This window comes from Onychostruthus taczanowskii, unplaced genomic scaffold (genome assembly GCF_017590055.1).
Source record: "Onychostruthus taczanowskii isolate IOZ18803 unplaced genomic scaffold, ASM1759005v1 scaffold137, whole genome shotgun sequence".
In the NCBI taxonomy this organism is placed as follows: domain Eukaryota; kingdom Metazoa; phylum Chordata; class Aves; order Passeriformes; family Passeridae; genus Onychostruthus; species Onychostruthus taczanowskii.
The window spans coordinates 368,305-440,393 of NW_024498540.1; positions in this window are offsets into that span (position 1 = coordinate 368,305).

Here is a 72,089-nt window from a genome sequence, read left to right on the forward strand (position 1 = left end):
ACTTTGACTGACTTATTCAGGGACACACACCAACAGCGCAAGGGAGGCCGCTCTGCAGGTCTTCCCACTTATGACCCCTCAGTGGGTCTTACACTTTGTTTGAGAAGGTTACTCATTGCCAGGAACTGCCAGCACCCACGAAAGACTCACACCAACAGTTTACAGGATAACATTCTGTAGTAATACAAAATTGTAACAGGCTAAGGTTCCAGGATTTCTAGTGAGAGTATCTGACTGAAAAAAATGTATTCAAAACAAAATACAGAGAAGGTCTCATCTCCAGTAAAAATATTGAGCACACAAAATGTGGTTCTAACCCAATAGGTGCCCCTGTGGAGGAAGAAACAGGTTCAGCCTATTACAATTGGGCTATAATGAACCAAGTTGAATGAAGGAGAATGATTTTGCCACAGTTGTTGGCTCAGCAGCAGGACATCTTCTCTTATCCCTCTTGGTGAACAGGTGCTATGTGGTTTATCAGCTGCAAAAACTCGTACCATCAGGTCCCCCTCGCTGCAAGAATTTCCACAGAGACTGGCCACAGACTCTGCTCCATCCTGCGCTCCATCCCCCCCAACCCCCTTAGCAAGTGCTTATAGTAGCAGGTATTGCGTATGAGGACTCATTGTGGGATAGGCTTCGAGCATGCCAACCCCATTCCATCCAAGGAGTAGAAGCCGCATTTTACCCCATAATTTCTATCCTCTTGTTTTACTCCTAGTCATCTCTCCACACTCAGTAAGGACGTCCTGGTCAAACTAAAGTGTGAGAAGGAAACACACATGCCATGTAACCTGGGATAAGTATCCTAGGATGAATACAGGGACAATTCCAAGACAGGTAAGGATGGGATTGTGTAAGTTAAAGCACAGCTGGAGCTGAATTTGGTTAGCAATGCAAAGAATAGTAAGAAAAGAATTTACAATCATGTTGGTCAGAAAAGGAAAATTGAAGAAAATGCATTCCCCTTGTCATGGGATGGCCGAGCTGGTAACAATCAACATGGTAGGGGTACTCATCAATATTTTTTGTCTAGTTTTCAATGATAACTTCCCTTCCTGCACCTCTTAAGCCCTGAAACGCCAGAGAAGGAGTGGGGAAATTAAGCCTCTTTGATTACAGGATGAGATCAGGATTGAGACCACCTGTAGAATAAACTCCTTGGGACCCAACAATGTGCATCCCAGGGTCCCAAGGGAAAAGGCTGGTGTAATTGCCAAGCTATTTTCTGTGATATTTAAACACCATAGTAACCAGACAAAGTCCTCAGTAAATGGAAAAAGCCAAATGTTTCACTTATTTTTAAAAAAGGTAGAAAGGAGGACCCTGGGAACTACCTCACTTTGTTCAGTAATATCATGAAGAAAATCCTCTTGTGTCAAAACATAACACTGCTTCACTAAGAGCAAATCACACCTGACTAATCTAGTGGCTTTCTGCAACAGAGTGATGGAGTGACTACACTAGTGGACTAGGAAAGAGCTGCACTTATCTTGTACCAAGATTCCTGTAAGGCCCTAATATTGGCTGCCACAGCATTATTCCCGCTACAGAGATAGAAGTTTGAGGGATGGACAATTAGGAAACTGGCTGGATGGCATCTAGAGAGTTACAGTCAACAGCTCCATGTCCAAGTGGGAACCAGTAATGATGGTGTTCTTTGAAGGCCTGTCCTGGGACCAATACTATTTAATATCTTTATTAATGACACAGACAAAGAGATTGACTGTACACTTAGCAAATTTACAGATTTGCACCAAAAATTTCCCACTAAAGATTCACCCCAAAGCTGAGAGGTGAAGTAGATCCACTTGAGGGATGAGACACCATCCAAAAGGACCTTGAAAACTTGAGGAGTGGGCCCATGCAAACCTCATAAAATTTAGGAAGGCCAAGTGCAAATTCCTGCTCATGTATTGGAGTAATCCCCAGTATCACTAGATACAGGGGCATGAATGGATTGAGAGCAGGCCAGTGGAAAAGGAGTCAAGACTACTGACAGAAAAAATAGTAGATGTAAGCTGGTAATGTGCACTTGAAGCCCAGAAAGACAACTGTATCCTGTTCCACATAAAAAGGAACTTGGCCAGCAGGTTGAATGAGGTAATTTTTAAAACTAAATAGTTTCGATAAATTTAGTGACTAAATTATTTTGGGGAATATTGCCTGAAAAAAAGAAAAAAAAAAAAACAAACAAACAAACAAACAAAATAAAAAAACAAAACCAAAAAAACCAAAACAAAAACCCAAACAAAAAACCAAAACCAAAACCAAAACCAAACCAAAAATCCAAACAAAAAACATTGTCATTTTAACATATTATTTTTTTCCCAGGGAAGACCAAAAAGTAACACTTTTTTGGCTTACATAGGGCTTATTAGTAAAGAGGCAAAAAGAAAAATAACTTTATAGATGCCTATACTTCTAGATATCACAGGTTTTAGCTGTCCACCTAAGAAGAATGCAAGTTGCATGCCAAATCACAACATATTGGTCCTGTGAAGTAGTTCTCTAACTGTCACATAATACACACACATATACAAACATTAATCAGGGAGAAAACTGTACTTGCAAGCAAGTTTCCTTCATGGAGAAATGTATCCAAACTATGATCTAAAAGAACACTTGGGTACACAGGAAGCAATTGTTTTGTCACTTGTATCTCAATTACGTATTTTTTTCACAATACTGTTTCAACAAGTTAACTTGGCGTTCCTCCATTTTAACTAAATTTTAAAGTTGTTGTTTATGCATGTTTACTTGACAATGTTAAACTGAAATTTCTCTTCACAAGACATCTTACACAATTACTTGTGCACGTACACACACATACGTGCACACAGATGCAGAAGTCTGACCAACTGCAGCTGTAAGGTATCTGAACTGAGCCAGACCCTCCTTACCTTTGTCACTGAAGTTTACTAATCTGAAAGCTATTGACTAATTCCTTACCTCTGGAGATATTCAGCTAATGCTGAATGACATCAAAAACTTCCAGATCTGCAACAAAATTTAATAGTTAAAAGGTTATGTTGGCCAAACCCAGAAATTCCACTCTTACACAAGTAAGATCAGCAGTGAAAGAAACAGACATGAGACTTGTGGGCTGGAATGATGTACATCAAAAGAAAAATAGAGTGGAGAACATCGAACTTCTTTTAAAGCTTCAAGTTTTAAAAGAAGTATAATAAAGAAGACAGAATATACTCTAATTTTTGTCTCAATACAGAGGAGAGGACTTGTTCTGATTTTCCCCCCATTAAGAATATTTGCTTGAAGTACAAAGTTTATGGTGTCTCTCCAACCACGAAAAGGTTCTTTTGCAGTCTAATGCCTCGCAACAATTTTCCATTTGACAAAATATGTTTGTTCTGGACAAAAACAATCCTGTCCAAATGTTTGCTGTCTCTACAGCTGCTCAGAAGGCTTTTAGACTTGTAGAAAGAATCTCAGTGAGAAATATGGCAATATTAAAGAGTGGTGAAGCTGCAGCCTTCCTTAAAGTAACTGCATGGTGCTCTCACAATAAACACTAATAAGTAAATACCAGCATGTCTGAAATAAAAAAGGTGGAGATAAATAACAGCTTGTAAATATTTGACTACTGGACTTACATACTTTTATTTCCAAAACTTTTGGGCAAATATGGGAACAGAACCACTCATTTATTATCTCAAAAAGTGAAGTTCCAGAAAATTTTAAATCTGTTTTTATAAAGAAATAAAATTTTGTACAACAGCACCATACTAAACGGTTGATTAAAGACAGTAATTCACATTCATTCCTTCTATATTTTTCCCTTAATTACCAGACATTGATCAAAAATGCTACTTTTCATTTTGGTAAGTTGGAATGCTTTAATACACTCATAGTCTCCAAAAGAAAATATATTTTCATAACCACACTGAAAAATTATTGATGCTAAACAGGGAAAGTTGGGTGCTACTTCACCTGGAAAAATTTCTGCTATTAAATATGTTCTCTTCTACTTTCACTTCTTCCTACAAACCAGACAACATGTAATAAACTTTAGAAATTAGATATCTTTAGAAGAATTTGATAAAAAAATATATTCCTGAAGCCCTGACTTTTATTTCTTTTTTAACCACAAATTACTCAAGAAAGTCCATGGACTTTGGCCTTCAATATTTAACATAATCTATGGAATTTACTCTGTGAGACTTCATCTTAAACTCTGGGTATTCCTCAAGTGATATAGAGTGCAAATTATTTAAGTTTCTAGGAGGAGCACATTTTGACTCACCTCTCAGTTTATCTCTTAAGGTCTCAAAACAGACAAAGCAAATACATTGCATGGAAGGAAAAGTTTTGTTCTGCAAGATTGGCATAGCCACTGCTGTGCCATCATCACAACATTGCATGACCCTTTCAAGAGACTAACATAGCCATATTTGTAAAAGACTTTGACTGAACTTTATAATTTCTGATCATTTCAACCATCAGACATAGTACATTTCTAAACATGATGGAAGTGTCTGTACCTCTATGAAAATAAGGCTTGAATTCCTAGGAAGTTCTTTAGGATTTGTACCAATCTAATAATATAACTTCCACTCAAATAATGATTCTAATGATATTTGCCTAGAGCATCACTCTCCTGACAAGTCTACAATATAATAGAAACATCATATTCTTCCCTCCAACTCATCCTTTCCCATGCATAAAAGGAAAGTCTTTTGGGCTGATTACTTTCCTACAGGATAATTTGCAGATATTCTAAGCCTTCTGGGTTAACAGCAGCTAATTAATGCAGGTTCCCAAGAAATCCACATTTTTTTGATCCCAGCAATAATTGCAGCATAGTGATTAAAAGAAGAAACTATGTCCTGTAAACTCCCACAAGTTGATACATTAAAAAAACCCAGACATGCCAGATTTATACATTTGGAGGACTAAGATGAATCCATATAATTGTCACACGCAATTATCCAAAAGCGTACTAGAATTAGTATATCATGCTAGTCCCGAAAATTCCACTTTTTAAACACAATTCTTTATCTACCTAACATTGCCCAGAGAAATAAAAGAAATACAAGAAAAATTACAAATCAAATATTGCTATGATCAAGATTTTATAAGGAGTTATATGAAAAGATAAGTTAAAAAGGGACAAATATAATTACATACTAATAGATTAACTTCTTGTTCCAGTATAATTTAAAATACACTATCCACATAAAAATATTTTGGGTTTTAGCCCACTGATTAAGCTTAAAAAACAATAAAATCTAATCCCTTCTCTAAAGAGCAATAGACAAGTTCTCCTTAATTTCAGAAACTCCATACTAGTACAACATCTGCTAAGTAGTCTATAATGTTCAGCAGCACACAGTAGAATTATCAACTATTCAACAGTCTTTTTGGTTGAAGTTACAAATTGGCACCTTCACACTCATTTCACAGCACAATATATTCTCTGTTATTTTACACCTCATGCAGTGATTGCAGAACTAAATCAGAGCCAGACAACATCACACCTGTACATTAGTTTTTCTTTAAACAGATAAAGGACTTCAGAAGATACAAGGCAATGAAATATCAGACATGTTTGGCCCAATTATGTGTTGTTCTAGAATACTTTTCCCCGGTTCTGGACATATAAAGTATATTTAATCTAGGCCAGAAAAAGTGGAGGAGTATCCCAAGCATAAAAGGGTTATCCTCAACAGAATCACAGCTACATCTTTGCCCCTGCTCTTTCCAATCTTACCTCCACATGAGCAGAGGTGAAGGCAAGTATGGCTTTTCTTCTTTATTTCACTGCAGATACATCAAGATTACAAATAAGAATATATTTGATTTTTACCTTAGTTAAGGTTACCACCAGAAGACCTTAAGAACCTGAAGGATCTGAAAGATTTCTGGGTAACAAAAAAGTATGATTTATATGCAAGACTGCCAGTCTCAACAGCAGCAGGGAATCAGCATGGAGCTGGAAGTTATTGTGATTTGCTGGTTTACATCAGTTGTAGTAAAAATAGAGGAAATAAATTTGAATTGCATGGAGGATAGCAATATAAAAAGCTTGTTGCAAGTAATTTCTGTTACAGGACATTGACCTTTAAAAAAGCTATAATTTCAAATTACTCAATATTTTTACTCTACAGCTGTGAGCGATTATGTTCACTGCAGATAATAAGAAGTACTAATGGTCAACAATGTGTACTGAGCATAGCAAAATGTATTTGTGTAATATGGAGGAATGCAGTTCAGTAGTCTTACTTGATAAGATTCATAAATAAGATAAGAACAATTTAAATATGATACAATGGCTTATTTCAAGAATCTATGCACATGCAGCAGTTTCAACATTATGCATTTTATGCATATTATTGCAAATAATGTTTAAAAAAAGCATTTTATTAGAATGGGCAGAGGAGTTAAAATTGAATAATATATGGCAAAACATGAAGTAAGTATAAAATAAACTTCTAAGATTTTACTTAATACCAAGGAGAACAAGGATGATGGGAAGTTGGTGTCATGAAACAGTAGCATCATGAACTACATTTCTTGATTATGATATACGATGTGATACGACATATTGCAGTATGATATAGTATAATATATATCATGTCATAACAAAATACAATTTAATAAACAACAAATACAGGTGTAATTCAAAAGGCAAACAATGTGAGTATAAGGCAAAAGCAATTATTTATAAAATACTATCACCCGCATTAAAAGAAAAACAAGAAAGCAAATCAATGAACTAAATCATATACATAAATGCGACGATTTTCTCTTAAAAAGAAACATCTTCAATGATTTGTCTGAGAGCTGACAATCTGTCTTGTAGGCCAAATACACTTCCATTCTATACTCAATAAAGTGTTTACATTTTTGATCATCTTTACTAAATAAACCATACCAGAACAGAAAATACTTTTTTTCACTTTGTGAACTCAAAAATTAGAATAACAATGTACCCTTTTTAATGTCCAGACAGCACTTGTGAATATGATCTATAAACACTAATGATTTCTGTTGGAGGTATTTTTTGTTTGGTTGGGGTTGTTTGTTTGTTTTATCTCACCAAAGTGTAAACAAAATCCAAAGAATAATTATATTTTCAGGCTGCAAAACTGAACAGTATTGCAGATTCACTTTATTACATTCAATTCCTCAAAGTTAATTAAAGAAAAAAAAACCCAAACCAAACCAAAACTAAATGACAGGAATTAAGGTTCTGCTATTTCTGTCTTTAGAGAACATAATATATACTTTCAGCATAACTTCATAACATGTTAACAGATAAATTAGAAACTTATAAATCACATAAAACTGTCTTCTGAGTTGATGACTTCTTCATAGCGTCATCTGTAAATTCACCTATTTAACCCACGATCATCTTTACCTAATAGAGAAGTTCAGTCCAAGTTCAATCTCTATAGCCTGACAGGCACCACTTACACTTTCATTTGAACATCTCTTATTTTATTAGGTGAAAGTTAACAAATCAAATAGATTTTATTATCATTTTTTGCCCTAACCCTAAGGGCAAAATTACTACATTTGGCATAATTGAGATTTAAATTTTGTGAGAAGGTAAAAGGTTAAAATAATGTTTTCATCATATTTACATGTATGAAAGCAGTTCCATTTTTCAAGAATTGAACAATAAATAATTTTGTTCTTAGCAATAAATATATATATATATAAAAACTCCCCCTCTAAGAAAATGCTTATTAAAATACAAATTGGACTTTCCTATGCCTAACAAATTGCCTGCATTGGCCCTTTCTTTTTCTGAAAATAGCATTTTTTTTTAATAGGAAAACTTTGTAGCTCCCGTTTTGTAATGATTATTTATTTACACAGCTGTGAAACAGTAGTGCTGAAAGAGGCCCTAAGATTCAATTAGTTCATCCCTTGTCTTGGGGGATTCTGGAAGCCAGAGAACTGGCCAAAGAAAAGCCTGCTGCACTCCCCTGTAAGCCATAACCCTCCTGGTTAGGGAGAGCAAACAGCTCACCCCTAGAATCCTTTGTTGCTTTATGTTGAACCCTTGCAACCCACTGTTCCTTCCCCTTTGCTCCACCCCTGTGACCTCATCCCATTCACTCTAGTGTTCTGTCCTGCCCCTCAAGACCTCTATATAAACCCCTGCTTTCCCTGCCTGAGCAGCTCTTTTGTCCCTGGATTGCTTCGAGGAAGGAGGTCAATAAAGGCTCTCCTTGGAACCCCACGCGAAGACCCTGTCTCTCCTTTTGCATCGCCTAGATCACAGAAGAGCTGAAATCACCCAGTGTGAGCACAGATGTGCCTGTGCCCCCAAGGGGTCTTTTTCAAGATGCTTCTTCAGGAAGGTCGCAGCACTCTGAACACCACCCGCCGCAACAGGGAATATTTTACCATTATAGCTGTCATTCTGGGCAGGTGATTATTTAATTCATGCTTTAAAAATCCTTGCAAGGAAGGATGAAACCCCTTTAACAGTCTATTCCACTGTAGTGTGATCTCTAAAGCTTTCTGAATAGCAAATCTAAATCTTCCTTCTTGCAGTTTAAGCCCCCTATTTCCCATGACATTCTTTGCAGGCATGGAAAACAGGTTATAACTCATGCCTGTTTGCAAGACTATGAGGTATTAAATTGTTGTTTTTTTCCCCTTGAGACTTACGATTCCAGTTGTCTTAATCCATCATACTTACTGGGTCTTGGATAATTTTCTTGTTTCATGAGCTCCTGCTAAATATAACTTCTAAGGTGTAACACACCAAACCAGTTCTAGTACACTTACATTTATCTATAAACATATGTTTAAACATGTTTATGATTTGTGGTTTAAGTAAACATGGTTGTGTACTCAAGTTAATTCATGGTTCTTATTCAAATTAATGCTGAGTCTCTAAAGCATCAGAGGAGACCTCCATTTGGATAATCTTGTAAAACATGAACACTCCCATGTGAAAATCAAAACATTTAAGTTAGAGGAGTTTTTTCTTTACCCCCTTTTTTCTCCTCAAGCAATGTGTGGACTGCTGTGTGGGCCCATGTGTGGATGAGCCAAGGCTGCCCAATGCTGCTCACAGTTGTTCCAGTTGACTCCAGCAGCCCCATCACATATATGACAGAACAAACTGAAAATAGGTCAAAGCTGTAACATATAAATGTATATTTAGAAATAAATCCAACTAATTAAACTCTCGACAAGATGTAGTGTGTGAAGACCACATGTCTTGACCATGTCTCCTCTTGGAATTTCTATCAGCTGAAGGCCTCTGAAACCAGGACTGGTAGCTATATTTGTTTTTTTCTATATATTTTCTCTTTCTCTACCTTCTTCATCTTCTAATTTCCTCTTTTCAGAGTTTTGAGTATCTTATAATAGGATGGGCATACACCTTGCTAAAATGAATGGGCTAAGTTAATGCTTTGTGAAATGTTTTGATTGAATGTTACTCCAATTTTTGCCAAAGTTCTCTGATTTTCTGAAGTTGCCAGCAAGGTGTTTTTTTTTTGTTTTTTTTTTGTTTGTTTGTTTGGTTTTTTTTTGTTTTTTTTTTGTTTGTTTGTTTGGTTTTTTTTTGTTTTTTTTTGGTTTTTTTGACATCTTGAGAATATCCTGTCTTTATTTCTCTTGTGTGTCTAACTCAGAGTACAGGAAAAAAAAAACCCATAAGCCCCTTAAAGAGGCTAATTGAGAAAGTTTTTGGGGGCCTTATTTACCACTTCTCTGGCTCAAAGATAGTTTTGTGCTGTCTATTCAAACGGACTTCATCTCTTCCAAGAAGCTGTTAACCTTCAAAGAGAATCCCAAACTCGCAGGCCCTGATATCAATAGCACTCTACAAACAGTTATTAAAGTGCAGAATTGAGAAATTCTGTTCCGGGCATTCCACCTTACCAGCAGAATTGAAGAGAACAACACCTGGCCCCTCCATGTGTTTTGAGTACAGCATGTCTGATGTTTGATGCTTTCCAGATCACCCTGTCATGAGTATCTGGTGTGAGCTTAGATAATCACTTCACAACATCCAACTATGAGGAAGTAGCCAACATTCCTAGATGCAAAATCAGGTATAGCAAGCAGGGGCTTCCAATCGTCTTTAGCAGTCCCCTAATACTGTTCTTCCAGCTTCCTTCTAGTGGTTCTGTGTATCTCAGACACAGCTCCAAGAGACATTCTATTTTATGACACTCCAAGCTTCTCTGCAACTACAATGGCATTTAATGCATTCTGTAATTGCAAGTCACAGGGTGGGATAAGGATACCTCCTGTTACATGAAGTCACTGGCTTCCAGCCTCAATGGTAGTTTCCACTTTCCAACTTTACAAATGAAGGCTTTTCATGGCCCTCTGCTGCTGGGAAAAGTTCAGGTTCTTGAAACTGCAAGGTCTTAGACTAAATCCGGTTGTTCTTTCTCACCCTCTCTGATGCTGCACAGCATGATGACTTCCTCCCCACAGCACTGTCATGATAGCTTCTCAAGAACTGTATGCCTCCTGCAGACTAGAAGACCACACATTCCAGCATCAGCACCAAGTCTTAGGCAATTCCTACTGCCTCAGAGGCTTGCAGAGCTCATGTTGCTTCTGAAACGCTGAGTCCCAAAGTCCAACTGGAAAGTTACTCCAGCAGTGCCCATGGACATCATATCCCTGAGGTATATGATCACCATTTCTCAGGGTGTGAGTGTTGGATACAGAAAATTTATTAGTCCTCCTGCTCTCCTCCTCATACTCTTCTGCACAAACTGCTGTTTTAGAAGCTGTGCTCTAGACCTGGCTCTTAGACAGCTTTCTCCATATACATGGATTAAAAGGGTGAGGTTTCTCCATAAGCATGTTTTAAAGGTGCTTAAGGCTTCCTGGCCCCTAAGGCTTCAGACACACCATGATCAAGGACAGCTTTGAGAATCTGTTACAAGCTGCTTGAGCTACCCTTATCTTTAGTTTTACTTAGACACACAACACTGACAATTCCCTAAGTGTCAGATCTACATGTCTTTTAAACATTTCCAGGGATGCTGACTTAGCCACTTCCCTGGACAGGCTGGTCCAATGCTTGAAAACCCTTCCTGTGAAGAAATACTTCCTAATACCTAATCTAAACCTCCCCTGATGTGACTAGAGGTAATTTCCTCCCATCTTATCTCTTGTTACTTGGATCAAGAGACCAATACTCACCTTGTTATACCCTCCTTTAAGGTAGTTGTAGAGAGCTGTCTCTCCCCTGAGCCTTCTTTTCTCTAGACTAAACAACCTCCATTACTTCAGCCACTTCTCAGCTGGAGGACCCACGAGGTCCCTCAAATTCTTCCAAGGGTTCCCAGGAGTCCACAGATATCAGGACAAGTACCCAGAAGTTCAAGATGATCAAGAAGATTCCAGAGTCTGCTGGGCAAACTGGTGCATCAACTGGTGTCCCAGCAATCTTCTCTGTATCAAAAGTATGTACTCTTGGAGGACCAAAGTTTGGGACAAAAACCAAGGACTGCAACATACTGATTATGTAAAACATCTTGTGCATCATTTCCAGAGTATCAAGAGACTTTCTTCCCTAGTACAGAGTCAAAATATATGCCGCTTCCATGTTTGGTAAAAGAACATTTGTATTTATGTGTAAAATTAATATAAAAGCATAAAATATATACTTGAGTGATATAGTTTTTTCACAGGATGGAGGAAGATACTACAATTGGAAATGGAAGTAATTCTATTTCAAGGTAAAATAATGCCTTTCTTTATTATGAACTTTATTATGCAAAAAATAGGTAATCCTATTGCAGCTCTCAATCTGCCAAGAAGTCACCCCTTAGTTTGTGCACTGTATAAATCAGCAGGCAAAAGGACCACAGTCCTCCCCAATAATTAAGACATGACTTAGAATTCTCAAGAACCTTACATATATCTGTATCTAAGGCTTTCTGTACACCTTGATACAGACTTACATAACTAGCTTTAAAAACTCTTTAGTCTCTGCATGCCTCAATTTTGCATATCTGTAGGATGCAAGAATTTCTCACAAGAAAGATGCAATTATGGTAATAGCAAATGTGAAGATGCTCAACAGCAATAGCTTTTTACATAGAAAGCTGAAATATTTCAGTGAAAAGATGACTGACTTGCCTAAAAATTGTTGTGGTACAACTGCTCTCCCTGTTATAGAGGATATGCTGTTATACAAACCGTAGTTATTGCCTCTGTTTTATTTAACTAAGATACAATAAGTATTCTTAAGGCATTTTGCTTTTTCTTTCCCCAGATCTGACATTGTAGAGGGAAAATAACATAATGCACATTTAAATTAATGCAGTATAAAATAGAGCAATTTAATATTTAATATAATAATTTTAAGAAGCATCTATTAGCTAAAAGTGAATGCAGCCCAATTAGTATTTTAATTTCCCTGTTTTCAACCTATAAAACTCTCTTTTTTTTTTTTTTTTTTCCCCACAAAACCAGCAAAACCAGAAAATTGGAAAAAAATGCCCCAAGCCTTTTTGTAGGACAAGAGCAAAAGGGATGATTACTTAATTACTTTCTCTGGTTCTTTTTTTTCCCCTAAATCATTTCTTGTCTAATGATTCTGAGAAAGAACAAGACCAACATAAATATTACTATTCCACAGTAAATCTGTTTATATACCTACAAGCTGTGCTTTGGTTACACACAGGGCAATTCATCAGCAGTGTTTCCTAGGAAGTCTAATTTAAAAGGTTCATGCCATCAACTTTGCCGTGCAGCACCTAAACAGCAGGTGGGTGGAAGGATGAGAATTACCACCAGTGATACCTAGAACTCAGGGTTAGAGGAAAAACTTAAGTCACAGAATATTTGCAACATTTTTCAAAACCAGGTCTAAATTTAGATATCCATTGTATCAGAAAACAGCATTTTGGACTTACCAACTTTCACACACTGTGTTTAATAGTAGTACAGATGGAACAGTGTCAAAGACACAATCATTAAGATTTGGCTAAATATTCAGAATTGGGATGTCTATCTAAATTTATGGTACCTTCTCCAGGGTCTTCCTATTCTCTGCCCTATTCTCAGATATATTTCCTCTACTGCTCTCCATTCTGTAAAACTCAATGCCAAAATGTGTTTTTCCTCCTATTTTAATTTCTGCATCCTGTTAGCTATTTTACTTCCTGCAATGTGGGCCTCAAAGGATAATACAATTTGTAGCTGTGGAAGATGTCATGTAAGCAGTAGTACAACGTTACAGAATTTGATAGATATGTCTTTTCTATGTTTGGTTTTGTGTCTCATTTCAGACATTGTAGATGGATGTGAAAAATAGATATCAAGCAATGATGGGAAACAAGCACTGACAGCCTCCTGCAGCATTACAACATAAGGTGAAAAAGCTGATGAAGAAGTCTGCCTGGAGCTGGCATGGATGTGACATTAGAAACTTACAATACTCCTACTCACTTGCCAGGTTTTCCCTGTCCTCAAAACAATTGGTAATTGTGTCACATACCTGAAATGAGATTTCAACAATTTCACAAGAAATTCAATCTGGGTAACCATGTTAACACTCCTTTTAGATTGCAAGACAGGCCTAGGAACTGCTTGACTTCTTAGAACTTGAACTCTTTGCTTCAACAGATGGGAGGCCAGAGCTCCAGAACTCACAATTATGAAACTCGATTAGTAAGATTTAATTCTCTAAAGTAAAATTGAAATTTTGGCTGTCTTTGAGATTATACTACTTACAGCAAAATATCACTATACTAGAAGCACCTACAGCTGTGTATTCTCAGAATACACAGCTGTATTCTGACATCAGAATGACTGGACTTGACTAATTCAAAATATAAATAAATTTCTCAAGATGAAAACACATTTTCTCACCACAGATAAAGGCAACATGACTAAGTTTATGCAGAATGTCGGACACTGACAAACCTGAAGAAAATACAATGCCACAAAAAGCAAATAACAGCACTTCTAGATAGAGATTTTAGGTACGTGACACTCAGGAGTCCTTCATTGATATTAATGGAGCTATTTCTTTGTGATATAACTGACTAACATTTTTATTTTTAACTGTTTTATAGAATCTATGCCTACATCAGAAAATGTGGTGTAACATTCTTATACTAGAATGCAAAACCTTATTGTGTGGACAGATTAGATGTTTGCTCCTTCTCATAACTAAACCTAACTAAACCTAATTAAGCTTACTCTGCTTGATCTATAAATATATAGTCTTTCTCCAGGTAAAATTAGATTTAAAAGATAAATGGATATCAGAAATAAATAATAGAAAATATTAGTCCTCAATCTTATATGAGAAATATTTTGGAGTGGCAGAAAATTACTTTACAACATGCACAATAAGTAAATGAAATTAAAATTCTTCTAAAAATCTCTGTAACATACTTCAAATGTGCAAAGAAAAATTAGATAATGCAGAAAATTCAGAAAATTCATTACCCTTATTAGAGGAACCATTTTGAATCTACCAACTCAGAGTCATCCCAAAGTAAGGAAGAGAGGAGTAGAACTTAGTATGTGTCACATTACGTATCTACCATTCTACCATACAATACAGACAAAATAGGTAGAAAACAGCACACATCTAAAGGCAAGGCTCCAAAAGAAAGATTCTCTTACATTTCCTGTAAATAACACCTTCAGAGCTACTCCTTTAGGCAGCAACTCTGAGTTTAAAGAAAATAATTTATATCAATAAAAGAATCATGCCAGTGCCTGCAATATCATTTTAATACAACTGCAATATAAATCAATTTAGTGCAAGCTAAACTCTCAAGCAAGCCTGTGACATCTTTTTTTTTTTCATTGCAACAGAATTAGAAAACAACACACACCTTGATTATGATCTTCTTTGCGTGACTAAATCAGGAGCCATTGAAATCAATAGATATGCTTTTGATTTATAAACCCTGTTCACATGTTGTAAATGGAGTGATGCACTTCACTTGTAAGAGAGAAGCAACAGTATGCCTTATTAAAGTAGTGAGTTAATGAAAAAATCAATGTTAAATTCAACAGTGGTTTAATTAGATTTGATGGCAAGGCACACATGATTATGTACTGCAGAGGGGACAAGGTCAGATGAAGCTCTCAGGCAGACCCTGCTGTTGAGTCATGGGGTTCAGAAAGAGCCCCCTGGAGTTCTAAACTCTTTCTCAGAGAGGAGTCTAGGTACTTCCTAGTCCTAGTCCTAGATTCAGTCACTACTTTATGTCTAAAGGATTATATCTGCATAATTAATCTTTTATATCATTTAGATATGATTTCAAAGTTTAGCACACTGTCGATCACTTACAAAGGATCTGTTGTGGCAAGGAATCTTTCAACCCTGTTCGCTACTTATGGAGTAAGATGATTGATTTAACAGTGATATCTAGATGCCAACAAAACATCTGGGTCACTGTTCCAAACACCCTTGGCTACCATGTTGTCATCCCTCCCCCGAAGTCCACTGTAAGGTGGATGCAGCCATCATAACCCTGCTGGTAGTTGTGGATTGAGTGGGAGAAGAGTGGGGGAAGCATACTGTCACAGCATGAGTTTGTTCTAGTCTTCATTCGTGAAAAGGGGGTAAAAAAATCAATTGATTAAACCTCTTTTTTTCTGTGCAGGATAGCTATTTTTTTCTTATGGTTTATATAATGTGGGGTTTTTTCTCCTCAATCATATGTTATGTTATGCAATTAAAAAGAAAAAATCACAGCATCAGTCATGAAACTGAGACCTGAAATAGATGATTTTGTTTGAGAAGTCTATAGCCAACACAAAAGTGCTTACACTAACTTAAAAAGAAAATAAAGAAAAAGAAAGAACTTTGTATTCCTCGAAAAAGCAAATGTTCAGGTAATGACCTGTACATACTGTGTACAGTGACAATAATCTCAGTATTCACCCACAAGAGCAAATATTTCCAGGATTCAGAACCCAGAGTAAAGATGAAAGTAGACTGTGTGCTCATACACTGATTATCTTTTCATTACGAAACAAAGTAGTCCAAATGTTGCTTTAAGATGCATTTGGTGACAAGGACTCCAGCAGAGGTGTAGTTGTGCATAGAAATTATGGGAGCTAAGGTCTGCATCAACTTTCTGAAAATTGTGAACATGGTGCCAGAGACAATCTCTCCTTTAATAGGCATGAGGAAGAGTCAGACCAAGTTTAAGATTTTTTTTTGTGCAGCATGCACCTGAATTCCTTGATATATGCATAAACACATTTTTTTTAAAAATCTAAACAACAGTATTATTTGAATCTTAGTCATAGCAATAATTAGTGTCAGTCAGGAAGAGGTACTTGAATCATGGAAAAGGAGAAAATCATTACAGAACTTCCCTGAAAGAGTTCTGTTTCTCATGAATTTTCTCCAATAGAAGGGCAAATCTGAATAAATTTGTGTCAGAATTTAAATTCTTCTCAGCAATACAGAAGAAAAAGTAACCATGTTGAGATACACCAGATACCAAGAAGATTATAGAAGTGGAAAGTACAATTATTCAATTGGTACTCAGATAATTCAGACATTTAATATGGCTCTGAAACTCACTGCAGAGATGTACTGCAATTGCAAGGCTACATAAAAGCTCAAAGCTTCTAGGAGACATCTCTTTGTCTAGAAGTCTGGGAGACTACAGTGAACACACATGTACATCTGTTGCAGTTCTAATTTATTTTATTGATTCATTGTTAAATGGTTCATTCTATTCTACCCCCATGATCTCCCCAAGCTGGTTTACCCCTGAGTTTGCCCTCCCTCAAAGCTGTCCCTCATGCCATTCTCTGCCCCTCGTTCCTGTTCTTTCCCTTCCTGTCAAAGCAACCCAGCCCCTTCTTCCCAAACCTTCCCTGCCATCCTCACCTTGGGCCAACCCCTGACTGTGCCACCCCTTTGGAGTTCCCCTAAACCTCGATGATGTGGCTTATCCTCTCCTCCCCCTGACCCTAATTGGTTCCAATCTGTTGGTGTAATCCCCTCATTCCTCCCCGGATATCTCTCCCTTGGTTGTTGTTTGTATCCACCTCTTGATTTGTAAGAGTATAAAGTCCTGTGCACAGCTGTGCTCAGGGGTTTTTTGGCCTGAATGCTTTATGTGGGATACGTCCTTCTCTGTTGGAACCTCACAACTGGAGAGCCTCCTCCTTCTTCTTTACCCAGTCCCTGTCGTGGCTTTGGATTTGCACCATAGAGCAAGTGGCTCTAAAGGTTCTGCGTCTGGTAAGACCACAAATCAGGGTAGTTCCTCACTCCTGGTACAGCGCTGGAGTACTAAGAGCTAGCCTGGGCTCCGGTGGGCTGCATCATACATCCGGATATTTGTTTTGATACTTCAGCTGCCATGGAACAGGATATTATGGAAAATAAGAGAACCACTAAATACCAGAATAATTATGTAGGTAGTCATTTATCTGGATGCATATGGATGACATTATGATGAGTGCTGTGTTCTTTGTCTTCAACAAAATTTATTTTCTTTTATGAAAGCACTTCATACTTACGAGAAGGAATAACTTATTAACAGTAGCTAGAAAATATATGCTAATATCAAATTGTTGATTGAGAGTTTGAGCAGAGCTTTTTGGACATTTTAACACATATACCAAAAAGGCATTTTGATCTCAACCTAAAACCAGGAAAACAAATTTGTGCCTTTCATTCAAAAAAAAACAAACCAAAAGATCCTTTCATGTTTTAATGTGCTTTTGTTTTCAAGATAAGGCACACCAGCACTAATATTATCAGGCAGATGATACTCTTTTCCTGCAGTTAGAACTGGAAAACAAAAAGAATCAGTTTAGCATGGAATTACATTTCTAACTAATTTTCTTTTTCTACATTCACAAATCTTCCATATGAATGCTAAAAGTCTTGCTTCACTTTCATTTAAAAAATAGTTTAGGTTTCAGAAATCCAGTTGGGTGAAAAATAGTCTATTGTTTCCATTATCCTATTTTGATAAAGGATGATACTTTTTATCTGACTGTCTTAGTTGTTTACTGTTGAAAATGACAAGATACAAAAATGACCCCATGCTGGTGCTGTCAAGTGCAGCAATAATGGTATTGTAATGAAGCCCATGTTAAAGAAATCTATATTAGACAAAATCATGTATTCAGCAAGACCTTTGGGTCTTCTGTTCCTGTATGTTTATTACTCAAGATCTTCTTAAATGACATTGGAAAAGCAAACCAATATAGAAAATGTTCAGTTGAGTGCTATGTTTTGGAGATTTTTTGGGAGGGAGAATTTCTTTTTGTTGTTTTTAGCTTTCTTAGACATTGCTGCAAAACATGCAAACATTCTTGATTCATGTACGTGAACTTTCCAATCACTTTATGTCCCTAACAAAAAGTGATTCCTGAAAAAGACTGTCAAAATTAAATAAATGAGATTCTTTTCCTTATGATTTTTTTTTTAAAATCAGCTGCTTACATCACAAGATGACAAAAATACTCATCTCCTTAAAAATGGTCTAAATCTGACACGAATACTGTAAATTCTGAATAAAAACTTCATGGTTAAGACTGCGTATGCAGAGTTATTGCTTCCAGTATATCTGACAGTCATCACAATGACAGCTGCAAAAATTCAATGCAAAAGGAAAAAAAAGAAAGAATGAAAAAATGCACCCAGAGGTTATCAGAAACATTTCCAAGGAATGCTCAATATCATGAGAACACAGTATATTTTCAGATGCATTTTCAAGATTAAAGCATCAAGTGCCTTAAGGTGACTACAACTTCAATCCCGGAAGAAATGTGTAAATTCATGTAGAGAGGGTCACAATACTTCAGGGAAGACCAAGTGCAGATTTTTATAAACAAGGATTTATACTACCTGCACACACCTGTAAGAGATTAATTTAATATATAAATCATATAAAAAGAGAGAAAAAAAGTATCCTTGAGTAGTGAGACAAAACTATAATTAAACCTAGGATTAAAAATAAAACAAAATATATAGTATGTATGAGAATACAATTCCTCGTGAGCCTGGAATCATCTTCCATTCTTTTCTTCTAACATGTCTGAAGAGTTTGCTCCAATGTCTCACACTATGTTGACGCTGCAGTTACCAATTGAGGGAAAGGAAACAGCTGAATCATTCACCTGAGTCATGACACAATAGGATAGTACGTGGCACACGTAAAGAGAAAACCATACAATCAATATATGGGCTGGCATTTGATGCCATTTTTTAAAACCCCAAGTCATTAAAAACCAAAAAAATTACAAGCACTTTAGTAGAAGGTGTTGATTAATTCATTCCCACTGAACCCCTAGAAATCTGGCTGCTTTAAGGTATATATTCACAGTTACACATGCTACCTTCAAATATGAAAAAATAGGGTTTTTTTAGATAAGAGCACTTGTCAATTAGGAAGAGTGGGAACAATTTTAAAGTAGGAGGAATTACAGCTTTCAACATCTACATGGAAAGACAGTTACAATTACTTATAATAAGACGGTGACAGGAAAACTCCCTTCACTAAGCAACCCTGAACAGCCTGTTTTAAAGAGCAATGACATGCAATATGTTGAATTGAAGGACAAGCAGAAATGCAATTCCTCAAAGATAAAATCTTATTCAGACGAGTTTAGTTAGTAAATGAATGATAATAGACCAACAAAACATTATGCACATATATAAATTCTGGACTAGCAACTTTGTTGCTCTGTCTTTGTGAGTGTAACCTTGTGTGTGATGTATGCATTTTATGAGAGATTACACACACAGGCAAGAAAAAATTCTTTGGAAAAAAAAAAAAAAAGAAAAAACAGTTTTTCAACTGTCTGTGGCATGTTTCTATTTATACTTCTTTGATATTTTGATTGAAGAAAACAGATCTTCAATATGAAACTAGTGACTATGAAACTATGCACAAGAGGTGGATGCATCTACCAAGTCAATGAGGAGTCTAAATGACAGTCAATTATTTTGCTTTGTGTTAGACACGGACCATAAAGTGGTGTTCAGAGCACTTTCACTTCCAGTGGAGTGGCTGAAAAGCTAGAAAGAACCTTTATACAGACTTTTGTGTAAGGAGAGATGAAGGGTAAACTAGAAGGTGTTTCACATATTCAGTTTGACCACTTACAGTTAGACATGCAAATTGATATCAAATGGTCTAAAGAGAGCAAAGCAGAGCTCTTGCATTTGCTGAGAATGAGTAGAGTATATTTTTTGCATCCATTTACTCCAACAACTACTTTGCCAGTCAACTGTCACATTTCAAATCCATTCTGGAATGACACAGGTTTGTTGAGCTGCTCCAATGGCCAGAGAGAGGGTGTCTGGGAGAAGGTCTGCCTGAGGCCTAGACCCTGTGTAGCAGGAGAAGCCATACAAGGAGTGGATTAAGTCACTTGGTTTTTTTAGCCTGGAGAAAAAGAGACTCAGGGAAGACCTTATCCTGGTGTACAGTTTTCTCAAAAGTGGAAGGTGGAGGGGCAGGCACTATTCTCCCTGCTGCCCAGAGGCAGGACCCAAGGAAGTGGCATGAAGATGTATCAGGGAAGGGTTATGTGGACATTAGGAAATGGTTCTTCACTCAGAGAGTGACTGGGCACTGGAAAAGGCTCCCTAAGGAAAAGACACAGCACCAAGCCTGACAGAGTTCAAGAAGCATTTGGACAATACTCTTGGACACGTGGGTGACTCTTAGTGTGGTTCTGTGCAGGGGCAGGAGCTGGACTCAAGGATTCTTGTGGGTCCCCTTCCACTCAGGATAGTTTTTGATTCTGTGAAATACTTTTTGAAACAAATACCTCCACCAGGGTTTCCCAGTTACTTTTGCATATATGCAACAGTTTAAATATGAAAATATTTCACATCAAGCTATACATTATGTAAACTTTCTACAGAATAGGCGAATACAAGAACACATGGAAAAAGCAAATACTAATCTGTAAAACATTATGAAAGAAATCCTTTGGATTAACACATATTCAGAAAAGCAGTGTTGTCTATAACTCCTTAAGTATGTACTATAAACTACACAATTTACTGAAAAATATTTTTAAGCACAGCAATTACTTTCTCATGACTTATAAATGCAACAACTTCAAATCCCAAAAAGGGAACTGCTAACAGATAAGAGGTCTGAAAAGGCCAGATATTACCCAGAGAATGATTCCCTTTTATTTTGTTCAAGATCCTGTTTACAGGAGAAGAGAAATTGCAACTATATCTGTCTTATCTATCTATCTATCTATCTGTCTATCTATCTATCTATCTATCTATCTATCTATCATTAATATATTTAAAATGTTTCAAAAGTATTTTGCAGAAGTACAGTAAAAAAGTATTAAAAAAAATATTACAATACTTCTATGCTGAAGGAATCTCAATATCAATAGTAATACAGCTAAAATTGCAATACATACTTTCCATTTCTATCCTTGTTTTCTGCTGTTCTTACCTTTCCTGTGCTCATCTTGGTCTTGAGACTGTTATTGTAGCCTGCTGAAAGACATTTTCTTGACTCACATTTAAACATTTGTCTTTATTCATTGTTTTGCAGCACTGTGTGGCATCCAAATTTACTACATATAGTGGATTTTGCATGTCAGATACTATTTGTGTTCCCTTTGTTGCCCCTAGATCCAGTTGTGCCGGCTCTAGGTCTGCATTTCTTTTACTGACCACTAGTGATTTGTTGGTAAATGTGGGATCTCCACTGTCAGCTTGTGTCCCCTCTCTTCTCATCACATGCCTCTACTCCTCTACACCACATCTTGTGTCTCCACTTCTCAGGACCTCTACAGTCATAACAGACCTGCATTCTTCTACGCTACGTTATTGTGTTACAGTTGTAAGAATCTTATTTTGGGTAGATAGCAGTAACACAGAAATATTCTATATAAAATTGTGCTTGCAACATACAAGATTAAAATTTTAGAAAATAAAGGAAATTTGTCCTAAACACTAGGCAAATTAAAAAAAAAAGACAAACAAACAAACAAAAAAACAAAACAAAACAAAACAAAACCAACCAAAACTACAAAGCTACCTGTTGTCACAGCTAAATCTGGTAAAACAAAGCTACAGTCAGGTCAATCAAAGTTCATACAGAGGAGGAAGGAGAGTCCTTAGCCCTGAGGCCTTTCAGATACAGTGAAGCGTTTATAGTCTTTGCTCTCAACGGCAGTGCCACATTACAGGAATACATGGCTTCTCTTTCCATGATATACCAGAGCAAAAACAAGGACTCACACAGGGCTGCTGATTTGGATCTCTTTATGTTTCTGTTTGTTTTTTAGGTAGAAGGATCATGGGTAGCAATACTTTGATATTTTGGCTTTTCATGTCCAATAATTTAACAAGACCAAATTATTATTTATTAATAAATAATATTTAAATCTATTAATTTAAAATTCTGTCTCCGTTTATTAAAGGACACAGTTGTGATTTTATCATTTTTCACTAACGTAACTACTTTAATATATTTGACCAATTAAGGAAAAAAATGTTAAGGATTTTGCTCTTGCTATTCTTTGCTCTTTATCTGTGCAGAGAAAATGGCCACTGTTAGGAAAAAAAAAATAAAAAAGAAACTGATTTCCCCACTTATTCACTATTTTTATTACAAATTAGTAATTACATTTCCTACTTGTTTATTGCTTTCATTTTAATAGAAATTTAATAAAATTAAAATAATATATTTTTATATATGCTTTCAAAAAGACCTGTTTTGTCTGAAAACTATTAGCTCTTCGCTGACTGAAAAACAAAGGAGGATCCCCAGACTTAGTGGAACCTAATTAGTCCTTTTGTTCAACAAAAAATTTTACTACGTTTGCCTTCAAAAGAAATTTAATATTTGGTTCCTTTTTAGTAGACCATCAGAAGCTTTAACACAAAATACAATGCAAGTTTTATTACAAAAACACCACCAAGAAACAGACCCAAAATGAAACCCAAAAAACTGTCTACAAAATTTAGACTACAATGTAATATCAGATTCTGGGGTCTGTCCATTGAGCAGTTAGAATCATCATGCTCTGAAGTAAGTTGTATTATTTTGTGTCTGCTTTCTCCCAGCAGCCCTCACCCCAGCACATATTGGAACTTCCATTAGAGATTTTCTGAGATGTGTAAGAGTGCAGATAATAAAAATACTGCAGTGTTATAGAAAGTACAAGTCAAAACACTGCAGCCTTTTAAAATCCCTGTATACAAGTTCAGTAATGGATTTCTTGCGTGAACAAATGTACGTAAATGCACGAGTGGATAGAATTACAATAAGGAGACATAATTCACCATGGCTTTTGATCAAGAATATTCTGCAGAGGTGTAGAATTCAGTTCATGATTTTGGCAAACAATTGAAACACCTGAAAATGACCTTATGTCTTTACAACTGGTCTATCATAGGGGTTAAGTGTTGCACACTCAAACTGATGCCTCAGAAATTCTCATAATGCCTAAATATAGGTTTCTTGATGATATTTTCAAAATTATTAAGGTTATCAGCGAGTCATTCACATTAGATGTTCATTGATTTTGGATATAAAATTAAGCTTGTAGCAGTTGAATAATGGCTGCTTGAATTTTTCAGGTATTGGGAGGGGAGTTGAGTTTGATTGTTTGGGGGGTTCATTTTTTTAGTCTTGATTAATGAAGAGAGAAAGCTTTTTATTGTCTTTTCACTGATTTGGAATAGCATTCCTTTCAGCATACTGTATGAACAACGGAAAAGGCCTTAACAAGGAGGGGGACCTCACATATAGTTAGTGTACAGAAGGCATAATGAAAAATAGAAGAAGGAATGAATCATAATGATTTTCCACAGGAAATATCTTCCAATTGAGTCTAATCACTCATTTAATGTTATAAGAGATCTTACGGTATGGTGAATAATGTCTAATGAATAGTGATGGGATTCACCCCGTTAATGACCTTAGCAGGTAAAACTGATTTTTAAGCAGAATAGTTATCTTGAGAAATTGATTAAATTGATTCAAATTGCAACTGGTTACATACTAATTTGGTACACATTTTCTTGCAAGTAGTGTGAACTGAATCAATTTCCAGATCAGTAATGGCATCAGCAACTAATTTTTATTGTTGCTCATTTCTAGGTAATTCTCTGAAAAAGTGATAGTGCAAGAGGCTTCTTCATGATGTAAAAATAAAACTAGAAGAGGTTGGAGTTTATTTAACAGTAATTTTGAGAGGGTTCCCTCCCACATCTTTTCTGGTTTTGATATGCCAGAAGTTTTCTTTTCCTTGGTCCTATTAGCTTAAGATTGTTTGAGATCTGTGGTATGAAAGGATGCTCAGACATCTCAGATTCTACCAAAAAATAGATGAGTTGATAAAAATATTAAGATTATTTTCCTCAAAAACAACTGTTCTTACCTACTCATATTTTTAAAATCAAATTACAATTTAATATATTCTTTTCTGAATGTTAGGATTTTTAAAAAAAACCCCAAAAACAAAAAAACAAGCTTACATTGCATCCATATTCATCAGATCTCTCATCATTTTCTTTGTTCTGACATTTTTCCTGGCATGAAAATGCAGTATTAAATCCAGGTTTTGTAGCCTTCCCTGCAGTCTTTTGGAGGCTGTATACGTTCAACAAACTTTTCAGTGTTGGACTGGCATTCAAAAGGTATACTATTTTAATCCTATTGTTTTGCCACTCAAAATACTTTTTCTGGAAAAAAAGAATGAAGAACACAAAACCAAGCCTCCTTTACACTAAATGTCTCCACAGTTTTAAAGCTGTTAATATGCCATAAAGATTGGAAAGACAATAAATAGCAAATTTTTCCTCTAAAAACATACAGCCACATTTCAGTAAAATCAATTATTTGTGTGGGTTATGTCCATATTATTTTTTTCTGTTTTGATGAATGATAGAAAGTCTGTGGTTTTGTAGGACTGATTTCCAAATGAGAAAGAATTAAAGTTGTAAAACATGCTGAATTTGCCAATAACCTCACTACAAAATATAAATAATTCCTGTTTTGCCTTCAACAGACAGCTGAAATGGTACCTTGGAAATTTAATCTGCAGAAATTCCAGCTAACATACCACTGCTTCTGGTCCTGTTGCCAAGAAACAGTTCTCTTCTGTCTCCCTTGGTGCTAATCTCTACTTTTAGCACTGTTTCCCTATTCTCATTAGTCATGCAATGCTTCTTTTAAATGCTAAAGCCAGCACTGAACATTTTGCCAATTTGTGTATCTGGCAATCTTGAAAATGTGCACAGTATCTGTGCACAGTCTGTGCATTTCCTACCAGGTTACAGCAACTTGAAACTCAAGTGCACTAATGCATAGACGCTTTTTTACATGTATATACATTTTAAATAATTGTTCAGGAAATTAAAATTATTTTGAAATTGAACAATTTGGGTTTCTGAAGTGAAATGCCAAAATAATTATAATAACTGAACTTATTCCAAGACAGCTGGAATATTGCCTTTAAGTGTATTTAATTCTGCTTAAGATGTGAGTAAGCAAGGTAACAAGTCATTGTTAATTCAGCAACTGAAAATAATTCAGTCTATTTTACATTTGATGAGTAACAATATAGCCCAAGTAGTATGGTAGATATTTCTGAAATAAAGAACTGTGTTTTCTAGTAAAGGTAAGAAAAGGACAACTCAGCAGAGAAACTGTCTCAAAATAAATGCTTTAAATTAAAATTCCAAAGCATAAAAAAGACCAAAAAAAAAAAAAAAAGACAAAAAACAAACAAAAAACAAGAAAAAAAAAAAAACAAAAAAACAAAAAACAAAAACAAAAACAAAAAAAAAAACCAACCAAAACAAAACATGAAAGAACAAAACAAAACAAAAAAAAAACAACCAAAACAAAACATGAAATAACTAGTCATTTGACTAGCTTGGGTTTAGTTCACTACATTGTACTTATACATGGATACTCATCCAGCAACATAGTGGAGCACAACATTCTCTATTTTAAGGGTACAAGTATAGGTAGAAATGTAAAAACCTTAAGACCAGCTAAACTTTATGTTACAATTGGTAGATTGTAAGTGTCAGATTCCTATTTTGAAGCTTAAGACAACAAAACATCCTTTATTTTGAACTGAGATGCCTTTTAATACAAATTTAAGTATTTTCAATCAATATGTCATAAATAAGTTTATGCACTTATTCAGTGCCTTAGATCACTATTGAAATGTAACCATGCCTACAAAATGAAAATCAGTGCTGCCAGTATCAGTTCCATGTGAACCTCATGGTGTTCTGTGGTTTTTTTTCCCAAGTTTTGGTTATTCTCAGCCCTGACTTTTAAAATAATTCATGAGTCAGAGAAAAGCTTGTTAATGTAAATGCTAGTGGCTGAGAAAGGAAGAAAACACATTATGGTCTCTACTCCAAATCTTTGAAGTTGTGTGGAGGATGATAACAAGTATCATACCAATGGTCTAGTGAAGTGTTAAGATTTCATTTCTGACAGTTTTCTAGAATAGAATTCAGTAGTGATTTTCCTTACACTCTTCCATGTCTTTTAAAAGAAAACAGTGTTCCAGTTGTGAATACCAATCACAATAATTTTTTAAAAACAGCTATTTGGAAGATACAGTGTAAAGACATATTGTGTCCCTTTGTTTTATTCAGCTTTATAATCACTGAGCATTGTAAATTCCAGAGTACTAAATCAATGAGCCATAGTTTGTATGTTTGTTAGAGTGAAAGCAGATATAGAAGGGGTTTTTTGCTTATTGCATGGTGGGTTTTTTCACAACGGAAAACTAATTAAATCCTTAAATAGAGAAAGACTTGCAATGAAATCTGAGTTGAAACTTAAAGGTGACAAAGAAAAATTAACAATTCTTCTTACATTAATGAAGTAATTGAAAGTATTTCATTAGTTGCCAGGCAAATGTATTGTTAGTGCTGCATTTACCACAGATCATTGTTCTGGCTACCATGTCAGTAGCGTTAGCCATTTTAATTTGTTAGCTGCCTGCCAAATTTTCCTGCTGTAGCACAATTTACCATCCTGAGAATATTAATTATTCATATGTGTATTTGTCAAAGAACAGCTTTTCAGATTTTTCTTTGATCTTCCAAAAACAGTTGATCCATCACATCCCTAATGCAAAACAATCTTAGGAACAGCAAAATGGTGATCACAGCTCTGCTGGTGACTGTTCTGCTAGCAGAACACAGATGGCAGGAAATGGCATCTAGGAGCTCCAGTTTACTGGGTAATTTGAACAAAAGAACAATTCAGGCTGAAGTGGATTTCAGGAGATCTATAGTTCAGCTTCCTGCTCAAAACAAGAGATCAGAACATGTCGCTCAGCATTTGTCTAGTTGGATTTTGGAAACCTTGAAGGACAGAGACTGCAAGGCGTCTGGGCAGACCTTTCTGCTGCTTGGCTGTCCTTGGGGTGAGAAAGTTTTCCTTATATGCTGAGTAAAACTCATGTTTCAACTTGCATTCTTCAACTCATCTTTCTAAGATGTACTGGTGAAAGAGCCTGTTTCATCTCCTTGCTTACTTCCTCTCAGGTAGGGACAAGCTGTACTGGGTTGCCCTAAAGCTGTCACTTTCCAGGATGAACAAGCCCATTCTCTTATCTTCTCCTCATAGGTCAGGTCCTCCAGTTAAGACTAGTTTGGTCCTCCACTGGTCTTTCTCCAGTTGCTCAGTGTGTTTCTATAGCAGAGAGTCCCAAAACTGAGCAGAGTATCCAGATGGGATCTCATGAATGCTGAACAGAGAGAGATAGTCCCTCCCTTCAATGTCTTGCCTTTGTCACCATGATTACTTCCTGGGGTGCTGTTGGTCGTTTTCACAGCTGGAGCACACTGCTTGCTTATAATTGGCTTGTGTTTGCCAGAGCAGACAGGTCTTTTCCAGCAGAGATGCCCCTAGTCAGGCCCCAGCCTGTGTCCTTGCACTGGTGCTTCCTGCCCAGGGACAGCCCTTGATATTTGTCATTGTTGCATTTCATGAGACTTTTTTGCCCATTCCTTACTAGGTCCCTCTGGATGACAGGTCTTGTTTCCTGCATAGTGACTCACCCTGCTAAAGTACTATTATCTACAAAATCAGTGAAAATATCCTCCATTAACTCCTCTAGATCATTGATAAAGTAGTGAAACAGGTCAGGTACCAATTTAAATCCCCGCTACACTCCATTTCTTACAGACCTCCACCACTTGTCACAGGTCTCCAGGTAGATTATGATGCATTAACCACAACCCTCCGAGCCCAGATACAGAGATAGTTCTTAGCCATCTAGATGACTGCCTATTCAGAGATAGTAAGATTCAGTATCAAAAGCCTTTCCGAAGTCAAGTTAGTTAACATTCACTGTCATATGTTAGATAATCTACTACAAACTCTAGATAAACCCATCTGGGCTCCCTTTCACACAAAACCTGGACCAAATTATCTATTCATTCCTTGAGCAAGCTGAAGTCTAATTGTTTAATGCCCCAGATACCTTTTCTGCTACTCTCTCTGTTTTTTCAGCTTCACAGCCACTTCAGTTTCATGGACACTATTATAAAAGCTGTGATCAATTGCCAAATCCAAGCAGCTTTTCCTCTGCCAGTGACGAGAAGACCAAGAAGTCCATTATCTCTATTTGGTCCCTTCACTATCTGTATTAGTAAATTATCCCAATCATCCTCCAGAAGTCTCCACTGTGTTGCCCTTCTAGCAGATGTTAGAGAGGTTCAACTCCCCCAAGAGCATCAGTCTGTCATCCCATGACTTCCTTATGTCATGTGTTAAAGAAGTCTTTGCACACTTTCTCACTTTGATCTAGTGATCTGAAACAGTTCCATAATGTTGTCATCCTCATTGGCTTCTCCTTAATTCATGCACTATAAGCCACTAATGAGTCCACTGTCCATCCCACAGAACAGATGATACACCCAAATTCTTTTTACTGTAGAGGCAAAACTTCCATACCCTCTTCTTTGCTTTTCCTTTGAGTTTGTTTCCATTCACAGAAGTACTCTCTTTGTGCAAGCTGTCCTTAGACATCTCATTTGCTCCAATGACACTGTCATTTTGGGACTAATCATGGAGCTTTTGCTCTTTCTTAGGCTTTGTTCATTTTTTGTACACAGACTTAATATTCACAGGCTGTGAATATTATCTTATCAACATTCATTTCCTTAGCTGCCTCTGCTTGCCATTCCGTTCATTGTTACCACTGCTTGTTGTATTCACCTTCTTTGTTTAAAGGTCTCCTCAGCTGGTTGGCCATCCTACTGGCAAATACACTCCCACTCCACTTTAACAGTGTATTCCCAGCACTACTGGATCCCCATAGAGACAGGAAGTCAGCATACTAAACATGGATTTCTGTTCCTTGCAAGGAGTTAGTTTCGCCACTGTTATCTCCTGCTGCCTTGGTGCAGACCAGTGGTTCAAGCTCATGGTTGGCTCTGATAAGTGATGAGATGTGACTTTCTGGCCTTTGCCTGCTACCAGGATGCTGCTCACGCTCTGCAGTTTCAAATCTCTAAGGGAGGAGATGTCTTAGGAGTTAATGGACTCAGCCTTAGAGCTTGTACTCAACTGAGCAGAAACATCACACAGCAAGGGTTTTAGCCTTGTCTACATAGGGCCTCAGTGAAGATTCCATCAATCGTTTGGTGCTTCACAGTCTGATCAGCTCCACCCACAGCCCCTTCACATGGGTGCAGCCCCTCAACTAATATACACATTTGCCATGCAAGGACACCCTGGCTGCCTCCTCCACCCATGGAGAGGGTCCGTAGGCAGTCCCATAGCTGGGGAGGTACATCCTCCCTCTTGGCCCACTCTGGATGCAGGCCTTTGGTGTGCCAGGAGGGTTGCTTCAGTATCATGGGGTGCGGCATCACCATTGTTGAGCTGTTCCAGCACCTCCAGTGGTGGTTTTCTTCTCTTCTGGATGAATTCTATTATTTGCACTCAAAGCTGTGGTCCAAGGTCTGGCAGCTGTATTATTGTGTTCGGTATATTTGGAAGAGGATCTTGATGTTCCCTGACCCCTAAGCTGAAGTGAGCTAAACAGCATTATTTCACTGAAATGAAGGAAACTACAGGCTCTGAGAGATGAGGATCAATATTTTTGGAATGTAGAGAAGGTAAAACAATAGATAACCATGCCTATCTTATTCATTTGCTGCTTACAAGAATTCATCAGCCTAGCCTGAAATAAGTATTCATGCCAGGCTATCATCTATTATAACTGATTAAACTCTCTGGTACCACTGCTTTTTATACAAAGGATGTAGGATAAGGGCACCTATTGAGATCAAAGACAAACTAAAATGTGTATCACATTATATTTATATTAGAATCTTTTGTACATTTTGCCTGAGAGGGACAGCTATCTCTCTATAAGGAGGTATAATTGCAAGGGATGCATCTCCACAGGATTTCCACGATGAAATTGAAAGGTTATTTATAGCAAAGAATAAATGACTACATGGTGTGGCAATGGCAAAATATTACTGAGAATTAGAGAAATAAAACATGACTTCTGAAGATGAAAGGTAAAAATGAATAAAGGAATTTACAACAGATAAAATACGGGAGGCCAGAAAAATAATGACATGTAGTTATTGTGAAGAAAAAGGTAGCTGTAGGAAAAATGCATAACTGACAACTAGATACTGAAGTGCTGAGGATATCAGCAATAGATTTTTCTCAATAGATTAGCAACTCCCACACACAATTTTTCATGGGATAACAATTCAAAAAGGACAGTCAAGCTCCTTTCTTTTCAGAAGGTTAACTTCTAAAGGGAGTCAGAATTTGCAAAGATAAATTAGCCTTTTTCTTACAATAGGATCTCAGTAAGGTATAAAATAAAGTCTTCAGCTTAAAATGGAAGGAAATATATTATAATGTAAAGCATAATGCCTTTGCTTTATTTCAAGGAGTCTGTCTTTACCTGTGTTTAAGGGGAACAAAGAGATAATCCAAATTATCATCTCTGTTCATATCGTACATATGTGTCTTCCAGCTAGGAGCAGCCTAAGCTTGTAGATCCCACTGCTGTTCTTAACAACAGTTAGAAGTCTGTAAGGATTCATCTGGGTTTTATCCCCTGAAAACACTCATCGAAGTCTACATCATATACAACTCTTCCACATCTCACATTTGCACCAACAAATTGAGGAAAATGACCCTGTAGAAGAGGAGCTGAATCTTAAAAAAAGAAAACAGATTCTCTTCACACTCACTTGTCAAGGTTCACAGGCACCAGTACAGCCATGTCCAGGACCTCTAGCTGAAAGTCACAGCAAAGACATATTTTTGGACCACCCTAGTCCAACCTGTATTTTGTAGTTTCTTCTTAGGGTGGCTGTCTTGTGGCATTTGGGTATGCCTGTTGAACCTTCGAGGTGCTCACAGTGATCAGTTTTGTTTCCGTCCTGTCTGACTTTCCAGAGTCATTTGAATTTCTCTCTTTTTTTTTCTTTCCTAGAGACAGAGGGAATGGTCAGAGCTCCAGCTGCAGTCTTTTCCCTTTCCGCCAATATCTTGGGATTGCCTGTGTCTGAAAGTCTGACCTTGATTTTCATCATGTGGAGGCAGGCTTGTGTTTTCCATGAGTGTTTCAGTGTTATGTGTCAGCTTGTGATCTTGATGACTTGCTGCTTTAAGCATTGTTTCCTGCTGCCATTCTTAACCACATTTGCCTTTTTCTGTTTTTTCTACACCCAGGCATATTATTTCAATCTCCACACACAGTAGATTTTATATTTTTATTACAATTCTCTGAATCACACAACAAAATAGGCTTGATAAAAGTGAGTTACCTATAGAGCTCCTTACTGTAGATAAATGTAGGAGACTAACTTCCAGATTTACTTATAAAATTGACGTGTGAACAGAATTAAAATCTACAAGAAAGTAGGGCCTCCAGTTTTCCAAATCTTCTCTCCCTTTTTTACTGAAGAGTTGATTTGGAAACAATATTCAAACAGAATAAATGTAATTCAAGTTAATAATGCATGAGATTTTAACATATGAACAAATGAGATAGATTTACATTGCTTCAAATTATTATAAGAAAATGTTGCCAAATATTATGGCTGATGATACAAAGTGCTTCTGGGGATGCAAGGCAGGCCACAATTTCCAGTCTTTCCAGTGTTGAAATATGGGGTCCATATATATGATAACCTTGGCAGGGCTCACCATAGGGAAAAACATTTATCAGTAGAGTGAAGAATTTGAAAATATTTTTTGTTCATTTAGCATTATCAGGAAAAGAATTTCCACAATAACAGCCAGGATACATTTTGACATTCGAGGCTGTGTGAAAAAAGAATGACAAATGGTTGATTTGCTAGGCCATATCAGCCATCAGACACTTTTAATTTTATACCACATGAAAGTTACTATGAACAGTGTCTCAAGCCTGAGACCAATATTTGGTAAAAATGCAAAGCTTTGTGAAGGACGTGTTGCAAAATCTAAATGTTGATAGATATTGACTAGCACAATCTGAAATTCTTCCCTACTCTGCTTTTATCCCCTAATTCTAAACGACAAGATTTTTCCTATTTGCGGTATTGAACTTGATGATGGGTGATGAGTCCTTGGACCTAACTACTCTTTCCTTTGATTTCATTAGATTTTAGCACTAAAAGAATCTTACAGATTTATTTTTTTTCTAAAAGCAAAACAAAGCAAAAAGGATATTCTCTTATATGTAGTAAAGTTTTTGTTCACTGTCAAAAAGGAACCATGGAATTGAATATTGACCTAAGAAACAGCTACTGTACCTCTCAGTGATGTGGAGGTGGTTCTGTTCTGCATGCTGCCATATGAATTGCCTTTTACGACTGCTTAGCATGCCACATTAGCTTTTCACGTGCAGCATCATAAGACTACAGTATCTGGTATTTGTCTCTTGCACAGAGACAAAGCCAAGAACAAACTGTGGCTTATAGGCATGTACCTTTTAACCTTGAACAGGTTCTGTTACCATGAATTGGAAGAGCATAGTAAGAAGATTCATTTCACAGCTAGGAGTTTCTGAGAACACGGTGAAGGGGTTTCACCTGACATCTGTTTTCTGGATACTCACTGTCACAGACACTGCTGTCACTTGGCTGTTTCCTGCATCTTGCAGGGGATTTCAGTGAGACGGTAGAAATGACAGAAGAAATCAGCTGGAGTCTAGTTAAGTTTAAACAGAGTCAGCAGCATCTGTTAGAATACCTTTGGAAGAAAGGTCTGATTCTAGCTCAAACTTCACAAAACTTCACAAGCTCAATTGCTTTTTAGACATGTTTCTGAGAAAATGTAACATTTAATTCAAGGTCACACTGACGAGAATGGATGAAGTCAGACTTTCAGAGACCAGTTCCTAATGCTTCTTTACATACGAGTAACTTAAATGATAGATAAAACCTTTCTGCTAAAAGCTCTAGAAATAAAATGCTTATGGGATGAGACAAAGGTATTAAAGGAGCGTCTTATTTTCAGGCAGAAATAAGAAAGCTAAGGTTACTTACCTTTATCTGCTTTATTTCCCCAAATTTAAAATGGAATTGTCCTTACTTTCAATCTCGTAGGGCTTTTTCCAAAATATATGCCTTAAAGCTGATGAGAGGGAGAATGAATACAAAACAGTGGGAGTCATGTAATTTAACACAGTGAAAGCCTCCCATTCACTTTCTTGCTTTTACACTTTTGGTATCCTTCCTCAACCCTTGAACCAATCATGATGATTCAGTCTGTGTACATCTAATTGATCATCCAGATATTCAATCAGAGCAATATGTAAAAAAGCTACATTGTCAGCCTGCTTTTTCTTAGTACTTCTTACCTCAGTGTCAGGAGTCATTTTTTTTTCTGTTTGCTTCTCTTTCCTGCAATTTTATTTGAATACTTTTTTCTTTTCCCATTCTATTATAATAATTTATCGAGTAAAGCACATTACAACTATCCTCTCTCCTTTAACTCTAGTATTTCTACATGTAGGAAAAATACCTTATCTATCAGAGGATAAAACTATAGCAAATGTATTATCTTTTTTGTGTTACTGTATATGAGCTTATCGGGAGGAAAGGCTTTAAATTGTGCAAGCTTATGAATTTCTGAGCAAAGAGGTATTCTAAGTCATCACAATTTTGAGCAATCTTACCTATGAACTAACAATGAATACATAAAATGTCAACCCACAGGGTAACTCCTTCAAGGTTATAAGCACTTGAAACTTACAGCCAATGAACACCTTTGCAACCACAGTCACCACGACAGAGTAAATATACTGATGAATTCTATTGCATCTCACAATCAGAAATATGGAAAAAAGACAAAGAATAGTTGCTAAAATAATAAACTGTAACACCTAAAGCTATAAGACAAGATATACCGAAGCAGTACAAAATAAAAAATAGAAAGATATTAACTTGTCTGTCTCCAAGTTATCACAGCTCCCACTTAAATACCCACATCTTAAAAGCATAACATATCCTGCAAACTACTTTAAGGTCTGTTTATGGCACATTTCAGCTGTCAATTATTCCTGAGCAACTGACACTGACTAGGTGATGTGTATGTACAATATGTTCAGCAAACCAAAATATAATGTATATAGGAAGAAAAAAAATTCAGAAAACATGAAGAAAATGTTATGTCACGTAACACTTCTGACCTTTTTCTGTTACAATATGTTTTAACATACTATATCTGTAAGTTACCAGTAATGGATAAGAATAACATTCTAAAGGAGATGGAGAAAAGGGTGTTTTTATAACATTGGCAATAAAGTTTAGAGGAGGTTTGCATAGAAACAGCAACACCATGGAAATATTATAGTTATAAATACATAGAGAAAATATGTTTTATTTATGGGACAAGAAAAACTACATTTGGTGTTATATTAATTTATTAATTTTTGAATTCATATGTTATGTCATAAATGTCAGTCATCAGGTTATTTTTGTGAATAGAGATGGTCAGATTTCAGCAACAATTGTAAACGTGTTTGCCATGCTATTTATAGCCACCAGTAATATGAAGCAGAAAGAGACTTAAATGACCACAATAACTTCAAAAATCAGTCCTGAACTTAAATTTTTTTAAAACATGAAAACAGATTCAAATGCATATTTGTCTCCAAATAGATATTTACATTTGAGTATGGACTGCATTTTCCATGCTGATTTGTTGCAAAGATTGCATTGGTAGAAGAAAAACCCACAGTTTTTTGTTACAAATAATATAGCAATCATATTGGATCATGCAAGAGAAGGTATATGTAAGATCTTGTCCACTGAGAGAGAAATAATTAATTTAAAGAATTTATTATATTTGGCTTTTGTGGCAAGGTTTTGGTAGCAGGAGGGTGGGAGGGACTGTGTGGTGAATGCTTTGTGGGGTGCTCCCGGGACGAGTGGAGAGACAAGAATCTTAACCCCATGTTTCAGAAAGCTGGTTTATTATATTATGACATATATTTTATTAAAATAGTATATTAAAACTATACTAAAAGAATAGAGAGAAAAGGATTCATCAGAAGGCTAGAAAGAACAAGAATGGAATGCAATAACAATGACTCCTGACTCTCAGAGTCTGATGCAACTGCATCTGTGATTGGCCCTTAATTAGAAACAACCAACATGCCCTAATAGCAGATGCACCTGTTGCACTCCACAGCAGCAGATAGTTATTGTTTACATTTCTCTCCTGAGGCTCCTCAGCTTCCCAGGAGGGAAAAATCCTAGCAAAGGATTTTTCATAAAATATCACGGTGACAAGACTGCAGGGGTGGCATCTGAGAGAAGATACCAGAAGCTCTTCCCGTGTTGGACACTTTCATAATAGACGTCCAGCAGAGTCCAAGAGGGACCTGCCTCTGGCCAAATCTGAGCTAACCAATGACAGTGGTTCCATCTCAGTGACAGCATATTTACTAAAGGGTAAAAAATGCTGTGCAACTGCAGCTGGGAAAGAGGATTAAGAATATGTGAGAGAAACAACTCTGCAGGACCAAGACTGTGGTGAAACAGGCTGTACTCTTGTGGCCTATGAAGGACCATGGTGGAACAGGAATCCACTCTGCTGGCCATGGGGGGCCCACTGATGGAGCAGGTGGAGATGTCCTCAGGAAATCTGCAGATTGTGGAGAGCCCATGCAGGAGCAGGTTCCCGGCAGGATCAGTGGTGCCATGGGGCACCCACACTGGAGTAGGCTGTTCCTGAAGGATTGCATTACATGGAAAGGACCCATCCCTGAGCAGTTCTTGCAGAATTGGAGCCTGTGGGAAAAACACACATTGGAGCCCTTGGTGAAGGTTTGTATCCCATGGGTGGGAATCCATACTAGAGCTGCAGAACTGTGTGTGGGGAGGAAGAAGCGGGAAAGACAATGCTTTATGAACTGACCAAAAATCCTATTTCCCATGCACCTGCACCACTCAGGAGAAGCAGGTAGAAGAGTTAGAAGTGAAATTAAGCCTGGTAAGAAGTGAGGGGCAGGACGAAAGTGTTTTAAATGTTGTTTTACTTCTCACTATCTCACTCTATTACAATTAATTTGCAATCATTTAGATTATTTTTCCCAAGTTGAGTCTGTTTTCCTTGATGGTAATTGGTAAGTGTTTTACCTGACATTTTCTTAACCCGTGATTTTTCATTGTATTTTCTCCCCTGTCCTTTTAATGGAAGGGGAATAGTACAGTGCCTTGGTGGGCACCTGGTAGCCCGCCAAGGTATTTGTATCTAGAACAAAATATTTTGTATCTATCTTTTAAAAGGTACTAATTAATACCTTATATTTATGTACATTTTTAGATCATTTATATTATTTACTATGGGGGTATTTTTGTCTGTTTAAGGAGTTTGTCTTTTTGTGTTTTATTATTGATAACTTCAACAATTCCAAATGGTCAGTTTTTCCCTTCTTTGCCAAATTTCTGGGAGATTTAAATAATTACTTTCTGTAAGAAACAATTTATTTTTAAATTGAAATTGAATCTTTTGTTTTATTCCTCTATTTTAAATATTTCTTTAATGGCCACGATGACCCAAAGTTCCTGGTATCTGAAAAACTCCCGTCAAGACCATGATAAATAATTTTTGTTTCCAAATAATTCAGCCATAACTGCAAGTGTTAAATGCACAATACCTATCAATAGCTACCAGATATATGGTGATCCAGTAGAATATCAAAAGCATAAATGATCAAATTTCTCAGAAACAAATTGTTGGATCTTGCATTTTAATGCTAGCAAGAATTTTAAAGTCTATATTATAATGAAATTTGGAAAAAAGGTATCAGATAGCATTTGGCAAATAATTTGCAGACCAGTTTACCTTATTAGCTTGATCAATGGATCCTCAAGCTCAGGAAGAATAAAACCTTGATTTTCCATTCTTAAATTTTGGTAATGCAAGCATACTTCAGTGGTAAGTAAAGACGAATAAACAATACAATCATTGCTCACAAGCAGTGAAAAATAGACAAATATAAACATTTTCAAAACAAAGACACTTTTGTGAACATTATTTACAATGCAGACAAATTTAACAAACTCCAGAACCAAGAATATGTGAGGAAAACAGAATCCTTTCTTCTCAGATGGAATTACTCATCACATTAAATTAACTTCTTTTATAGGACCTAATTTTACAAAAATAACATTTCAAAGACTGATTTTGTGTTGTTTTAAGGAGAAGAAACTGTTTTCCAAGACAAAATCTGAGGCATTTACAAGTTTATCCCATCCACTGTTATTTGATGAAAATCCAGGATTTTTAGCTGTTGTTGCTTTTCACACCCTCTCCAGCCTCATTCACAGAAAGTTTCACTCTTGGAAAGTGTTTGTTTCTTCAGAACCATGAACAAAAATGAAGGAAATAATAAAAGATATAAAATAAGGAAAAACTTGAAATAAAGCATTCAAATATTATGTGCAGCTGCTTCAGTCCCCATTTTTAATCTCTATGAGGCGTTGTCACCAATATTTTATTTTCCAATTCGTGTGATGGCAGTGGGTCTTACAGCGCACAAATGCTCAGCAACAGAATGGAACAGTTTATAACAGGAGGCTTAACTCTGTGTGCCCTGCTGCTCGAAAAGAAGTGTGGCACAAGATGAACCCCGCAAATAACTAGAAAAGCATTCTAATCATAATATATATTTCTGAATAGAAACTATTTTTTTTTGAGTGAAAAATAATGTTCCATAGATGTTGAGAGTTATATTTTCTCAGTTTTTCCCTATTTAATGAGACTCACTTTATGCCCAAAAGTAAAGTCCATTTCACAAAGTCTGCTATATACAGGAGATTTTTCTTGGAAATTGCCATAGAAAAAAATTCATACAGGCACCTTGATTTTATGAATGCAACAAATATGGTATCCTGACTCACCCTGCCATCACTGCTGCTGTGACCCTTCTGGCTTTGTCACTGATGGATAAAAAATATTATGCCTTCTCAAACACAATCTCTGATTTGGATTAAAAAACTCAATTCAAGCTTCATTATGATGTTTTTAATCCATTAAAAAAGTGCCAAGGATGAAACCTTCTTATTCTTAGACAGAATTCAACAGTCTCCTTCATACAAATAAAATTGATTTTTACTGTTCACAGTCTTTAAAAGCAGCCTGTTATTCAAATACACACACAAAGTGAATAATCAGGTAAAGTTTTAACTTACGACATTCCTGGTTGAAGTGTACTTAAGTTTTTTCTGGAAGTCAATTAAAGAAGCCAAACCAAACAATATCTTAAGAACAAAGTCTGTTTTTAATCCCCAAAATTTTATCTTTTGCCAAAATCTCGTTAGAGGGGTTACAATTTGTGAGGAAGTAGCTCAAAGGGATTGAAAATGTTTTCAGAGTAACAGAAATTACTAAAAAGGTATTTAGTTAGTTTATTCCGTGCTAATGATTTTTATTTTTGTAATGCAAAGTTGTTCTTCTTATACATATTTTGCACACAACATTATGTCTAAAATTGCAAAATCAGATAGAGAAATTAAATAAAATCTACATTTATATTTCGGCTATAAATTTACAACACTGAGGTATCTCCCACAAAATGAAGATAAATTTCATAGTAGCTAAGCAGTGAAGGTAAAATACGTTATTTTTAGTATGACAGAATACAATGTGGCACAATTTCTAATTCCACTGTGCATTGCTAAATGCTATGCTTTACTCCTGTGAAATACAAGTACCAATGACAAGAAAAAATATATTAGAAAATTTATTTATAACATCACAATTGAAATACACAATGTTTACTGTGCTGAAATGTATCATTGCAATTAAGTGAGAAAAGTATTTTAGTTAGTGAAATATTTTGTTTAGTGTAGCTGAGATTTTGTTTATTCACCTCAGGCTTATGAAATTTTACGCATTAAGATATATTAAAATGTTTGTATAGTGGTAATGTTCATTCTATCCACTGCTTGGAACCACTCCTCAAAAAGTTGCTAAAACTAAGGTGAGGAACAACAGTTTTCAGCAGCAAACAGTAAAAAGCTTATTTTTCAGTTTAAAACAAAATCTATAAATTATGTGTCAATGAGAACATATCACAGCATTTTTTTCCTTGTGAAAGTAATACGTGCTAGTTTTCAGGTATTTGAAGTATATTTTTATTAACAGTAATGTCAGTTGAAAGTTTAATTTATCAATTCTATTTCTTTAGCCTAGTGCTGTTAAATATATACAGATTTAACTTTTAATTGTCACTTAGGCCATGTTAATTAAATGTAAAAAAATCAGATCTGTTGATGGGAAAAAGCATCAAACGAGAGTTTTTTCATAAAAGGGTCCCCTTAAAACATTCTTCTTGCTAATATGGATATATCCAGTGCTGCTTTCATGTTTCGAGAAAGACCTATGCATTACTTTAGCCAATCATCTCTTAATTTATTTTTCATACACAACCGATAAACAAGGTTTGCAATGCTTGGTATGGAGCTCTACTCTATGATGAAGTAAAAGAGGTGTTAATTGATTCTGATTGACAGAAAACTAAAATTATTAGATGTGTCACTTTGGATAGTCACTGAGGGCTCAAAAACAAGGACAAAGAGTTTTCTCAACCAAGTTGCTGCAGACCTGTGAATAGGAAAGTTTCATGCAGGTACCTGCACTTTCCAAACAGAAAAATGTTCATTAGAAATAACAAATTAATTGTGGGTGTAATTAAGAATGAGATAAAGGAAGGTTTGTGAGTGCAATCATGGCAGCTGATAAGACTATTTCTCCCACCAGCCTGTATCCTTTCAGTCACCTCACCTTTTCTCAGGTATTGTATCTTCTATATTGTGTCTTTAGGACTTCATCTGCATTACAGAGCAATTTGGAATTAAAAGAAGAAGACTGGTAAATCAAAGCAGTAGATAGTGAGACTCCTCATAACTTAACTAAGTGAGCCCTAGGAAAATTAGGAGTAGTCCCTTGACAAAAATATCCTCATTTTTCACAGGTTCAATGCTGTTTAAAAACCGAAACAGTCATGCTGGAAGGATATATTTTCTCCCTCAACTGATGCCTCCATTTCTGAGAAGCATCACATTCTCCTTTCACCTCTTCTTGGAGAAAGGTAGTAATTATTGTCCCTACCGTCATTGGTCTTTTCAAATTCTTACTTGTAAAATGCTTCTACTTCCATTTGTGCTATTTTCTAGGGGAAGCTGTGGTGACAGCTGTCCAGTCTTCACAGATATGATATCTTCAGTTTCCAGAAAAAGATCACATTATGCCCAAGCCTTTAGATTTCACCTGGGGTTTCCATACCTTGAGGAAATGGCATTATCTGTGTTCTCAGCTGCCTATAGTCCCTTTTTTGCACACAGAAATCCTCACAAATAAAAAATATTGCAATTTTAACCTAGTAACCAAATATTTCTTGTTTTCCCAAGAGATTTGAAAAGCCGCACCATGTGCCTTTTGCTAAAACACTTAACTTCTAGCCACATAGCCCCAATTCAATCCCCTGTCTTTAAACATTTTTTCCCTTCCCTCTTTGCTTTAAATATCTCACAAGTTATATCAGATAAATTAGCTCCTATGCTACTGATAGCCCTCTGTGGACCCTTGTTTTCTCCCTGACATCTGCTTTTGAGAATAGGTGGCAAGCATATACAAACAAATAAAACACCTTAACTACTTAAGTGTTCCTAGGATTTTCTAAGTGGGCCTAATCTCTTTCCATGTGTTGCAACATGAAGAATCCATTAAAATGACTGATTTCACTTCAGATTTTTTTTTCTCCTCCTGTATGCAATATTATGCAGGCATTTATACTTTATAATCAGACAAGAATTAGAATATATTGAACTGATAACGACTTGATAATTTCTAAATGAGATTAAGCTGGGCACTGAGAATAGTTGACTACTCTGAGCTCAATTTGCAAGTTATATTTTGTTAAAAACGTGAATTAGTTAGACTGAGCCATAGAAGGGAGATTTTTTTTTCCTGGTAAACCTCTGAAGCCGGGGATTCAGGGTGCAAATTTATGCTAAGTGAGCTGTGAGGGAGTCAAAGTAGGGCTCTTGCAGCAAAAATAGAGAGAGTGCAGGGGTGGACAGAGAACAACCCCAGCCAGACCTTTGAGGGAATGGGCAGAAATCTTCATGTCTTCATGGAGATCAGGAGCAATTGGATAAAGTTTCTTCTAACTCAAAAAAGGCAGCAAAAAATTTAGCCTGGAGTTAAAGGGTCTTACAATTCATGATTTAGAATGTTAAGTATGATAATTTCCATTTAAATATAACTCAAACTCTCAAATATATGTTATATATATGATGTCTTCTTTTGCGAGGTAGCAATAAGGAAACTTCTCAACAAACTCAATTCAAAGAAGGTCCTGTTATTTTAGTGCTCATGGAATAGTGTAGGAAAGTGAGCACCTAACAGGAAAAAAATATTCTATGGCCTGTTTTAGAACTTCCCTCAGAATTTTCCACTTTGGAGGTTCTGAAAATACAAGATAGCCAGGTATCAATCTAAAATTTTTTCACTTGTGCAAGAAGAGTTATATCACATCTGCTCCTTTGATCCTTTCTTCTTACTATAGTGTTTTGAAAAAGTCACACTTTTTTTCTTTTGTAATTGCTTTCTGAGCCTAGTATAGCTCCTTTACAGAGCAGAGCTGGATACACTGAAATATGTAGCAGAGACTCAATAAATTAATAACAAAAATCTGGATATATTTATGTGTAACCTATTTCCATTGCACATATATGTCAATCTTCTGACAAAGCTGATCACAAACATTCGGTTGGGCAATTATGGTCTTAGATATCCATGTCTCAAATGAAAGCAGAATTTTATAGAGTGAATATAATTTTAAAAATAATTCTGAAAGGAAACAAAGGAAATATATTCATTTGCTTATTTGTCTGTATCTAGGTTTGTCCTAGCTGGGGACATCCTTTTTTAAAAAAACCCAAAAGTTTATTTAATGGGTTTTGGTATGTCATTAAAAAAAAAGAGTAAAATCATGGCAGTAGAAATAACTGGAATTAAAAAGAAAAGCATTGTAGAAATGTTAAGCTTGAATGAATGCAAGGTATTTAAAGAACATTATTTGTAATATTTTCATTGCAAAGAAATAAAACAATGTAAATATTACCAGGTCACAAATGATTACCCAATACACTTCCTGAGTCACCTTGAACTGTGAAGACTGATCTACTCATAAAGGTTAACTTCAATAGGCTTGGAAATTCAGCAGTGAGTAGATCCTTTAGCAGATAAAACTAAGGAAAGAGGAAATTTGTGAAAAGCTGCCAACTCTTCAAAGTTATAACATTGAAAGTATAAGTATTTAAACAGAAAAATGTGAAAAGTTTAGTGGGAGATAAGAGTAGATAAACTATGAGTTCTTTATTGGCCTCAAATAGAAGAAGGAAGTGTTTAGAAACTAAAAATCAGGAGAGATTACTGACGAGAAAAATAAAGCCTAAGGATAGAAGAAAAAATTGAAAGGTCAAGACAGAAATGAGATGCAATTAGCAAAATGCGTAAGAATGACAAGAAATCAGTTTCTAAGTATAAGAGGAAGACCAAAGAAGGCATTGTTCTGCAACTAATCAAGAAGGAATGCTTTGCACAGATAACACAGAGAAAGATGAAGCTTTTAATGACTTTTTTTTTGCACCAGTGCAGTAAAAACATCCATTAAGGAGAAGTGCCTAGAATAATTAATATCAGCAACAAAAGGAGCAGATCTCAATGTGGAATAGGAAAGACATGAGTTGCAAGCACTTAGATAACTTAAATCAATGTGAACTGATGAACTTCATCCTAGGATACTGGCTGATGTAATCAAAAATCTCTTAGTGGTTATCTTCAAAAACTCTTGGAAGGCAGCTGTGGTACCAAACGATTTGAAGAAATAAAAATCCCTGCTCATAAAAGAAGAGAAAAGAAGAAGCTGGAGAATTGCTTAGCAGTTAGTCTGACTTCATTCCTCTGAATAAAAACAGAACTTTTTAAAATTAAAACAAGCCAACTACTGCTTTTAAACACTATGATGGTAATAAGAAGATGACTAGGGGCCTACATAGATTTTTCAAGAGCAGATCCATTCAAACTAAGCTGTTTTCTAATAAAAATTTGTTTAGGGAAGAATGAGGGGAGCAAGGATGAACCAATGCTATACAAGACACATTTAAAACTTATTACTGCTACATTTCATATAAAAGTTTAAAAAACAAGAAACAGGAATTAATGCATATTTTATGTAGTTCTTATGCAGATGAGAGGTAATTGCGAGGTACAGAAGAACTCTTATTTATCTGGTGAAATTCTTACATCGGTGTGATGAAGTGAGTAAAAAAATCAAGCAGCTGAACATGGGAAAGAAGCAAATCTGAGTATTGAAGAGACAAAAACTTGTCAATATCATATAAGATAGTCAGTGATTAAAGACCATGCTTGCTGATACTAACAGTGGTTGGCTTCATGTTGGTTAGTGAATGCAGGTTTGAGCAAACTAAGACATTCATGTCAGACATAAGTGAAACAGCAATAGCCAGGAGAAGAACACATGGCACAATGTGGTAAAAATAACCAAGAACTTGAAAATGGAAATAAAATGTGGCTAGGAAAACTCTTTCCTGAAAGGAGTATATTTGGAACAAATTTTGAAGCAAACAGCTGAGGCTGGCATCTGAGCAATATCACTCTGAAAATTATAAAAGCCTGTAACTGGAGTGCAGGAGTTTCCAAAGTGCCTATGTGGCTCAGATGTTACTGCATCAATTGGTCAGTAAAATTAAGTAGCCACAAATTCAGAAAAGAACAGGCAACGTATGCCATCATAGTTGCTTTAAATACTTTTTGCTATGACATGCCCAAGAGCAAACCACAGAAGAGGGCTGAACCACAGTAACACAAAAACCTGATGAGTTAATTTTTAAGAGTTAGAGCTGCTCTTCTTGGCAAAAAGGAACCTGTCTTGACTCTGACTAATTTCTGTGTTATCATTATACACCTGTATTCTGGAATAAATAAAAACAAACACATACAAATAGATCAAATGTTAGAATTATAAATTACTACACTGAATGGATATAGCCAGCTGTACTGGAACAAGATATAAACCATCCAGAATATGACAATTCTCCAAGAAAGGATCTGGAGTTTTTGGCAAATGGCTGTTTGCTAATGTACTGACATTATGAACACAAATAACACAAAGCCATTATGAACAGGCTTATGGACTACTGATCACATTATTCCTATCTGTGTAATAATTCAGATGCTTACACATTTTCCTACTTTATACGGATTGCTAAGGCCTCAGTTGAAACAGTGGATATAGTTTCATATGTTGCACTTAAGAAAATATTTGCATTTATTGTTAAAATCATAACACAGCAACAAATATGACAGAAATTTAGGAAGTTCCTGAGGCAAGGACCTTAAGTCAGCCTGGCTTTTATACTAAGCCTATGCCTACTTTTTTCTTTATAGTGGAATCCCCAAAGAAGAATAAATTGTTGTTAAATTCACAAAAGCCGAGGATTATTAAACTATTAACTGGAATTCCTAGCTTTTAAAATACAGACAGATTAGAAATATACAGGATTTCTATGCAGTTATATCTGCCAACTCACTGCTTCTTTACTTCCATCCTGTTCAGTGACTAAGGCACAGAAAATAAAGCCCAGTTTTTTGTGCTGCCCCTGCAACACTTCTGAAAATTTTCTTCTGCTCCCTATTTCTTCTCAGCAGCTCAGGTTCTCTTCCACCTGCAGACTACTGCATAATTCAAGTGACTTTCTCACTCACTTCTGCTTGCCACAGCATGTAGTTTCCAGAAGCCCTGCTTTCTGTCAGCTTCTGTTGCTTCCTGAGAGGAAACATGTCTCTTCTCTCTACAGAGAAGTATCTGAATTAATCCCTCTCCTGAAAGGAGGATAACATGCAATAAGAAAATGCAAAGTTACCATCTGTCCCATTCCTGTAAGTTCCCATTAGAAATAATCTGTTCTTTATTGCAGATATGAAGAAGAAAAGAAATAATAATCTTAAATTTCAACAAGAAGGATTCAGGCTAAAGACCAGACACCAGGACAGATTATTTGGAAGATTAGTCTCTCTCATCATAGATATTTTTAAAAAGAGTCACCCATCAATATAGTTCACCCACAGAATATGAGTATAAGCAAGAAGATACCCCATACGTTTTTTTCCAAAGTTTATTCAAATGTATTCTATAGATGCTATCACATTGTGGATTTCAGCAGGAGTTGGAGTGCAATTTTCTGTATTCATCATTACTGGGGACTGGGTGAACCTTAGGATTGGCATGAAAGCTTATGGGCAGAAAGAAACTACTTGAAAAAGATATGCTGGCTGAATAAGAACTATTTTAAACATAATGCTTTCAAGGAAATTAGGCTTTAAATATTTGCATCTGTTTAACTGATACTCCTGGCTATGCTCAAAATCTTTTAAATTTAATGTGATGTCATAACAACACTGTGTGTAGGATATTAGATATCATTCAAATTCAATATTAAATGGGCAGAGAAGTGATTTAAGGTCTACAGTTAGTTTTTTCTTTGTTAGATGTATTTCTCCATCCAAACTTGAAAATGTGTGAACAACTCAAAAATTAGATATTAGTGTAGTGGCTTTTGAAAGAATTAAGAAAGATTTTATTTAAGGTTTTCTTGTATTTGTCCAGCTTAAATTTCACACCACATGAAAGCAACTCATTAGCAATTTTGTTTAGGTTTTTTTTTGTTGTTGTTGTTGTTTTTTGGTGTTTTTTTTTTTTTTTTGTTTTTGTTGTGGTTGTTTTTTTTTTTTTTTGTTTTTTTTTTTTGGTGTTTCAGTGTTTTGTTTGTCTGTTTGTTTTAGTTTATCAAAAGGTACAGTCTTTGGTGGTTTTCTTGGGAGTAGGCTGTTTTAGTTCTGTTCTGATTATTGATATTATTATTATTATTATTATCCCCACGTTTTTTTTCATGGATACCAGTAAAGGATGCAAAGCTTTGAGCAGGTATTTCAATATAAGTTGGTTATCAATATTCCTTCTAAATGACACTTTCAACTTGTGCCTGATTAGACTTGCTCTTTATACTTTAAAACAGGTTTCGTGCTTAAAAATAAGTCTCTAAAATAATGTTTTGATATTAGTATGCCAGTTTTACTTTAACCTTCTATACGACACATAACCTATTTTTTATTCAAAGGAAACAAAAAAACCCACATAGTTGTGTTCCTTAAAGCTCACTGGGCTTTTTTTTTTGTCCCACCACGTATATGTATGTTCAATATATGCACAGAAAACTTTTTAAATGAGGCTTTTGTTGTGCATGCCAAATTACACCCAGAATGGTATTTCTGACTTTTATTAGGAAAGACAGAAACACCTGAAAAACAAAACAAACAAACAAAAAAGCTGATTTTAAATAAATGGGATGCTTGTATGGCATCAAGCAATCTTATGGTTGTATTTAAACCAGACTTGTATGTTGTTCAGACAGCAAATTTGAAAGCTTAGGAATAGCTGTATCATGCTGATTGGTCCACACATACATGGTAATATAATATTTTGTGAGGAGCAACTGCAGGATTAACCTGCAAGGAGACTTCTGTACCATCCATCTGTCTTGACTGAGACCTAGAGATGAATGGGATGAAATCGGATCCTACCATATTTACATCTGCTTCATACCTTATCCTTCACAGCACTGGCAAAACAGCTTGGAATTCTCTTTCTGATAATGAATAGAAAGAAGAAGGTCACTTACACCACCTCTGTGCATTTTCTAGTCTTATTTGTTTGTAAATAAGTTGCTGTGATGGACTGATCTTTGCTTGGATGGGCTGGGTGAGCCCTGCTGTTGTTTCCCCAATGGCCCTGGACCCAAGTCTTAAGCAAAGTGTTTCAGAACAGCCAAGGAAAAAGGCCGACAAGCAGTTCCTGTTGAAGTGGGGTCATGTTTTTTATCATGCCGATGTCCTGCTTCCTGGTAAGGAAAACTCCCATCAGGGGAGGTATTGGGAGCTCACAAGTAATCCTGAAGGCATTCCTCTCTTTGGTCATGTCACTAAAAGAATCTATAAACCATCACACACTCCAGAAGCGCCCCCTTCCCCCATCCATCCATCTGACTCATTTTCAGTGCTCCATCAGACAGGGCAAATCCCCTCCCAAGAGAGGAGTCAGGACCTTCCTGTGTAATCCTAAACATACATAACCTATCAAACTCTGTTGCTCAGGCTCTCACACACACCATCAGTGGATCAAGACTTCAACCATCACTCTGACCACAGGCATCCAAACTTCAATGATCAAGTCTCTTGTCCTTTCCTTCTCTTTCTTTCTTTTCCTTAAGTATTTTGTTTGTGGTATTTTAATACTTTCATAGAAAAGAACCAGACTAGCTACATACCTCCTTTCCATTCCAACCAAATGGTTTTGAAACATCTGCCTCATATATAGACCAGTCACTTAGTGCTGCTCCACTTTAATCTGCCCCAAGGGATCCATTAACAAGAACTTCAGTTACCTGGCCTCAGAGTCAGGAGGTAACAGAAGCAAAAATACCTTCAAATGGGCACACAAAACAACAGCAAGCTCAGCATTTGCATTACATTTGCAAGTTTAATATAGGAAGAGGGTTCAAAATTGTCATCCATACAGAGCTGAAAGGAAATTTTCTAAGTTGGTGTGTATACGTATAACTATTGTTGTAAATTGCATAATAATTTTTTGTGATCTTGGGTCCAGTCTTACAGTGTAGAGACATCCTTCTGGCATAGTTGTCACACAAACAGGATTACAGAAAGGGGAATGGAGTAGCTTTCAAGAAATTAGGTGGTACACTTAAATGACAATTGCTCAGTCTCCCTCTGGAATTCCTGAGTTGTCTCTTTGATGTTCAGACATGTGATAGAGACAAAAATCCACTTTCAGATACTTTTCTTGAAGTAGGGCTAATATTACTTCAGGGAATTTAGGAGGAATCAAAGTGTCCTTTTAAATAGAACATAAGTCAGAACATGCAATTGAAAAGGAATTGTATGATCAGTCTCTGCTTTGGACTTTCACTGTGGTGTTTAAGTCCCTTAGGGATGAAAACTGACTGACAGTTCAGTTGTCAAACTGCCAGGTGGAAGGGCTCTTTATCTCTTGGTGTTAGCTTCACAACTTAACATCTGTTGTCTTCTAGTATATGATTCCAGCAGAAGATACAGGTCAACTTATACTTTGGTTTGTCTCACCCTTGCTTCCACAGATGGCACTGACAAGGAGGTAAGTTGTTATGAATAACTCCTCCACAGTAAAGTACAAGATTTCTTACTTCACAGCAGGGAATGGACAGTATTTGTATTCTTTAAATCTTTCAAATATATATATTAGTATGTATTTAAACACGTCAGAGAATCAAGGTCTTACTTTAACCTTTTTTTCCTCACATTATGCAAATTAAGAAAGTATATTTATCTATATATAATAGATTTGGAAAGAAAATATATGTCACAAACTTATGCCATTTAACTGAAAAATTACTATCATTTCCTCAGCTACCCAGCATGAAAAATATTATTATTAATAGAAGATACTCAATGCTAGCTGAGTTCTCAGCAGGGTTATCTTACACACAGTTTAATGCACTTTACTGGATTAGTGAGCTATTCAGGTACCTATTCCTTTATGAAGTAAGTCCTCATGTGGTTTTAGAGACTATATGATGTTTGATAAGACTTAGGACAATTCTTTTGGGAAAGAGAACAGCTTCAGCACCACTCTATGTATAACACACCAGGACAATTCACTCAACCTGTGAGTCTTCCTATCTGCTGAGAAAGAGCTTGCTGCACAGAGACAGAAAGTTGGATTTTGGCTATGTAGGTCACTCTGGGCAATGGAATACTGGTCCCTTCATCCCTCTCTCTTAACAAAAAAGCTTTTGAATGAGTGGAAAAAAGGTGTGCTGGCCACAGGAAGAAGTGCATTTCAGACATGTAATATGTGCAGAGCTGTTAAGTGACTTCAGATGGACCTCTGAACTGTCAAGCTTTGCTTATACACCCAACAGCATTTCCTCTCTACATCCATCTTAGCAGAGTAAAAATGCTGTATTGTTGGTTTTAGTGAAGAGAGGGGAATTAAGATTCACAGCTAGATAACTGGTTTTCAGTTAAGGACATTGGCAAGAAAAATGAAATTTTGTAGTACACTGCAGCATGTCCTTTTTTGTAACACTGTGAAAAAAATACAGCGGACTGGCATGACCACAATGAAAACCGTGTCAAGGTTGTGTTCACTTCTCATCAGCATCTGCAAATGTGGAGAAAACCAGAGCTTATAGAGGCCTTCCCTCTGCCTGAAAAGTAGGCCTGAAGGAAAAGCACACATGTACAAGGCATAGGAGGAATTCCTTTCTTTCCATTTACACCATCACACTGGTGCATGGGATTATCCAATTTTCACAAAACTAGCAAATATGTTACATACTGCAGACTTAAATTTAATTTTTTGTTTGCCTAATAAATTATTCACAATTTAAAGCATACTAGAATTTTAGAAGAACTTAAAAGAGAATTCTGAGGTGCAAACCAAAGTTATTTTTCATTATATTAATAGTTTAATGTTGTGGGTATTTTAAAGTGATCTTTTTTTTTATTCAGATGCTAATATAGATATTTCAAGGGACCATATACTGAAACAGAATAGGTATTTTTCTGAATTCACCCACATGAATTTTTAGATCAGAGGCTATTGTTAAATATAAAGCTAAGCTTGCAATTCTTGACTTTTTTTGGTGATTTATGGATCAAGGCATTACTTGTTTGGATCTTTTCTAAGACATAGTTCCTTTAAAGAAGTTTCACAGGGGTTATTTTGTGAAACTGGAAGCCTCCCAAGATGCCTTATTTTGACTAATGGCCAAGATGAAACTGTGTTTAAACTTTAAATGACTACACAGCCTCTGCTCAGTGTAGTTTAAGGGTTCACTCACGTAGTGCTTATGCACACAAAGTTTACATCAGTCTTAAAGGAATAAAACAGATATAGGAACTTGTTTGGTTTTTTTTTCTTTTTCTTAAATGCAACATTTCTTCTACATTATACACCTTACCCATGAATACAAACAATGCATTTACAAGAGAAAGAAATCTTTCTCTTTTTGGAAAGAAATCTTTGCAAAATCATGTTCTTGTTTTGGATGGGAGCATGCCCTCTTGCTCCACACTGCAGCAGAACGCAGAAGTGATGAAGCACAAGCAAACAACTGAAAAACCATTTTAATTGAACATTTGTGGAATCTAAAAATAAAGATCTGCCATGGAGAAAGCTAAGGTGGGACGTGTGATAAAGAATTTCAGAGTGGTGAATTTCCCTTTTTTTTGCCAAGCATTTGAGGTTGTCTGTCTCTGGAGCCTGTACTCATCTCCTCTATTAGCTTGTCTAGAGTAGTAAATCAAATTTTCTCAACAAGAAACTGGCATGAAGTTTCATTCATGGCTCCCTGTAAGAAATATGAACAAATCAGCTAAAGATTTCTCCACCTGGAGACCTAAAGCTGAATATTGTAGGAAAGGATAAAACTGAAAATTGTAAACCCACAGTGAATGTTGAAGTTTATGTGGAACACAAAATGTGATAAAGAAAATGTGTCAAATGTGTTGAAATCATAACACAGAAAGCTCTTGGCTATCCAGACTACAGTTCTTTTACCTCTTCTCCCTGTTTCACATAGGAGTTGACCAAAGTTTTTTATTGATGGAAGGCCTGGAGAAGTGAAGGTGTATGTAGTGCTGTTCCAATTTATTGAAAAAATGTCTCTGAAGACTAAATCAGCATTAATATATTATGCATACAAATCTAGAATAACAATATCCAGACTCTACAGATGGGGACTAGTAATCTTAGCAGCACTGAATATGTCCTTAAGGCAATCTAAAACACACAAATTTTGACTTTTTATTAGTGAGATATTTTCTCTCAAGATCATCATAAAAGAAAGTTTATTACACACACTAGAAGGATACAGAGGCTTTTCAGAAATCTAATTTCTTCATAAAATGTACTTGTTAAATGGTAGTTTCTAAATCTTCCAAGCTGTCTATCCTGACTGATTTTATTTTCAAAAACAACTTAATAGGGGTTGAATTTTCCCTGTAGTAATAGCTCCTTGAAGGCCTTTGGAGAGTGAGTAGTGAGTTAAGCAACCTACAGAGTGACCTAAATTATGAACAACCTCTAGGGCACCTGAGGCAAGTGAACTTTCCCTCACTGCATGCCAGAGCTGATGTACAACAACAACATCTTTTGTAAAACCTAGCTGCCATTGGCTATTCTATAATTACTTGAGTTCTCTAAAATAGTAGCTGCTGCTGCCTGCAAAAATGCAGTAACTTGCTTGCTTGTTTGCTGTCTTCTAATTTACTCACATAAGTCTTAGCTATGTGGAAATTATGTAATAAAATAAAATAAAAATACAAAAAGAATATTTCAACTGTATTTTTGTATTTCTAATTGGCAGTATTCTTGGTAAGCATTTAAATTTGGTACTGTTGGTAAACATCAGTGCTTATATTTTTCCCAGTGTTATTTCAGCTGAAGTGAGATAACATAAACCTTTCTTCAGTGTCCTCTGAACTAATTGCTGAAAACCAATCAAAGCTATATTCATTAACAGGAAATTTTAAGAGCCGTTATTTTAGCTTGAATAATCTGAAATGGGGGAAAAAATCAAATTTTTTATCTACTTTCCAGTAAAGAAATATACCACTGGAATTTCTCATCCTTTGAAAACAGGAAAAAAATCTCTGTTATCAAACGGAAATATCTGTTTGGTGACACCTCCAGATTCCCTAAAAGTGTACCTAGTCCTGTGAATTTAAAACTACACTTAAAGAAAATGAATTTTTATATTGATGTTTTAAGTACCGTAGCACTTGACAAAATAGTATGAATTTTTGGTTTGTATACTATTTTAAATGTAAGAGAAAAATGGGGAGAACAGTGTATCTGTAATATTAGACTTCTAGTATTGTTTTTGCAGCTAAAAGGAATTTGGAACTGCAACTTCAATGGTTTTACTGGAATGTGCTCAGTTCATTTTAGTATCACCTTATTGGCTTCATAAGAGAAACATCAAATATATTTATGTGTATGCCTGTGACACAATCTAGGAAGCTTATGCCTCCCCAGCTCATTTGTGTTTTTTCCTTTATTTTATATCCACTTTCATTTATTTGTTATACTTTTATTTTAAATACCAATATTTTGTCTCACCCATTACTGTCTGTCTTAAATAATTGTCTTTTCTTTATTTGGAGGCTTATAATTTAGTGATAAGAAGCCATGGATGGCATAAAGTATATCCACATTTTCTTCTTTATTATTTCTTCTAGCTTCATTCCTTGATATTTCAGGAAACTGGCATCTGGCAAAATGCCTTGAGATAGTCTGTTTCTTTTCCTCTGATCCTGATTCTTTTGAGGCTTAAACATAGGTGACTGTGACTGTGTTGGTGAGATAGTTGGTGGACCCATTTCAAGGAAATATTTTTCATGGTTGTAACTATCAGTGGATGGTTGGATTCCGTGACCTGCATGATCCGTGTGATTCATAAGAGTATCTTATTCAAACAGAGATAGTACAGTATATTTTCCAAGATAATATAATGTGAAATGTTTTCCAGATGAATTAAACAACTGTTTCCGATTAATGGTTTGTATTTTCTAGTTATGGCAGTGCTAACTTGGGACAGCAAGTGTCCTGGTAAAAGTAATTTCACTCTTTATTTATTCAGAAATGTAAGTTACTTTGTAAACAAATTAAACCACCCACCAACATTTTACTGCAGTTTTGATACACCAACCTGTTGTTCTAAGAGTTCTATTCACTATTTAGTGATCACCGTAACCCTCAGCTACTGCAGTAGTCTTCTTCCTTTGTTATATTTCTGGGCTTTCAAATAGCAAGTGTGCAATAAATTTTTTTCCCCATCTATTTCAGATTCTTCAGTATTTTTATAGGCTGTTTTACTACCTGTAGATATATAAAAAAAATATCAATCCTCTTGCAATACACAAAATAGCGAGACTTTTTAGCTTACACAAATAGTGAGACTTTTTAGCCACTAAATATATTTTATAATATTGATACAAATTTTGCAAGATTAATATTTCAACAGAAGAGAAAAATTTTAACAACAAAAAGAAATATGAAAGAAGGGAAAAAATTTAAAAGACAAAACAAAAATATGGATAAATCTTTCAAATTAAATCTTTACATGTGGTTTCAGTTATTTCTTTTTTAATATATTTTAACAGTGTAGGTATTTAACTTTTGACAAGTTGATGCATATTAGGATATTTGGATTATAGACACTGATGAACCCCAGGGAAGGATTAGATTTTATATTAGGAAAAATTTATTCACAAAAGGATTATCAAGCATTGTAACAGGCTGCTCAGGGAAATGGTTGAGTCACCATCTCTGGGTGTATTTAAAAGATGTGTAGATTTGGCCCTTTGGGACATGATTTAGTGGTGGATTTGGCAGTGATGGATTAATGCTTGGATTGGTCTTAAGGGTCTTCTGCAAAGTAAATTATTCTATACATAGGAGTAGTATAAAATTGCTGGATAAAAAAACATCTTAGGGATAACAGTTTTGAAAGGGACTTTTCACCCAGTAAATGTGCTTTTCACCCAATAAAGTCTTTTCTGGTAGATCACTACTCAGCATTTCACTGTGTGACTTCAGAGTGTTTAGGTTCTTGTACAGAAAAATGTCTTTATGCTTTTCACAACATTAATGATGATGGCCCATATGATAGCAAAGTCCCAGTATATTTCTTCCATACCATTTACACTTATTTACACTGTCGGAACTAATAACTTACCCAGAAGACATGTTGGATAAAAAGACCAGCCTGTATGACCTGTTCAGTGGTTTAGCTTTTCCTGAATTCTACAGCCCTCTAGTAATATTCATCTCTGCATATATTTGACTTAGAGAATAAAGGTCTGAATACAGGTCTGATTTCCAAGACCTCCCAAATCATAATTTTGGTTCTTGAAGATGGAACACCCTTGATCTGGCGTGTCACAATTTAGTGCTTAAAGTAAGTTTCTGGGCACAATATTTTCACAGAAATATTACGGTTTCAAAGAGATATTGATGGTATTTTAGACTTGTTCTGTGTATATGGTTTATCATGTTATATAAGGAATGTCAACTTCGTGCATATAAGTTTTATGTCTTTTCTGAGATATTTGCTACTCAAATGTCCTTTATGTCACATCTGTATTTGTGAAGGTGTCTGTTTTCGTGCATATGCAAAAATAACTTTTTGTACCTGTACTGGCTATATTTCTGTAGCATTTGTTGATCATTCCATGCAAAACCTTTAAATGACACTTGTTTTGGTGTGTTCCCTATTACAACAGCTGTGCTAAACATAAGAACTGTACAGTCTCTTTAGGGAGTATAGCAATTAAAAACAAAATGCTCACATCAACATCTTATCTTCCAGGGAAAAAAACAAACCATAACAACACGAAACACCAAAATGACAACTTATCATTGTTTAGTTACAGTATCCCTTAAAGAAATACAACATTCATACAGTATACACTTACAGATACTTAAACCAACAAATAAACTAATGATTTTCAATTAATCCTAGGGGTGCCCCATGCTGTTAATTTGACTAGTTAATTTACCACAGTGCTGTTAGACAAGTACCACTTACACATGCCATTTCACATACTGAAGAAATGGTTTCATTTATATCAGCTCTAAGAGAAATCCAAAAGTAATTTCCACAAGTATTTTACTTCAAAAGGTTCAAGATTAGCTGTTATCTCTTCCAAAATCAGGAAAAAGTGTCCTTTGGTGTTTTTGGGTGTCTTTTGGATTTTTAAATTTAGACGGACTTGTAGTTATTGTTATTTAAATAAATACTGATAATAAAATAATTTGGTGTTGAGAAACCTTATTTTACAGTTTAATTTTGCAAACATTTCTGTTTCATTTTGTAGATTTTCTGTATACCATTCAAATTGTTCAATCAAAATTCTGGTTTGTTTTTCACAAAAAAAGGTTGTTTTTTCCATTTCCTACTTTGCCATCATTTAAATTTAAGCAACACAGCACCTGACAATGTCCCTGATGTTACTCATACTGTTTTTTTTTCCTCCTCTAGGCTAGTAGACAAAATACATCACTGTAAATTTGCCACTGAACAGCATAAGATTTAAAGTGGTATCACATCAAAGGGATTGGCATTTCTATAGGGAAAGTATAGGCTGCACACACAAGGAATTCATTCACCACTTCCCATGGTCAGGCAGGTGTTCAGCCATTCCCAGGAAACTAGGGCTCCATCACACTTGACAACGACTTGGGATGAGAATGTTTTCCCCTCCTCCTACTTCCCTCAGCCTTTACTGCTGAGCATGATGCTGTATAGCACAGAATTTCGCTTTGGAGAGTTGGTATCAGATGTCCTGGCTGTGTCTTCTCCCAGTATATTTTGTGCCCCAAGTCTGCTTGCTGGTGGGGTCATTTGAGAAGCAGGAAAGACCTTTATGCTGTGGAATGTTGTTTCCTTTTTACTTCCACTGTGTCCCACAGTTTGTGAAAAAAGTGAAGTGAAAGCATAATATATTATGGCTCATTCAAAATGAGTGATTTGATCTGCCGAATTCCCAGAGTATAGTTTTGTTAAGAGTTCAAGAAGTTTTTGGACAATACCCTCTGGCCGATGGTGAGAATCTTGAGGTTGTGTTGTTAAGGGTTAAGAGCTGGGTGTGAGGATTCTTGTGGGTCCCTTCCAACTCAGGATATTCCATGATTCTGTGACTCTAAAAGCTTTATGCTAAATTATAGTTACTTGGAAGTTTATTTACCCTGAAGTTATTTCCAGAAAAGAAAAGATTTTCTGTCCATGATTCCTGATCTGCAACTGAAAAATGTGTTTATTATTTCACTTCCTCTTTTTGCAGATATCACAAAAATATTTGTTCATATGTGTTTAAACTGATTGCAAAGCTTTTGTCATATCTGAGATGTGAGTCTTTGAGACAATAAAAGATCTTTTACACATAAACAACTTTATCTCATTTTTTGAAATAAAATGAAATGGTCAAATGTCTCCACTTTTTATTGATTCATTCGCTAGGAAAAAATGTAGGACACAATTCATACAAATAGAAATGTAAGGCATAACTGCATCTAATGGGATGAAAGGCTGAAAATACAATAGAAGGCTTTATAGCAACCTTGGATATACATGATGAAACAACTGTAGAAATATTCTGCATTTAACAAGTTCTTATGTTAAAAAAAAGAAGAAGAAGAAGAGTTGAGCCTATTACCTGTGCTTTTTCTTGAGGAATAATATAGACAGAAATGTACATCTAACTCGTGGCAATGCAAAGCATGCAAAAAAGAAAAAAAGAAATGTAACATGGTACAAGTAGAGAAAACAGAAAGATTGAGCTTGCATAGTAAAAAAATAATTTATAATAAGATAAGGAGGAGCTTCAAAATGGCTGAATTCTTTGATTAAAATCACAAAGCTGACAAAGGACAAAATGAAATAAGATTAAACTAGTCTGCAAAATAAATAAAGGTTAAAATACATATAAATTAAAAAAGATATTTGGAATCTTCCTGTTAAAACAAAGTAATTATGGTGATAGCCAAAACAGGAATAAATATTGCCCATTTTCTGGAATTTACTGTCTTTAATACTTGCATTCAAGATCCACATTCAGCTATTTTTAAAATTGACCAAGGAAAAAAAATTTTTTTTTGTTTTATTTAACCAGGACTTGGAAGAGATTAGTTCAATACTGATTTGAAATGTTTCTTGAGAAATCTGAGTCCTTTAAAAATGGGGATGGTGCTATTGACCTATCTGATAAGAATGTACTAAGCATTTGTACAATGGTTTAGAAATTCCAGGCGTTTGATTAATATTAAAAATTGCCTTGAATGAAACCAAACCATGCTGAACAGATATAAGCGTATGGTTGACAATACCAGGTTTTTACTTCAATGTAAAAAGCCTGCCATAGCAGTAACTGACCAGGAAGCAAGTGTAGCATTCATAGTAGTGTGGATGGAGAGTTATATTTAAATCCCACAATAAAAAGCTTATAAGTTTCAAATTGGTTGCTTTATCAGTGATAGACTGAAGAATGTGCAATTTACAGACAGCAGCACAATCCAGTGTTTTAAGTCTTCTTCAAGATTAAAGCTTTGTTATACAGATACTCAAATCTTTGAGATTATTTTGTGATAATGAAATCACAAAGCTAATTTCTGAATTATATAATGAATAAAGTAATATAAAAATAGTATTTGTCATTATCTAATTCCTTAGTCTTCAATCATCAGTGACAAATATTCTATCTTAAATCTTTTTGCCCATTATCAATTCTCTCTACTTGTAATATAAATAAAGCTGCAAAGAACTGAAATGGCACAAGGGAATACTGAGAAAAGCTAAATGAGTGAGGAAATCTGTGTTGCTTTAAAGCATATCTGAGGGAAGTCTTGGGTGTTTCCATGGTTATATTCTGTTCTGCCATTTCTTATGGAAATTCAGTAGATGAATCACATTTATGTTAATAGGATATTAGCATAAGTAACTGTTCAAGTTACATATTATATTACTGTGGTCTACAAGGACAGGAAGCACAAAGAAGAAAAAGGAACAGAAGTTCTAAGACATCTGAAGACTCCAAAGCAAAAGAAGTTTTTTTTCCTAAGGTCTACTATTGTGCTTGCATAGAGGTTAATCCTAGTAATTTGTTAAATTTTATTGTCTCAAAAATGCAGAAAAAAAACCCTCCAAAACACATATTAGACAATGAGATGAGGAAACTTAGAAAATTTAGTAACTATAGGCACATAATTTGCATGAATAAAAGGACAGTAACTCATAATGAAATAACAAGATAATTAAGGTGGGGTTTTGTCTTCTTCATTAAATTGCTGTCAGAACTTGTGCTTCAAAAAATAATTGATTTTACTTTAAGGGTATAAAAAGAGGAAAAGAGGGGGGAAATAATCTTTTCTGAAAACTAAAATAAACTTGTCAGAAATTCTAGAATGGACAGGTGGCAAAATATAAGGAGAATAAAGAAGCGCCTAAAACACAGGGTCTGAGAGCTTTTGAGTCAAAATCAGAGAATAAATAACAGTGCAGTGTTGTGGTAAGGACCCATCATAAACCTCCACAAGACAAGGCAATTGATGAGGCTTTTTGTGCAGAACTATCAGAAGTTTCATGATTTCAAAACCTGGTTTTTATTTGGGTTTTCAAACATGCAGTCATCTCCTGGGAAGAAAATACTGTGCAAGCAATTCAAGAGGTTTGTAGATTATGGTGGTGATTGTCTCTCAAGGCAAGGGCTGGGGGAATTAACTACTCTAACGTGTTACTTGTCCTTGTGCTCACAAATTGGGACTTCGTAACTACAGACTGATTGAATTCAGGATCTAGAGGAGGCATCTGGGAAAATCAGCAGTATCATTTAGACTCTGGACTAATGCCAGAGAGCAGCCTTCAGTTTACTCAAGGAATTACAAGGCAGAATACACTGAGAAATCACCATGAAGTAGAAAGGTTCCTTAGAGAGATGGCTTATATTATTTAAAGAGAGAGAGAAAAATAATAAGCAATCTATTTCAGAGGTCAGTATTTCCCCAGAAAATCCCCCCTGCTATAAAAAAAGAAAGAGTCTCAAAGAACTTAAAACATCCAAGAATTTGAAACAACCATAAGCAATAAAGAAGCATTAAATTATTGCTTGGACAAAAATTATTTTTTCGACACTTCTGCATGAAGTCAGAAGAGCCAAAGACTTGCTGAAGTTAAAATCAGAAAATGTCATGAAATGTAATGAAATGTAATGAAGAAGAAATGTTCAAGATAGGCATAGAAAAAGAAAATTCAAGGAAGAGATGGATTTGTTACTCAGCAGGGGGGAGAAGTTAGTGGTGGACAATGTTGAAAAGGCTAAACTACTCCATGCCTTTTTTTTTTTTTTCTGTTTTTGGAGATAAAGTCTGATAACAGAAGTGTGAAAGCAACAAGTTAGGGATACGTTCATGTCCATGAGGCCAGATGGAATTCAACTGAAATTGTGGAAAAAGTATTCTGATGTGATTTTTGAGGCCCATGTGTAGCATCTACAAAAAACATAGCAAATGAAGAAGATCTCATGTAATTGGAAAGAGGATGATTTGGATGATTTGGATGATTTGGATGATCTGGACTCAACTAGCCTTAAGCAATACAAAAGGGAGGATCCAGGGACCTCTCAGCCAGCCAGCTTCCTCTCAGTCCTGGAAAAATCACAGACTACTTTCTCATAGAGCTCATTTCCAGGCTTGCAAAGTAAAAGGAGGCAATTAGGAAGACTTTTACATAGATTTACCAGGAAAAAAAGTTTGACCAACTTTATCACACTTTATGTTGAAAAGACTGTGCAGATGAGAAGGATTTGGTAGCCTCTACTCCAGTAAGGCTCTTGTTCCCTGCAGTGAAAAAGAAGTAAATAAATTTTATAATCTACAATTTTTTTTTTCCTTTTGGTTTACTTTTCCATATACCATATAAATAATTCAAAGCAGATTTGTGACAGAAGTAAAAATTTTACCTTCGTTTCTTAGTTATTTTAACCTCATTTCCTTGATTTCAGGTAAAATATTTTCTTTGTGGAAACAAATATTTGCAGATATAATTAAATGGATAATTTGATATGTTCATAACTAACCATATATCGCTTGTCAAATTAAGCACATTCTTATATATGTATTAATTATTAAAATACTGTTAGCTAATTTGTGTAATACTGTTGAAATTAATATTTTTAAAAATGATTTCTGGTAATTAGTGTTCAAAGTACTCCAACTAAATTACATTACACTACTACTGTAAATAAAGTCATTCTTTTCTGTTTGTAGGGTCAAAGCTTCAATCAATGCAGAAAAAATTATTAGACTGAAATAAAAATTAATGTGCTGAGGACTCAAGGAACACTAAAATTCAATTAAGCAAATAAGGCTTCAAATAACATGATTGAAATAAATCACTTTTCTGTTTATTTAGAAATTAATATGTTTTAATTTCATTCTCTAAGCATAAATCCATATACTTTTGCAGTTTAAATGTATAGAAATTGATAGGTATATAATTTTTTTTTGTTTTATCTTAGAAATGCAATTTCTCTGAGAAGCTTCCTGAATATATATGGAACTTTTCTGTGCCTGGAATTGATACATTTGATTATCTGAATATCAAAGACTTAAAAGTACGGAAATAATTTGTGATGCTGCTATTAAGAGAACATTCAGGATTTAATAAAACAGTATGGAGAGATGATGTTTCTCTAAAACATTCTCACCATATACATACCTGGGTGTATCTACTCAGAACTGTTTGCTGATTTCAACAGCAAAAATACCTCTGCATAATTTTTAATCCTTTTTATTCCCAGTTTTTTTTCAACACACCTAAAAGAGTGCAACTTCAATTTTGTATTTCTTCCTTCACCAATGGACATGTCCTGCAAGTTCCAATTCTGTAAAGTCCATTGAAGTTAATAGGTTTGCAGGAATGTTCCTGCTAACATAACTCAGAAGATAGTATTTCTAGTGTCATAAAATAAGGAACCTAACTATATGTGAATTCTCTATAAATTGTTAACTGATAGTAGAAAATAACAATTTATTCCAGAAGTTACTGAGGGTTTGTTTTTGATGTTTTTTTTCACTGACTTTTTCCATAGTTTGATTTTTAATGCCTTCCAAAAGTAGAGTAGAACGATGGACTTGTATATTATAGGCTTAGTTTTATTTAGTGTAATTTCTTAATCTTATAATTTTCCTAAATGCATCTAGATTACAACTGAACTAAAGAATTTATGTACTTTAACCTCTGCATAATACTAGAATAAAAATAATGAAAATATTTTTTTAGTATTTAGGTCTTTGAGTGATGTGATGTCCATCTATGTATAAATTTTAGTACATTGAATGTGGCAGCAGCAGAAGTAATAGGAGGCATGATCCTGCCTTAGTCCAGGCAGCAAAACAAGCAAAACAGTCCAAGATGTGAAGATACAGCTACAGTATGTGACAGGCTAAAAGACTCAGAAAAGACAAGTGTCTCATTGCAGACTAGCAAATGGCCGTGACAAAAAAAGGAATATTTTCAACTTCTACAAGTTAGCTAAACTCAGCTCACTGTTCTCATGTTCCAGCTCACTGTTCTCACATTCCTGTAATCCCACTAAACAGTTTAAGGTAAACAGCTCGATAGCTGCATACATCCTGCCCTTCTGTCCACCTCTGAGGTTGCTTAAGCTATGATTCATTGCAACAGGACTACTTCATCCATCTTTCTGTCATTTCAAATTCTGAGCTAAACATGAAGGAAATTCCCAGTGGGAAGTTGATGACTGGCAGCAATGACCAGGTAGGGCTAGCTATCTCATATGTGCTATGAGTGAATTAAGTTTCTATTCCTTGAGCTGGCATCTTAAAATGTACATTACTAAAAATGGTATATTGCTACTTAAGTTCCTGCCACAAATGTAATGAAAATTAATAAATTAGTGCAATAAATCAGTGCTCTGTCAAACAGTTACTGCAACCAGTAGGATCAGGCTTAGTGTATCTAGGATTTCGTTTAGAACAAAACTAGCTCAGGAATATGGGGGGAAAATGCATGTTTGACTCTGGCACTTTCAAGCAAGCTAAATTAGAGGTGTAAGACAATATTCCCCTCCCCCAGCAGGTATTTAAGAATATTAATCTGTCTCTATGTCATCAATCACTTGTACTCCTTCTGGGTGTTGAGGTCAGCAGAGACCAGATGTGCTGGCAGGAGCTGTGCACTCCTCTGTCCAACAGGAACAGTGCTGTTGCTTCCCAGTGAGCTGAGCAAGGCCAAGGACCAAAGCTCCCGAGGTGGCTCATGGAGGGCTCTGCTGGAGCCTCCCTCAGCTTACTCCCTCCTGGCCCCTGCCCAACAGCTCCATTTGGCACCCTGCTGTGGTGCCTGGTAGGATGGACTGAGAAATGTTGGTAGCATTGGAACATTGGAACTGTTAACTCACTGCAGATACTGACAATAACACAGTACATAAGATTTTTTTTATTATTATTATTTTTTTTATTACCACCAGAAGCCTGTGGCCCTGCCATGCCTTGTGGTTCAGGGTCTGGGACCTGTGGGGGCTCAGCCTGGGCCTGATCTGAGAGGATATCCTGTGTGTCTGAAGAAGAGTGACTCTTTCCTCTCTGGGGTGAGCTGGGGCTGTGCAGTACCATCTGTGGTAATGATGTGAGCAGCCACCATCCTTGCTGAGTGACAAACTCTGGCCTTGAGTGTCCTTGTTTGGAGGATCTGAGAGTGGGCATGGAAAGAGACAACCTACGTTGTTGGATTCTCTATAGATACTTGCTTTCCTCAACCTCTCAAGCAGAGATTTGAACTAAATATCAATGCTGTGGTGGACATATGCAGCCAGCAGATGAGACACGTTTGTCCCCAGATGTCAAATATCAGCTCTAACAACTCAGGTTGTTCAACAGCAGCAGAGGGCCCCTAGATTTTCAGTGCTCCGACAGCTTGTCAGTCACCAGCAGATCTTAGTGAATCTTGAATTATGAAGGTGTTAGAGTTATTCTCTAGGAAATGGAGAGTTCCCCATAGAGTGACAGCAGCTACCACAGCCCTGAACCAGACCATGACTACACATTTTCAATTACTACAAAGAATTTCCCACAGTAGCATTGCTATGATCTATGCCTTTTTCCTGGGCACTGACATGTAATCAAGCAGTCCAGGAGTTGCTTTCCCCCTTTCTTCCTCAGCACTTTACCTCCCACTCTTCTGCCCAAATTCATCCCAAGAGAACTCATTACTTCTCTGGTAGGAGTGAAAAAAATGTCTGTGCCAAGTCCCTTCATATTTTCTCATCCAAAATATTAAATTACAGTTTTCCCTGCATAGGTGTTTTTTTCAAGTCAGTTCCATGATCATTTACCTTACTTTCAAAGCTACCAGGACACCAGCCAGCATCAGTGTGGGTACTCTGCTTCATCTGCTGGGTAACTTTCACATTACAAGCAACTTGGCTTTTGAGTTTTCTCAGTCATGCAGTGATTTGGATTAGAAAGGACCTTAAAGATCATCCAGTTCCAAGCCCTATCTCCCCGTGGTTAGGGACAAGATTCCACAAGACCAGACTGCTCAGAGTTCCATCCAGTCTGTCCTAGAACACTTCCAGTTACACACAACTGCTCTGGGCAACCTGTGCCAGTATCATATTGCCCTCACAGATACATGTAGATATTTTTTTCTTACTTCTTCCTTACAGCTAATCTCAACATACGCTCCTTCAGTTTAAGCCAATTACCCTTTTTGAATCACCACAAGCTCTCTTAAAAAGTCCAAAAGATTTCTTGTAGGCCCTCCTTAGGTGCTGGAAGCTTTATAAAATCTTCCCAGAGCCTTCTCTTCTCCATGATGTACAACGTCACCTCTCAGCCTGTGGACATAGCTCCAGCGCTCTGATCATCCCTGTTTCCCTCCTCCGGACTTGCTCCCCATCTTTCTTATACTGGGGACCCCTAAGCTGGACACAGTCCTCCAGGGGGATCTCTTGCAAGAGATCAGAGTGGAGATAGAGACTCACCTCCCCCAACCTCCTGGTTATGCTCCTTTTCCATCAACACCCCAAGTTCATCTTCTCAGGGTTACTTTCAATCCACTCTTTGCCAAGCCTGTGTCTGTGCTTGGGATTGCTCCTACCCAGGCCCAGAGGATAGCATGTCAAGCACACCACACTGCCTGGTGTTAGTAACTTTAGTCTGAAACCCTCTTCACCAGTTTGGCAAGCCTATTACCCAAGACGCTGTTAGTATCTTGGGAATACATCCCTGACAGGTGGACCCCATCAACCCCCAGCGGACCAGATTTCTCAAAATGGGTCCCATGGCCTAACTAGCCTAACCTCTTGCTGTGGCATGAATCCTGTAACCATGATTTACCAAACTTGACTGGCCATTTCAAACCCCTAATCAGAGAGAAATTTTAATTGTGTATCTGTCTGTGCAACTTGAGTACATATTCCACACACTACAGAAACAGAGATTGCTGATGTATGCAATAGACAAAAATAATAACTGAACCCTGAGCTCTGGAAAGATAACTGTTCTGTAATTTTTGAGCAGGTATAATAGTATGCTGAGGTGTTAGAGGAACACAGTTTTCTGTTGTTTTGTTGGGGTTTTTTTTTCCCCTAAAGAGAAAAATGTTGCTTTTAGTCTTTGGATACCAGTACTCAATTGATGGCAGCTCCTCAGAGATCACTAAGGATACACAATGCACATAGATAAATGTATTTATCTACGTAAAAGAAACAGTTTAGGGAAGAAGTTTTAGAGTGTTCATGAATTTATGCAAATATGTTACCTCTTCAGGTCATTTGAGACTGGAAGTTGAAAATCCAGAATAAATAAGAGACTCTATATATTTTCAGTATTTAAGTATTACAAAACTATAATGTATGAAAAACGTTATTGCTGTCATGATAGGAAAGAAACTGAGTGTAATGGTTTTTCTTCTGGTTTCATTTTCTCTTCTTTCTGGAATTACTACTGAGAGGAATGGAACTGACTTCCCTGACAAAGTAGCAATTTGGGTTTAAGAGGAACATGGCTGGTTTTCTGAAAAGTTTGTGTTTTGCAAGGATGTGTCACAATCTGAACAAAGGAGAAGGAAATTGTACTTTCTTTCACGTCTCCATTTTTTGCTTGCAACTCACTGTTCTAAGGTTTTTGAGCTGCCAAGATTTTTTAGTGAAAATCTGTCATGTTGAAAAGACTTAAAGCCTGACTTTAAAGAATCAAGTTATGAAAGAATATACTGCTTTTTTCTTCCTAACTGTGCTCTAGTAATACTGAGTATCATTGCCTCAGGGTAGTAGAAGTGTAATTCCTGAGGCATTCATATTTCATGTTAAGTACACATTGCCATGAGTTTTGTGATTCTATTCAGAAATAATTCCATTTATTTACAGTCACCTGTGCTGCCCTTCAGGAAGATGGGAAGGAAATAATCTTGCAGGCAAATCTGCTAAAATAAGTGATGTAAACTTTTAAAAACTTTTTATAAAATTATGTATACTCTTTCATAGTGAATATTAATTCATTGATATATATTTTGGTATTTTTATATTAAAAGGTATTTTGAAAACATTTTTGCTAAAAAGATTTATGTTTGGAAAGAAAAGTCCTTAAGTCTAGAAATTTATGGTATCATAACATTATCTGGCAGGAAATTATCATACCGCTTGGCTTCATGATATCAATCTTTTTAATGCCAATTTGCAATTACATAATTGATGGCATACAAACAACTTTATGAAGGTGTTAATGATGCACAGCAGACCAAATAAGCTACTCCCATATGTCAGGAAACAGTTCTAATAACTTCCTCATACAAATATTTGCTCCTATGAGTAATTATTTTAGACGTCTTCTACAGGGAAAGGGGAAGCAGATACATGTTGATATGAAAACAGTGCTTCCATCATCATTCACAATGACTTATGATTATGATCCAAAAATCATAACTTTATGTCTTTATGGCTTTATGCTTGACTTTTGGTGCATTCATCCTGGTGCCAAATAAAGTCATGTGTCTAAGCATCATCGTTCTGCCTTTGGAAAGGATTAACTTCCCCCATGACATTCAGAAAAATTGCACTCAGCAACCTGCCTAGCTTGAACAATTTTCAGAAATCAGCACTGATTCAATGTTGAGATTATTTAACACACAGTGCAATATGATATTGTTGCATAAAGAAATAGATTCGTATGCTTATCAATTAGCTCCAATCCTCTTTCCTTAAGTTAGACAAAATCAATTATTTAGAAATTTCTGTGATCTATGACAAGGAAGCTTAAAGATTTCTTTTTGTTTTCCCTAACTGGAATAACTGGAGTTGAATGGAAAGCATTCTTGTACTATGTACACAGATTTTATTATAGCAACTTGAGTGTATTACATATTTGCATAGAATCCATTTGTTCCCAGGATTAACAGGCTTTGTCTGACTTTCGTTTGGATGAATGCTTGCATGTAAAGTCGTCACTATAGAAGAAGGCTTCTGGAAATAAGTGGAAGTCAGGAAGCACCATTTTGGGACTCCTGAATCTGAATTACATTATATCATAAGCATTTAAAACCTGGTACAGCACTCACCAAATCTGGTATCATAATGAGACTATTCTTCCATTTAAAATATGTAGACTTATCATTCAGATAGGGAATAAAGGTTAATGTTCTTTGGAAGAAATATTATGTTTCCAAACTCCAGTATCCAAAAGAAAAGAAACACCTTTCTCATGCAGAGACTGATTCAGTAGGATACTCACCTGAGGCTCAGTAAACTCCATTTCACAGTTATGCAGGTCAGACAATGGGAACCACTGTCAAAGAATATAGCATGCAATGGTTTGAATTATCACTGTTTCAAAACATATGTCATCCTAGTCTTTAGATTATGTGCTGCCTTGCAAGGGAGGAATTCAGCAGAGTGCTATTCTTTCCTCAGACCTAACTTTCCAGTTTCTTTTTTACCTATAGGCTTCTGTCTATGGGCTAAAATCTTATCTAGCATACATCTGTGGAGGGCCTTTGGATGTCAAGAAAAAGAAAATATAGCAAACTGTTCTAAGGAATTATACCAAGGGAAGTGTTACTGTAGACTTGACTGCTCTTGTACTTTTCTGCTGAGCTTCTGACCCTGTTCTTTGTAGGTAAATGACATGGACCTTTGGTCTGTCACAGAACACTCACATTCTTGGTCTTACATTAAATTTTTGAATATCAGTGCCAAACCTAGCTTTATGTAGCTTGATATTTAGCACCAAAACCCCCAAACAGCTAAATTTGGATGAATTTACTTGAAATATATAATTTGTTCAAAATGACAATGTAATAGTGACCTGTAGGTCAGAATTACAAAATCATGATATTTGGAAAGGAACCCTGGCAACTGTCTAATCAAATTCCCTTGATCAAAGTTGGATCAGCTAAATCAGGTTGACCAAGACCACAAACAGTCAGTTTTTCAATATTCCCAAAAATGGTGACTCTACAGCCTCTGTAGGTAACAGGTTTCAGTGCTTGACATTCCCCTCCTGCCCCGCCCCAATTATTTTTTTCTGTTTAAATGGAATTTCCTGTATTTCAGTTTCTGTCCATTACCTCTTTTGCTACCACAGGGTATCACAGAGGAAACACTGTCTCTGTCTTCTTTATTCATTACCATCAGAGCTTGGTCGGGCAAGGCAATTGTCCCACTCCACACTACACAGTGGCACAAACTCTGCTGCTCTGTGCAGTTTCAGGTGCTTCTGTATAAGGAGCCTATAAAATTACAAGACTGTTTCCAGAGGAGGGAGACAAGGTGGTGAAATGTTTTGAGGGCAAGGCTTACAAAGTGTTGCTGAAATCACTTTTGTAGTTCAGTCTGGAGAAGAGAAGGCTGAGGTATGACCTCATCACAGTCTATAATTTCTTCAAGGGTGTCAGCATATGGGAGGCTGCTGATCTCCCCTCTCTGGTGATCAGTGACAGGACATGAGTAAATGGAATGAAGCTGCATTAGGGAAAGCTCAGACTGAACATTTGGAAAAAGTTCTTTACAAAGAGTCACTGGTCATTCAAGCATTTATTCACCCTTTGAGGTCCCTCTGGATGATAACAAATCTGTATGGTGTATCACCACCTCCTCCTAGTTTTGCGTCATTTGCTGAGGATAATTTGTATTCTGTCCCACTGTCCAGTTCTATAATGAGGGTTTTGAGCAGTATTAGACCCAGTATAGACACTTGAGGTACTCCTCTAGTGACTGGGCTCCACTGTGCTGAATTCCAACAGGCCTGCAGGTGTTCACTGATCAAAAATATTTGAACCTGGTAGTTTAGCTAGTTTTCAGTCCACCTCTATGTCCATATATCTAGTTCATTTTGCCTAAGTTTGTCTGTGAAGACTTCACAGAAAACAAAATTAAAAGACTTTCAACATTCAAAATGAACATCCATTGTCCTCCCTTTGTCCACTAAGCTAGTAGTTTCACTGTAGGAGGCTACCAGGCTGTTTAAGCATTATTTTCCTTTCATAAATACATACTCACTACTCAGTCTCCTTGGTCTTCACATGTTTGGAAATGGCTTTGAAGAGGATGTGTTCCATGACCCTCCCAGGGATCAAGGACAGACTGACTGACCTGTAGTGTCTCAAATCTAAATATTTGCACAAAACACAATAATTTTAATTGAAACCAAAACATTTAGACACTCTGCCAGAGTAGACAGTCATATAGAGAAGATAGATGAAAAGAGCATTTGAGAAACAAGATACAAAACTGACCAACATGAATTAGATATTGTGAATTATTCTCGTGATTCTAAAAATGGTGAGAAAGATGTCTCATTGTTTGAGTTGCTAAATATTAATGTTTTCTTGGGAGAGAATGACTTTTATTTAGTCTCATTAGCATTTAGACAGAAAGAAGGATATCGGGTTCCCCACCATACAAATGGAGTTTGGTTTTCAAAAGCAAACCAGAACACCTCTCCAGATTCAAACAGAAGCTGAAGTGAGACTATTTTGGACTAAAATGTACCTAAATAAGTGGAAGCATGTACTTAAGCTGACTGTTGCTTCACTGAGTTGCAGCTTGAATAAATAGTAGAGATTGACTTAGCATTATTGGTATTTTCCTACATTCTTATCTTATCTGTGAGAAATAAAATTAAAGAGATTAGAGGTTCATCTACAATGCCAAAGTTTTTCACTGTCATACATTACTATAGAATATAAAATTAGCCTTCTGATACAATTAGGACATTTTTTTTTCCTTCTGGAACAAGGAACTAATTGTTTAATTTCTTTTGTTCCAGAAGAAACGGAGATGCTTAATATCCGGCTTTTTAAGTATCAAGTTTCTATATTTGAGGTGGGCATTTACATATAATCAATGTTTATTGTCTGGATGGAGTTTCTGTTGTTTAATGACAAAGTTCAACAACAAAATTTTCTTTAAATCCAGTTGATTACTGGTGTTAGCACTCTCTTATCATACCACCTTTCACATTCTCTTTCTCCAATTTCATTAACAACATGTATTTGAATTCAAATTGATCATATTTGCCCCTGAGAGATGCTTTAAAAAATTATATGCTTTATCTAGATAATTTTGTGATTTTTTTCACTCTGCTAACTGAAACAGTACTAGGCCTGGTTAAGACAGAATGGAAAAGTGTGGCGCAGGAAGAAATAGAATATTACTAGTGTTCAATCCCAAATAATATCATTTGAGGCCAAATCCTGGGATGTGTTGATTCACAATGCAATTTTTTTCACAGTCAGTATACTCATAAAAATTTCTGACATTCCTGTGTATTTTCATAAAACACCTAAGTACTTATCAATCTTTATTAATAAGGATTGTTTGAAAATTGATATTTAAACTAACTTAAATCTGTATGAATTAAGCTAAACAAATAGTGATGTATAATGATACTTAAGTCTTTGCTCATATAACACTATAGGCACACAAACACTCAATTTCTCTTACAACTTTTATCACCAAACTAGCTTTAGATCAAAAATGAGAGGAGGGCTGTCATTTCCCTACTTGTTCTGCAAGCAAATCTAATATGACTAAAATTCTGTTGGATATCCTTTCAAATAAAATATAGCAAAGTGCATTTCAAAGCAGAAGATAAATGATGGAAGAATTATACTAACTAATCCATACTAATAAATCCTTGTCTATTGTTTCCTTTTAAGGCTCTTGAACACATTGCTGATCTGCTGTGCAAACAAGGTAAAGCTTTTAAAAATTATGCTATGATCTCTTAAAGAAATTAAATATGAAGATACTAAATTATCTTTTTCAATCATTGATTGTCCAAATAACATTAACTAGAGAAATGGCATTATCTCCTGTCAGGTACCCAAAATAGACGAGTTATGCCAAGAAATTATTTAATTTAACACTTAGAAAAAGCATGTCATTTGAACAAATTTTGAAGACTGGGTGGAGGAAGGGTTGCTAAGTGTTTTGTTTAATGCATAGTTAAGTCAGAATTTGCCAGTTTCAGCAAATTCTGGATACTCTTGTGTTTGCATCTCTTCAGCATGGTAATCTTATGAGTGTATAATCAGCAAGTTGTTATTTGGTATGAGCATCATGTGGTTATACTGAAAGAGCTATTTTGTGAAAAAGAAAGCACATTTCACTAAACTGCAATTTCCCTCTATCAACAAAACCCACAATGCAGCTTTGTGCAGCAGTAACAAGTACCAAACAGTGGGATCTTACAGTCTGTCAAATCGTTGTTAATTACAGAATGTTGTTAAAGGAAAACATACTATGCAGAGCAGAGTAAGCATAACAAAGGGACATTTATAGGCCAATACAGCTGTCATTGAAATAAGCAGGAATTTTGCTGTTAACTTCAATCTGAGTAGAATCAGCTTTTTTAATTTAACTGTGAACAGAAAGTGGCAAGTCTTTTGTAAGCCATCTCTCTCTCTGTCAACTGCAATAATATGATTCTGTATTAAGGCATAGAAAATTTCTAGGCATGTGATGAATGCACGCCTTTTAGTGAAAGCACAAGCATATTCTAGACATTCTTTCTGACTGCCTAAAGATATTTTTCTCCAAATTGGTGGCTGCCTGTCCCCAAACTCGTCCTGTCATGAGGATGAGTTCATGAGTTCAGTCCATGTTACCAGAACACCTAACAGATTATGCTAATTGCTGAGTGTACCGTTTGATGTGAAAATACTGCTCTCAGAAAAGCAGTGTTCAGCACCTGCTCATTTATACAGAGATATCACATATAGAGAAGATTTAGGAAGAATAGTAAAAAAAATACATAAATATCTCCTGCAGCATTTGTATAATATCACAACAAAACAAAAGGTGTTAATTTATATGTGAAGGCTTCATTCCATTCTCAGCAGTCAGCCAGCAATTTCTCTCTCAAGTTGTTCATCCTCCAGCTGAAACTGTTCTGCATGTTGCAGAGAACTACTTGTTTTGGTTATGATGCTTATTTAGGCTCATGTTTTATTGAATGTACTATATAATGCAAATGGAATATCAATAGTTACCTTTCAAGACAGCATAACTGTCCTTGAAGTTTCAAAATAGAAACTGAGACATATTTTCTCTCTTGTTTACCTTCTAACTTATTAAACAACTTTATATGCTGGCCTTCATCATAGTGGAGGCTGATGACAGAATATTCTTAAACTTCTTTTGGAATAGATATCTCAGAAGATTAAAGAGGAACTCTGAAATACCAGTTATTTTTCCTTGGTATCTTCGATCACCAAAGCAAGTAGGTAAAAAAGTACCAAATTGTAGTCATAAATTTATGCCATGGCATTTTACAAACCACACATACTTTAGAAGCATTTATGCATCCTGAAGTAATTATTTAGTTTTTGTTCCTTTCTGCTTCAGTTGCATGAATCACAATATAAACCATTTCATTGTTCTGTGATAGAAATTTAAAACAGCATATAAAACATAATTTCTGATAATCTGCATTTCAGTGTA